Here is a 72,089-nt window from a genome sequence, read left to right on the forward strand (position 1 = left end):
CCTAACTGTGCTGCCTCCCCCCCCATGGCCGGGGTCACCACCTAGCGCACGACACCGTGCGAGTGCCGTTGCCCTGGACAGGTGGGTAGGCCGACTCTTGGGCGCGGGCACTGGCACAGGGTCCCTCATAGTGCAATCAAGTGTCTCTGATGGTGGTGGTGCACACCCGCCGTCAGACACACCGCCGTACTATGAGGGGCCCAGTGCCAGTACCGACGCCCACGAGTGGGCACCCTTGCTTGGGCAGGGCCCCAGCATTTGCAATCTTTACCTCTCCCTGCTTCTCCGCTGTGTAGTCTGGGCCGTCAAATCCATACTGGGCCTAACACCGTCTGAGCCTGCCTCCTGATGTATAGACATATATTTTGAATGTGTACGCTATCCATACATGTTATCTGGGGATACGGAACCCTTTCTCACCTTTGTGCAATGACGTGCAATCCATACTGGGCCTGACACCGTCTGAGCCTGCCTCCTGATGTATAGACATATATTTTGAATGTGTACGCTATCCATACATGTTATCTGGAGATACGGAATCCTTTCTCACCTTTGTGCAATCACGTGCAATCCATACTGGGCCTGACACCGTCTGAGCCTGCCTCCTGATGTATAGACATATATTTTGAATATGTACGCTATCCATACATGTTATCTGGGGATACGGAACCCTTTCTCACCTTTGTGCAATCACGTGCAATCCATACTGGGCCTGACACCATCTGAGCCTGCCTCCTGATGTATAGACATATATTTTGAATTTGTACGCTATCCATACATGTTATCTGGGGATACGGAACCCTTTCTCACCTTTGTGCAATCACGTGCAATCCATACTGGGCCTAACACCATCTGAGCCTGCCTCCTGATGTATAGACATATATTTTGAATGTGTACACTATGCTATCCATACATGTTATCCGGGGATACGGTACCCTTTCTCACCTTTGTGCAATCACGTGCAATCCATACTGGGCCTGACACCGTCTGAGCCTGCCTCCTGATGTATAGACATATATTTTGAATGTGTACGCTATCCATACATGTTATCTGGGGATACGGAACCCTTTCTCACCTTTGTGCAATCACGTGCAATCCATACTGGGCCTAACACCGTCTGATCCTGCCTCCTGATGTATAGACATATATTTTGAATGTGTACACTATGCTATCCATACATGTTATCCGGGGATACGGTACCCTTTCTCACCTTTGTGCAATCACGTGCAATCCATACTGGGCCTGACACCGTCTGAGCCTGCCTCCTGATGTATAGACATATATTTTGAATGTATACTCTATCCATACATGTTATCTGGGGATACGGAACCCTTTCTCACCTTTGTGCAATCACGTGCAATCCATACTGGGCCTGACATCGTCTGAGCCTGCCTCCTGATGTATAGACATATATTTTGAATGTGTACGCTATCCATACATGTTATCTGGGGATACGGAACCCTTTCTCACCTTTGTGCAATCACGTGCAATCCATACTGGGCCTAACACCGTCTGAGCCTGCCTCCTGATGTATAGACATATATTTTGAATGTGTACGCTATCCATACATGTTATCCGGGGATACGGAACCCTTTCTCACCTTTGTGCAATCACGTGCAATCCATACTGGGCCTAACACCGTCTGAGCCTGCCTCCTGATGTATAGACATATATTTTGAATGTGTACACTATGCTATCAATACATGTTATCAGGGGATACGGTACCCTTTCTCACCTTTGTGCAATCACGTGCAATCCATACTGGGCCTGACACCGTCTGAGCCTGCCTCCTGATGTATAGACATATATTTTGAATGTGTACGCTATCCATACATGTTATCTGGGGATACGGAACCCTTTCTCACCTTTGTGCAATCACGTGCAATCCATACTGGGCCTGACACCGTCTGAGCCTGCCTCCTGATGTATAGACATATATTTTGAATTTGTACGCTATCCATACATGTTATCTGGGGATACGGAACCCTTTCTCACCTTTGTGCAATCACGTGCAATCCATACTGGGCCTAACACCGTCTGAGCCTGCCTCCTGATGTATAGACATATATTTTGAATGTGTACACTATGCTATCCATACATGTTATCCGGGGATACAGTACCCTTTCTCACCTTTGTGCAATCACGTGCAATCCATACTGGGCCTGACACCGTCTGAGCCTGCCTCCTGATGTATAGACATATATTTTGAATGTGTACGCTATCCATACATGTTATCTGGGGATACGGAACCCTTTCTCACCTTTGTGCAATCACGTGCAATCCATACTGGGCCTAACACCGTCTGATCCTGCCTCCTGATGTATAGACATATATTTTGAATGTGTACACTATGCTATCCATACATGTTATCCGGGGATACGGTACCCTTTCTCACCTTTGTGCAATCACGTGCAATCCATACTGGGCCTGACACCGTCTGAGCCTGCCTCCTGATGTATAGACATATATTTTGAATGTATACTCTATCCATACATGTTATCTGGGGATACGGAACCCTTTCTCACCTTTGTGCAATCACGTGCAATCCATACTGGGCCTGACATCGTCTGAGCCTGCCTCCTGATGTATAGACATATATTTTGAATGTGTACGCTATCCATACATGTTATCTGGGGATACGGAACCCTTTCTCACCTTTGTGCAATCACGTGCAATCCATACTGGGCCTAACACCGTCTGAGCCTGCCTCCTGATGTATAGACATATATTTTGAATGTGTACGCTATCCATACATGTTATCCGGGGATACGGTACCCTTTCTCACCTTTGTGCAATCACGTGTAATCCATACTGGGCCTGAGAACGGCTGGCGAGCTGTTAAGCAAGCTACAGCACCTGTGGTTTGCACACGTAAGTTTTTCATTTTTTCAGGAAGGACGGTTAGGCCTAATTCCGGAACTGAGGTTGACCTGCACTTACTGGGAAATCATTGTTCGCGGGTAATAATTGTAATCACAGATCCCCATCACTAACGTTGTTCAGCGGGTTATCTGCACCTGTAAGCGACAAACGCTGGCCTTTTCAGTGTAGCGCACATGCAGCCACGGACATGTAAGGGCATGACACACCAGTTATTGGCCAATCTCATGTGCCAGAGCCTCACGTGTCCCTCTAGTAAGCCGGACTCGGACCGCGGGGCATGACGGAGTCTCGTTCGTTAACGGAATTAAGCATGCAATGTGTGCATCAGTTCTGTAGCTTGCATGGTTGAGGTTTCCCAGGTGGAGTCGAATTAAACCGTAGGCTCCACTCCTGGTGGTGCCCTTCTGGACATTCCTTTAAGGTTCAGCTTTGCAACCATACTGCCCACGTAAAACAAACACTTTGCCTTCATGAACGCTGTTTGGAGGGTCATGAGTCATGGGAATAACGCCGCCCAATCAGTTAACCTGCTAGAGAGATCCTTCGTTGCTCCCAAGCATGACATCACACTCCCTAGGAGAAAGGTAATGCCACTGTGGCGACCGTACTCCTGGGGGCGACACAAGTGCACTGATGCCCAGCCACTGCTCGATGAATCTGCTGGTACATTGACCCAGACCACTACATTCCCCTCGCACGCTACACGACCTGAATCTGACCCTGATGAAACTCAGGTTACCCTTCCCATATACAGTTCCATCTTACACGGTGACAAAGAGGAAGCTGCAGATGAAAGTGCAGGTTCGGCCCACCCGCCATCAGACACACCACCGTACTATCAGGGGCCCTGTGCCAGTGCCGTCGCCAACGAGTGGGCCCCCCCTGCTTGCTCAGGATCACAGCACTTGCAAGGTTGAAATACTGTGCAGTGAGATGGAAGATGGGAACGACGAGGAGTCCAGACTAGTACAGGGATTCCCTAGCGAGGAGACTTATTTCATTGTTTTCAATGTTGGGACAGCAATTTTTGGGGAGCACTATACTCTGGAGAATGATAGATGGGGCCCACCATACACTGGAACATTCCAAAGGTGAACATCAGACACTGGAGCAGCATTTACAGGGCCCATTATACACTAGAGCATTAGAAATGGGGCCCATTATGTTTGGAGCATTATTTGGGCCCATAAGACAGTGGAGCTTCATCCATGGGGACCAACATATACTGTAGCATTATGTGGAGCTCATCATATACTGTTTCAAACATTATATGGGACCAATGATTCTGTATGGAGAAATAGATGGGCCTTGTCATGAGCTGTAAAAAGTGAAGTATTTTTCATTGTACTATACCGCTATTTCTCTGCCGTATCGGAGCATGATGAGTTGTGGTATGTGTTAAAGGGGCGCTCTTTCACCCAGGGCACATGAAAACCTGGAGCCAGCCCTTCCCCCCCACAACTGTAGCCAAATAACCCCCATTTTTCAGTGCGTTACTTGTATTATGAAGTTAATTAAGGTTGACAAGCTTAAGTAAGAAGAATTGATGCTTTTGGCATTCAAATGGGCACTGTTGGTGTGTTTCCTGTCCTCCTCTCACTGCCGACTTTTATTCCCCATTGACTTACATTGGGTTTCATGTTTCGGGACGACCCCGACTTTTCCCTATAATCGGACAATCTTGCCCGACCCGACTTTTGGAAAAGTCGGGTTTCACGAAACGAAACGTGACCCTAAAAAAACAAAAGTCGCTCAACTCTAATTGATAGACATTCACCAGCTTGGATATAAAAAGACCTTTTTCCCCAATATGGTCCATCCCTGAGAAAGGGAACTGATGCTGTCCAAATCACTTAGGAAGAAGTTTGGTCCATTAAGCTTTTCATACCGGCATTCAGCGTGATGACACAAGCTCTCTGCTTTGCCTTCAGCATCTATCAGGTGTTTCCTGGAATGGTTCACATAGCGCACATGCCACCCACCTGGGAACTGCTCAACATTTCAAAGGCCATTAATTTAAAAATGCTGTCATTCAGGACATGGCTGTAGTGGCTAGGGGAATTTCTCTCCTGTCTCTCGAGGGAAAGTTGAACACTTCCATGGAATGGTGTGAACATGCTCAGCAACACTAGTGGTGGTGATGTTGTAACATCATCTCTTTGGAGTGAGTCAGGGTGGCCTTGTTGATTGTGAGGTGGAGGAAGAGGCCAAGACTGCAACAGAAGAGGGAGCAGAAGGAGGCTCAAATCTGTCATGCATTTTAAGGTGTGTACTTCACTACACCTTGTGCTTGGAATTCCGATGCATCTTCACACAGGTGGTGCTCAGGTTCAGGACATTTATGCCTCGTTTCAGGGTCTGATGGCACAGCGTGCATATCACTTGTTATTTGTCGGCAGCACATTCTCTGAGGAAATGCCACACCAGGGAGCTCTTTTGAGCTCTCTTTAGTGTGCTGTTATCAGTGTTGCAGTGGGCTGCGTACATCATTAGGATGGCCTCTGCTACATGTGGGGTCTAGGACCTCATCATCACCCTCGTCATCTTCCACCGACTCAACACTGCCCTCTTTGCCGGTCTGCACACTGCAGAAAGTTGCTGCAGTTGGCAACTGAGTTTCATCATTATCTGACATGTGCTGTGGTCCTCTATTGACCATGTGCACTAGCCCTCCCACATACTCATCCTCTAAAATAACAAGTGGATAGGCCAATACTTGTCATGGCTGTGATGGCTCCAGAAGTGCCCACAGTCTAAAAGCTTGTTGATTGGATGCACTGTAACCTGTGTAACAATGTCAAGTACTAAGTAAAGGTCTTATTTTTTCTCCAACTAATTCCTTTCATTTTTTTTATAGCCCTGAAAGATCTACAATTGTTTTCACGCAAACTCATATTAAGGAGATTGCACAATAAACATGCTACGGCAACTGACTCCTGGACTGAAACCGAGAGGGAGACTCTGGGGAATTTAGCAGAACTCCTGGGGGAGCAAACCACGGAGCACCATGGTAAGTTCCCAATGACAATTATGCCCAAATCAGCAAGGTTCCTTCCCTTGTCTTTGAGTCCCGCTGTTGATATATTTACCAAACTAGTAGTTGATGACTTTAGGAAATTGTCAACAAGACGAAGACATGACAACCTCACGCAACAACAGCGGGACGCAATCAGACTCAAGGTGTGAGTGCGGCCTTAGAAATGGCAGCGAGATGGCTGATGCCAATGATTTATTTCCCAGAGTACTATAAAACACATAAAAGTTTATAAAAATGATTTCTTTGGCCAACAAATAGCAGCAAGATGGCAGATGCAAATTATTTATTTCCCAGACTCCTATACAACACACGCCAGTTTAGGAAAAAAATTTCTTTGGCCTAGAAATGGCAACAAGATGGTTGATGCTAACACTTTTTTTCCAAGACTACAATAAAACACACCGGTTTAGAAAAAGTAGTTATCTGGCCTAGAAATGGCAACGAGATGTCTGATTCCAATTATTTATTTACCAGACTACTATACAACACACCAATTTAGAAAAAACATTTCTTTGGCCTAGAAATGGCAACAAGATGGCTGATGCTAATTATTTATTTCTGAGACTACTAGAAAAAACACAGCGACTTAAAGGCACAGTACTCCAATCGATGATGGGAGGCAGAGTACACACAGCAGCTTAAAGGCACAGTACTCTCACAAATGGAGGGCGCAGAGTACACACAGTGGCTTTTTGGCACAGTACTCCCACATGCAGGGGCCAGAGTGCACATAGCAGCTTAAAGGCACAGTACTCCAACAGGCGGGGTACAGAGTACACACAGAGGAATAAAAGCACAGTACTCCCACAGGCGGTGGGGGGAAGAGTACACACATCAACTTAAAGGGACAGTACTCCTTCAAGTGTAGGGTGCAGAGTACACACAGTGTTTTTTTGAAAAGAAGAAAGAAAAGCACCAGGTATGGAAGGAAGTCAATGGAAGAGACGAGCAAAATAGTGCAAAATTAAAATGAATGATAAAAAATTAAATTAAAAACAAATAAAATTTAAAATTAAAATGCCTTTATTAAAATGTAGTTTTCTTCTTTCCTAGTCTCGATGGTCTGCTATTCAGTCTTTTAGGGGATGTGGATCCACTATTTAATATATAATATTTAATATATCTTTTAACAGTTCATGATTTCTTTCATTATATTTACATATATATTTACTTGTTGAGCTACGCCCTTTTGTATTTAATTTACAGTGGCTTTTTGGCACAGTACTTCCACAGATATGGTTGCAGAGTGCACACAGTGGCTTAAAGGGAACCTGTCACCTCTTTTTGCCACTATAAGATGTGGTCACTGCCTTTCAGGGCTTATCTACAGCATTCTATAATTCTGTAGGTAAGCACCTGATCCAACCTGTAAGATAAGAAAGATAAGTTTTATTATACTCACCCGTGGGGGGAGGGGGCGGTCCGATGTGGTCCGGGTTTGGCGCCTCCCATCTTCATGCAATGTCGTCCTCCTTCTTGTTTCATGTCGCGCTCCTGCGCAGGCATACTTCTCTGCCCTGTTGGAGGTAGAGCAAAGTACTGCAGTGCGCAGGTACCGGGAAAGGTCAGAGAAGCCCAGCACCTGCACACTGCAGTACTTTGCTCTGCCCTCAACAGGGTGCTGATCTGTTACCTGCGCAAAAGCATGACACAAAGCAAGCAGGAGGATGACATCGCATGAAGATGGGAGGTGCTGGGCCCGGACCTGTGACACCCATCGGACCAGACCGCATTGGACCATCCCTCCCCCGGGTGAGTATAATAAAACATATTTTTCTTATCTTTCAGGTCGGACCGGGGGCCTAAGCCCTGAAAGGCAGTGGCCGCATCTTATAGCGGCAAAAAGAGGTGACAGGTTCCCTTTAAAGGGATACTATTGAAGAGAAATAGCGCAATAGTGCATTATCCAGTGTAGGTATATCAATTTAAAAATAATACACTCACCAGATGGAGCTTGTAATAAGCATGGAGGATTCGCTGCTGCAGAAACCACAGAGCCACGAGGGACCAACGTAGAAGATGCAGGATAGGAAAAAAAAGTGGTCAGACAATCTGTGCTGCGAATCACTATGAACAATTATTATTACAGTTGTCTTTATTCGACGCGTTTCGAAGTTTCACATAACTCCTTCCTCAGGGAAAAACCAGGTGTTTTTTTCCTGAGGAAGGAGTTCTGTGAAACTTCGAAACGCGTTGAATAAAGACCACTGTAATAATAATTGTTCATAGTGATTCGCAGCGCGGATTGTCTGACCACTTTTTTTCCTATCCTGCAGGTTCCCTTTAAAGGCATAGTACTCCCTCAGATATGGGTTGCAGAGTACACACAGAGGCTTTTGGCACACTACTCCCTCAGATATGGGTTGCAGAATACACAGAGCGTCTTTTTCTTTTTTGCAGAGTGCGCAGTCAGAATCTGTCCCTCACCCCAACTGTGTCCCATCCCTACAGGTATAAAAGCAGAATGGTGGCAGCACTCATGATTCAGACTTCATACAGGCTGAGTCACGTGGTTCGCCGGCCAATCACAGCCATGCCAATATTTGTCATGGCTGTGATGGCTCCGGAAGTGCCCACAGTCTAAAAGATTGTTGATTGGCTGCACTTAGCCTTTCAGCAAGCTTTATTAGATGGTAAACCAGAACAGGAAACTGTCCAGTACAGGCCCTGAACTTTACCGTTCGGGTTCACTCATCCCTATTAGCTGCATAATAACTCTGCACAAGAATATTTAGCTAATAGAATTGCACACAGATATTCTCCTAAGAAAGAAAAATCACCACTTTTACTTTTTTAAATATTATATTTTTGGGATTTATTAAACTTTTGGACTGACAAACAGCACTGCAGTTGTTCAATAATAAAATTAATCATCAAAAATACAAATTGCCTAATAATTGTTCGCACAACGTATGCACAGATTAGATTTAATTGCACTCTCAATTGTAGAAAATCTTGAAGTTACCAGGGAAAAATATTTTGCTTCCTTCCCTTGTATTTAAAGCACCACTCAGACTTTTTTTTATTTCACCGCTGGAGTGGTGCCTAAAATCCAAAATCCCTATGCCTTGTCTGATACTCATCTTCCAGAATTTTCATTTGTTTATGTCACCAACTGCAAGAGTCTGTCTCCAGTGCTCCAGTGTTTCATAGAGGGAGTTGGGGTTCACTAATCAATGTAAGTCTATGAGAGCCTCGTTCTGACTCTCATAGACTTGTTTTGAGAGCTTGTGACATACATAGCTTCTGAGCTCAGGCTAGTCAGAATGCTCTCACAAGATGGCGGGACAGTGCCGGCTTTAAAAAGCATTGAAGAAACAGGAGGTTGAGTATATGACAGGAGAATTAAGTTTAAAACACCACTCCAGCAGTGAAAAAAAATGTTGGAGTGTTGCTTTAAATACCCTGGCCCTGTAGATATCTAGCTACACACTATACGTTTGATAACCCTCTACCTTAAGAAAGGAGAGGTTAACCTGATGATGTGTGTCTCCTGTATGCAATCACAACAAAACAAAGGGAATGAGCCAAAGCATAAGTTCGTACACATGGATAGTGTGAGTGCACATTTGTAAGGGGCTGACATTGCTCTGGACAGCAGAGACACACTGCCCCTTTAAGAGACAGCACCCCCTTGGCTGATGCGATGGTACATTCTATTCTACCCTTCAATAGTCTGCTTTAGTTTGCTCTTCCAGCTATGGAGAGGGTAGGGGTTGTTTTCCCAGAGTGTGTTTTGGAGCTGGGAGTCTGCAAGAGCCTGACATGAGGAGAAAAACGTGCAGCTTGTAACTGACTGAACTTGTGGATTGTGTATACCCTTCTGGGGATAACGAAGGTGGTTTTCCTGTGATACTGCGAGGAGCCACGAAGATCTACAAGGAAGTAATTCAGAAGAGGAAATTCACTGTTTCTAGGAACAGGCTTGTAATCATCACACAAGGTCAGGACCACGTTGCACAGAGCTGCCAGGGAGGACATCACATCATCTTGTAGAGAACTGCACGGGGCCCCCAGTAAGGAACTGAGAAACCAACTTCACCGTGAGTGTTAACCCCAAGTGCGCACATGTTTAGGGCTAAGGATAGGCTGCAATAGATAGAGCACGGTAGCCGTGCGGCCGAAGTAGCAGAGGACAGTCAGGCTATAGATACTTTATTGTATTGTTTGCCTTTTGAAAGAATGCACTGATCTGTAATAGTTGGTGCACTGTGCCATTTGTATGGCCCAGCTAGAGAATATCATTTTTGTAAATTGTTTTATGTCATTGCATACCCCTGTTTACACTTTCCTAACACTGCATTCCTTGCCTGTAAATAAATTAACCCTTTATTGGTGGAACCTCATCTTGTGTACCATAGTCTCCCTGAATTGTGGTGGTCCCCTGGCCATCGCTTCACGTTCACATTATGTCCCTTTTACAGACAAATCGCAAGAATAAAGCAAAATGAGCATAGGATACTTAGTTATCACTTTTTTTTTATCTAAACAGCATAAAAGCCCTCCCACCACGACAAGATGTACCTAGCAAGGATGGTCCTGTTTCTAGTACTAAAATCTTAATTTGTGGCAACCAACCTCAATGTGAATAAGTCACATCGAATAAGTGAATAAGTCTCTGCTGCAGCTTCTTAAAGTATTGATTTTTTTAAGTGCACAGCAGAAATATGCCAGAAATATGAACGTTGTATATATTATTTAATGACACCACCATCTCTGAACTTACTATCCATCTATTTCTCATTCACAGTTATGCTGTTTCCTATATTGATGAATATTCCCCTCAACTATTGATCTCTATTCACACATGTCATCTTTATGTGGTATGCTTTTCCCCATATTGATGAATATTCCCCTCCGATCCTCGCAAGATCTCCTTCTCGACTCCCCTCTTATCTCTTCTTCCCACAATCGGATACAATATTTCTCCCACGCATCCCCCCAACTCTGGAACTCTCTATCACCACATATCAGACTCTTGCCTACCATGGAAACTTTCAAAAAAACCTGAAGACCTACCTCTTCTGACATGCCTACAACCTGTGTAGGTAGGAGGAAAAAGTTTAACCAACAGGGATGGGGGGGTGACCCGCTTCTTGCCGCAGACAAACACGAGAATGAGACAGAGTTTGTATTCAACAGGTCCGTTTTATTGGCCGCCCTTCTGACGACCACTGCAGCTCATCAAAGCAGTTTACACTTTTCTGTGTACAGGCCCGGGTACCTTCACTTCCTTTGTTATTATAATCGTGGCGTCCTCTGTGGCTCTTTTCACTGTGGCTGCCCTAGGCCCATCCACCACAGCGCTTCACCAATCTGAGTACACCGTCCATCCAATACCTACAGACCATCTTCGTCTGCGGCTACCGTCCTCTGAGTCACCCCCCGTGACCGCCTCAACTGTCAGTCCTCTCTGGAGCCTTTCTACTGTCTATCTCCGCAGCTGAACCTCCTCTCAAGTGTGCTCCCCTCACTGACTGGACTTTCCATAACCATCCCTCAGCCTTTTATACTCCCAGTCCTGGTAGCTCCGCCCACTATCACCTGACAGTTTCTCTGACCAATGGCAATTATTCAGTCCCATTCTTACACTCTCCACTGCCCTCTAATGGTCAAACTATAATGCAGCACCCTTTCTCTTTATCTCAGCGCTTTCACACCTACACTGCGCTACCCCTCTGCCTCTCACTACAGGCAGATCTGTCCGTCAGTCCAACTTCCCTACACCTGCAGTAACAACTGATCGACCAAACCGCTGCATTACCAGCTCTACTCACACCTACTGTATCCTCACTCATCCCTTGTAGATTGTGAGCCCTCACGGGAAGGGTCTCTCTCTCAGGTGCTCTCCAAATGCAACATGGCGTCTGATCTCAATTCCAGCCAATTCTGAGTTGAAAAAGTCAAATGGTGCTCCTTCCCTTTCAATCTCTGCCATGCGCCCAAACAGTGTTTTACCCCCACATGTAGGGTATCAGCCTACTCAGGACAAATTGCAAAACAACGTTTGGGGTCCAATTTGTCCTGTTACCCTTAGGAAAATAAAAAATTGGGGGCTAAAATATCATTTTTGTGGAAAAAAATGATTTTTTTATTTTCATGCCCGGGCATTATAAACTTCTGTGAAACCCTTGGGGGTTCAAAGTGCTCAACACACATCTAGATAAGTTCCTTGGGTGTCTAGTGTCCAAAATGGGGTCATTTGTGGGGAGTTTCAATAGTTTGGGTACATCAGGGGCTCTCCAAACGCACATGACACCCGCAGACCATTCCATCAAAGTCTGCATTCCAAAACGTCACTACTTCCCTTCCGAGCCCCGACGTGTGCCCATACAATAGTTTTCTCCCACATATAGGGTATCAGTGTACTCAGGACAAATTGGAAAACAACTTTTGGGGTCGAATTTCTCCTGTTACCCTTGGGAAAATAAAAAAATTGGGGACTAATTGATCATGTTTGTGGAAAAAATACGATTTTTTTTTATTTTCATGCCCGGGCATTATAAACTTCTGTGAAGCCCTTGGGGGTTCAAAATGCTCACCACACATCTAGATAAGTTCCTTAGGGGGTCTAGTTTCCAAAATAAGGTCATTTGTGGGGGGTTTCCACTGTTTAGGTACATTAGGGGCTCTCCAAAGGCAACATGACACCCGCAGACCATTCCATCAAAGTCTGCATTCCAAAATGTCACTACTTCCCTTCCGAGCCCCGACGTTTGCCCATACAGTAGTTTTCTCCCACATATGGGGTGTCAGCATACTCAGGACAAATTGGACAACAACTTTTGGGGTTCAAGTTCTCCTGTTACCCTTGGAAAAATAAAAAAATTGGGGACTAATTGATCATGTTTGTGGAAAAAATACGATTTTTTTATTTTCATGCCCGGGCATTATAAACTTCTGTGAAGCCCTTTGGGGTTCAAATTGCTCACCACACATCTAGATAAGTTCCTTAGGGGGTCTAGTTTCCAAAATGGGGTCATATGTGGGGGTTTCCACTGTTTAGGTACATTAGGGGCTCTCCAAAAGCAACATGACACCCGCAGACCATTCCATCAAAGTCTGCATTCCAAAACGTCACTACTTCCCTTCCGAGCCACGACGTGTGTCCATACAGTAGTTTTCTCCCACATATGGGGTGTCAGCGTACTCAGGACAAATTGGACAACAACTTCTGGGGTTCAATTTCTCCTGTTACCCTTGGGAAAATAAAAAAATTGGGGACTAATTGATCATGTTTGTGGAAAAAATAAGATTTTTTTATTTTCATGCCCAGGCATTATAAACTTCTGTGAAGCCCTTGGGGGTTCAAAATGCTCACCACACATCTAGATAAGTTCCGTGCGGGGTCTAGTTTCCAAAATAGGGTCATTTGTGGGGGGTTTCCACTGTTTAGATACATTAGAGGCTCTCCAAAGGCAACATGACACCCGCAGACCATTCCATCAAAGTCTGCATTCCAAAATTTCACTACTTCCCTTCCGAGCCCCGACGTGTGCCCATACAGTAGTTTCTTCCCACATATGGGGTGTCAGCATACTCAGGACAAATTGGACAACAACTTTTGGGGTTCAAGTTCTCCTGTTACCCTTGAAAAAATAAAAAAATTGGGGACTAATTGATCATGTTTGTGGAAAAAATACGAATTTTTTATTTTCACGCCCGTTATAAACTTCTGTGAAGCACTGGGGGGTTCAAATTGCTCACCACACATCTAGATAAGTTCATTGGGGGGTCTAGTTTACAAAATGGTGTCATTTGTGGGGGATTCCACTGTTTTGGTACATCAGGGGTTTTCCAATCACGACATGGTGTCCGATCTCAATTCCAGCCAAAAACGTCAAATGGCACTGCTTCCCTTCCGAGCTCTGCCATGCGCCCAAATAGTGGTTTACCCCTACATGTGGAGTATCAACATACTCAGGACAAATTGCACAATAACTTTTAGGGTCCTGTTACCCTTGGAAAAATAAGAATTGAGGGTGAAAAGATCATTTTTGTGGAAAAAATATGGTTTTTTAATTGTACGGCTGTATGTTATAAACTTCTGTGAAGCCCTTGGGGGTTCAAAGTTCTCACCACACATCTAGATAAGTTCCTTGGGGGGTCTAGTTTCCAAAATGGTGTCAATTGTGGGGGGTTTCCACTGTTTTTGTACATCAGGGGTTTTCCAATCGGGACATGGTGTCCGATCTCAATTCCAGCCAAAAACGTCACATTAAGGTTGAGCGATAAGATGTGGGTGCTTGTTGTGGCCCACTTTCAGCTTGCCCATGGCCTCGACCTCTGCATGCACCATCACCATCACGTCCACTTCCCCGTCCCTTGCCACGCACCTTCCCATTTTAAAATAAAGGTGAATGCAAGCCTCTAATCTAATGCCACAATTTGTAGAGCACAGATAGACCAGGCATCTGACGGAGATAACAGACTGTTCAAAATGTGGCCTGGACTTTTTTTTTAATTTTTTTACCCCAAAATACTGGATAGACCTAGGGTAACAGACATAAAAAGTGGAATTTAGGCCTGAAAAGCAACTATTTGTAAAGCACATATAGACCAGGTGTCTGACGGAGATAACAGACTGTTCAATATGTGGCCTATATTTTTTTATTTTTTACCCCAAAATAGTGTATAGACCTAAGGTAGTAGATAGTAAATACAGTGGAATGTAGGCCTGAAATGGCACAATTTGTAGGCCACAAATAGATCAGATGTCTCAGAGCGATACCAGACTGTTCAATATGTGAACTGTATATTTTTATTTTTTACCCCAAAATAGTGTTTAGACTTGACCATGTGCAAGACAGGGTGGTGGTGGTGGCAAAGTGACTGGAAGCATTATAAGTTATCCAACCAACAACCTTTTGACACTGCTCTGGGTTCAATAGTTGTGTCTTGCTGCAGTCCCCTAGTAATTGGGACAGGAAGGTCGGGCAAGAAGATGTGGTTGTTTGTTGTGGCCCAATTTCAGCTTGCCCACGGCCTCGGCCTCCGCATGCACCATCACCATCACCCTGTCCCTTGCCACGCGCCTTGCCCATTTTAAAAGAAATACAATGTTTTCCACTTTCAATACAAATGGCTGAATTTGGAGCAAACTAGTAGGTGGTCCGTGTGCGGGAAAACCCAGCGTAAAACATCTGCCCTGTAGGTAAATATTTTTTTTTCAGCACACTGGTGTCAAGAACTTGTATAAGACACTCCAACAAAACTGTAAGTACCACAAAAATTGCAGAATTTTTTGCGCACTCAGATGTGATCAGTGTGACAGCCAAAATTAGCTGGATTTTTGGATTTTTTGTACTATGGAAAGAATCTGGATGTATTCTCTGGATTGCTATTGAATAAAATAATCAGGATTAAGATGCAAAAAAATATTCCTGGCCACTGATACTTAGGGCTATATATATATGGTCAATATCTGTAATAGGCAGCAGCAGACAGTAATGGAATGGATCCTCTTGCTCTATGCAATGAAGTATGCCACATACAATGCCTTCCTGCCTAGCACTGATATCTATAGACCCACATACACTGCCTGCTGCCTAGCACCTATGTATATATATATAGCCACATATACTGTCTCTGTCTACCTAGGACTGATTTCTGTATACCCTGTAATTAGTCCTTAGAAGGCCTGCTGGATTTGTGTATTCAGTAATAGTATACCCATACTAACTTAAAAACCCCCTATTGTGTCTCTATGACTGCAGCAACTCTCCTTACACTAGTAATTCTGGACCTGACTGACGAGCAGGGCAGCGCCAGGTCTGATATAGACCTGATGAAGCTTTGCGGCCAGCCAATCACTGTAATGCCACAACCAACGTGGCTGCAGCATTACAGTGCATGGCAGACAATTCTTGCATGTTGATTGATGCTCTAAAGAGCGCCAAACATGCAGGGCAGGGACACGAGCTCCCGCCGACCATCCCCGGAAAAGCTCGGAGCTCGCCAAGCACCGCGAGCACTGCGATGCTTAGGCGAGCACAAAGCATTACCGAGCATGCTCGCTCATCACTAGTTATTACACAACACTTACAGTTGTGGCCAAAAGTATTGATACCCCTGCAATTCTGTCAGATAATACTCAGTTTCTTCCTGAAAATGATTGCAATCACAAATTCTTTGGTATTATTATCTTCATTTAATTTGTCTTAAATGAAAAAACACAAAAGAGAATGAAGCAAAAAAGCAAAACATTGATCATTTCACACAAAACTCCAAAAATGGGCCAGACAAAAGTATTGGCACCCTCAGCCTAATACTTGGTTGCACAACCTTTAGCCCAAATAACTGCGACCAACCGCTTCCGGTAACCATCAATGAGTTTCTTACAATGCTCTGCTGGAATTTTAGACCATTCTTCTTTGGCAAACTGCTCCAGGTCTCTGATATTTGAAGGGTGCCTTCTCCAAACTGCCATTTTTAGATCTCTCCACAGGTCTTCTATGGGATTCAGGTCTGAACTCATTGTTGGTCACCTTAGAAGTCTCCAGTGCTTTCTCTCAAACCATTTTCTAGAGCTTTTTGAAGTGTGTTTTGGGTCATTGTCCTGCTGGAAGACCCATGACTTCTGAGGGAGACCCAGCTTTCTCACACTGGGCCCTACATTATGCTGCAAAATTTGTTAATAGTCTTCAGACTTCATAATGCCATGCACACGGTCAAGCAGTCCAGTGCCAGAGGCAGCAAAGCAACCCCAAAACATCAGGGAACCTCCGCCATGTTTGACTGTAGGGACCGTGTTCTTTTCTTTGAATGCCTCTTTTTTTCTCCTGTAAACTCTATGTTGATGCCTTTGCCCAAAAAGCTCTACTTTTGTCTCATCTGACCAGAGAACATTCTTCCAAAACGTTTTAGGCTTTTTCAGGTAAGTTTTGGCAAACTCCAGCCTGGCTTTTTTTATGTCTCGGGGTAAGAAGTGGGGTCTTCCTGGGTCTCCTACCATACAGTCCCTTTTCATTCAGATGCCGACGGATAGTACGGGTTGACACACTGTTTTACCCTCGGACTGCAGGGCAGCTTGAACTTGTTTGGATGTTAGTCGAGGTTCTTTATCCAACATCCGCACAATCTTGCGTTGAAATCTCTTGTCAATTTTTCTTTTCCGTCCACATCTAGGGAGGTTAGCCACAGTGCCATGGGCTTTAAACTTCTTCATGACACTGCGCATGGTAGACACAGAAACATTCAGGTCTTTGGAGATGGACTTGTAGCCTTGAGATTGCTCATGCTTCCTCACAATTTGGTTTCTCAAGTCCTCAGACAGTTCTTTGGTCTTCTTTCTTTTCTCCATGCTCAATGTGGTACACACAAGGACACAGGACAGAGGTTGAGTCAACTTTAATCCATGTCAACTGGCTGCAAGTGTGATTTAGTTATTGCCAACACCTGTTAGGTGCCACAGGTAAGTTACAGGTGCTGTTAATTACACAAATTAGAGAAGCATCACATGATTTTTCGAACAGTGCCAATACTTTTGTCCACCCTCTTTTTTATGTTTGGTATGGAATTATATCCAATTTGGCTTTAGGACAATTATTTTTGTGTTTTTTCATTTAAGACAAATTAAATGAAGATAATAATACCAAAGAATTTGTGTTTGCAATCATTTTCAGGAAGAAACTGAGTATTATCTTACATAATTGCAGGAGTGTCAATACTTTTGCAGGGGTGTCAATACTTTTGGCCACAACTGTATTATGTTTATTTGCATTATTTGGCACTAATTATATGTTTCTCTTCTCCCCTAGCAACGTTGTGACAAAGACCCACAAGGGATTGAAACATTAAATATCACATCACTTATTTCCCTGCATCTGTTTATTCATATGTTTGCAATATGTACACTTAGAATAGATTCCTTGCATCTTTAGAGCAAGAGTGTGAGGTGAATTACTTTCTCAATATGAAAAAGAGCAGAGCAGGACAGGAGCCCGACTAGTCTGAACTAGTGCAGGCTTGTACTGGCCCACAGAACAGGAGAATTCTCTGATGGGTCCCTGTGCAGGAGCTTGTCACCAACCTCTTATATGAGCAGTACTTGGCACAATATACTTGAAGCACTATCTACAGTACAGACAAAGGCAGCATCTTATTAATTTAACAATTTACCCAAATTACTGCTGCAGAATTTTGTAAATGATGATAAAGTCATATTTGCATGTAGCTGAAAAGTGGGGAGCTGGAATTGATGTTACTGATGGGCCCTTGGCATTTCCGTCCGACACTGGGCTCCTCTCCTACTCTGCCCTCACGTACTACTACTATTTGGTTATTTTCTTACTATAGGTTGTATGCCCATTTTGTTTTCTTATTCGGTTTTGTATGCAGCCACAGCAGCACACAGCTATTCACTACAGCTGTGGAACTCCACCATGGCAGAATCACATGGTCAGCAAGGGTTAAGGCATGGAGGCACTGGTACAGAAGAAGTTGGCCAGCACTAGCATTTGGTGCAGGTCAGCGCACCGTCAAAAGGACGCATGCGCCGGCAAAAGCATACCTGCGCACGGCCTGCATACCCAATGCTAAAGATAGGGTATGCAGGTTGCATGCAGCGTCATATGCCCATAGGTGGAGCTGACCGGAGGAGGCGCAGCAGGGGGCAGAGCTTCACGCCGAGCATACAATGAGCCTCCTAACGCAAGTGTGAACGTAGCCTAACTGGTATTGTATTTTTTTTCACTTATTGTGTGATGATAATTTGTTGAGTATACCAGTGCTGGCTGGGACACTCACAGAAAGTGTCCTCAGAGGGTAGAGGCTATGGTCCCTGCTGCAGCCTCTGCCCCCTCCCTGGACAAAGTTTCATCAGTGACTGGGCTAATTCCTGCTGTGTCCCTGTGCAACGTGCAATGTGCAATAAGTGTAGGATCATGTGCCCACTGGGGTGGTGGTCCCTTCCGGTTACGAAAAGACTGGAGTCGGAAGGAGATGAATGTTCAGTCAGGTTCTCTTTATTCAGGTTGTCTTCTCCGACATCCACAGCAATACGACATCTCCTGCACACTGACCTGGGTACCTGTCACTTCCTCCTTCCCCTTCTGATGTGATGGCCCTCTAGGTTCCTTTACTGTGCCTGTCTAAGTCACCGGCCATAGCGCTTCCCCTGGTCAAGCCCGTCCGTCTGCTGCGACACTTACTACCTCTTTGGTGTCCAGCCATCTGGTACCCCAGGCATCCTCTGTCTGCAGCAGTCAGGGCCACCCCCCGACTGTCTGACTGTCTCTGGGACTCTCCATTCTTTTATTCCCTTTCTCTGGAATTCCCCTTCTCAGTCCCCGTAACTCCACCCACCATGACTTTGCGTTTCCTAGCTTCAGCTGCTGTTAAGACCTTTCCTTTTCCTGCACTGTGTCTCCCCCTAGTGGCCAATCACCAAACTCCACCTTTCCCTATCTGATACAAAATACCTCTAACATCTTCACTTTTACATGTAATGGTTACAGAACATAGCTCTCCGGCTGTGCCGAGGCGTCTAGGATCATCATAGGCACGCTGTTAAGACCTTTCCTTTTCCTGCACTGTGTCTTCCCCTAGTGGCCAATCACCAAACTCCACCTTTCCCTAGCTGATACAATTTACCTCCAACATCTTCACTTTTACATGTAATGGTTACAGAACATATACATTTGTCCTTTATATTCAGACAGGTCACGTATGAGTCCACCCTCCTACATACACCCTTCCTGTGACCATTGTCATCCCCAACAATCCTGTACCTTTCCCTTTTTGGTGTATCCCTTTTCAACCATTTTCCACTTGTCCATTTTGACAGGTTGCCGAGCAGAGCCTGGAACAATTCAGCTCTGTACAGGATGCTGGGCAGAGCCTGGAGCACTTAAGCTCTGGGTTGCTGAAGGCTGCTCACAGGCACTTGCGCCTATACGACAATTCCCACACCTTTTCTGGGGGGTAGGAAGTCCCGGACACACTTTGGGATCAACGGGAGGTCGCCCCCTCTTTTCTTTATACACAACGCCACTGGTTAACACAATCTGGACTCCTCAACGGAAAGTCTCCCCCCTCTTTATATTTTTTGTTTCCTTTACACAACCCTGCTGCTTGGGGTAGGACAACCCGGACTCCTCAATGGGAAGCCTCCCCTTCTGTACCTTATAGGGTATTACACCTTTACAATCTGTATCCTTCGATTTAAGGGTGGAACATCCGAGGCTGCAGTGGAGCCTTCCAGGCCTGTTTCCCCTTCTCCTACTTAGGATATTCCCCACCAAGGACCTCATCCGTGGACCGCTGTCCGCACCAAGTCATTAAGCATCATTCAAACTTTCGTATGCTTTCTTTTTACATTTTGTCATGGCAGGCATTTCACTTTTTCCTAGATATCTACATGTTAACATTTTCATCCATAACATTTTTAATATTTGCAACATTTTTAAATATGTATACTTTTCAACTTTGTCAAAACATTACCAAACATTTGGCAACTGTGCTCCCCCTTCCTGTGCGGGAAGCACTCCGTACATCCCTGCTGTGTCAGGAGACAGGATTTCTTACCCCCGAGGGGACGCGGAACAGTCCCCATGCTGTGCAACAGCGCGCAGCAGTCCCGGTAGTCCATTTGCTTCAGCGGTGCTCCGGGCTGTCTCCTGATGGCCGATTTTCCCTGCCGGCAGAAGGGAACTCCACAGCTGTGGAGCCCCCGGGATGTCTGGCAGTCCCTGTGTCACGAGTGTCCTTAGTGCCCGAGACCCAGGAGTCCACCTGCCCTTTACGGGTTTCCGTACTCTTCGGGTATACAATCATGGCCACAGCATAGTAGCCGCGGGGACAGTATTCTTTATAAAAGGATACCCAGTCCCCCATCTGCAGGGCCCTCCCATGCTTGATGGAGGCCGCATTGAGGTAGACTTTGTGACCAGTCTCTGTCTCTTTAATGAATCCGTAGCACCGCTCAACGTTGGTATAGACGAGCCGCCCATGGCTCCGGGGAACAGACATGGCTGTTTCCCCGTTCTCATGGAGGACTGCCCAGATCTCCCGCTCCTTGGACTTCTTCTGGGCAATGATGTCGGAGATCCAGACAGATGGCCCCGTATAGGCCGCAGACCCGCTTCATGCCGGTGATGCGGGACGAGGAGAAGCTGAGTGGAGAGGCTGGGGGTTGATGGCGGTGATGTCAGCCGGCCCAGCATAGGCCGCGGATCTGTCAGGAGCCGGTGATGCTGGGCGAGGGGAAGCCGGACAGGGAGGCTGAGGCTCAGGAGCGCGGACCTTAGGCCTGGCACCCCCTTTGGTTGGTGAAGTAGAACAGGACAGAGCTGGGCGGGGAGGCTTTGGATCGATATCGGGGACCTTGGGCCTAGAGCTTGTATGGGGCGGGGAGGTGGGCGTTATCTGTGGTGCCACCGGCCAGGGTGGGGAGATGCTCACTTTCCCCGCAGCTGTGGCTTCCTTCTGGCTGCTCCGCAGCTCCTCTGGGAATGGGGGCATTCGATTGACCGGAGTCTCCGAGATGTCACCGGCCTTCTCCTGCTGGGTGAGCTCGATGTCGCCAGTCTCCACCTGCGGGAAGGGCCCCGCCATTCCTCTGCTCTTTCCTGTCCCATCGCCTGGAGTCTGCTGCTGTTCTACATCCCACCATCTGGCAGGACCAGCCTCCGGGCCCAATGGTTCCGCAGGCAGCGTCAGCAATGGCTTTTCTGAATTCTCTTTCTGGCATCCCTCTGGTTATTACTGAAGGTAGTGGAGCTGGTCAGATTGATAGAGGGGTTGCGAGTTATCTTTCTGGGCTCCCTCTGGTGGCTACTCGAGGTAGTGGAGCTGATCTTGTTGACAGAGGCTGGCCACCTGATAATGAGGATGACGATTGGAGATCTGGGGTTTCAGATTGGGATTTAAGACAGCGGACTCCCTCTATCCCTGCTGGTGATTTACTTCCTATGCCTCCTGAGGTCTGATGTCCCTGCTCTGTCCCTGCATGGTTCAGCTAAGTGGTTTATTTGCTATTCTGTTTGCATTTGACCTGGTTTGGTTTATCTCTGCTTTATGTGGGTCAGCCAGCTCCGGCTGGGGCTGTGCTGAATCACCACCCATATGTTACTACTTGTGCCAGTTTGTTTTGTCCCCTGTTATATTGGTCTCTTTTTGCTTTGCTTTCAGAATATACCAGAGTGCTGATATAGTGGGGGCGAAGTCGTGCGACTTCAGTGTTTTTTGTGCATCAGACGTGTTGGACTTTTTGCAGGGTTTTTGTGTGATTGCAGACAATGTCTTTCCTTTCCTGTCCTGTCTAGTCAGTGTTGGCCCCATCATTTGATCAGTCTATTTTCCTGCCTGCGTTTGTGTTTTCATCTTGTCTCACCGACAATATATGTTTGGGGGCTATCTATTCCTTTGGGGTCTGCTCCGGGGCAGTTTAGATTTCCCCTTTCTTGCTTTAGGCTTAGTTAGCTCTCCGGCTGTGCCGAGGCATCTAGGATCATCATAGGCACGCTGTTAAGACCTTTCCTTTTCCTGCACTGTGTCTGCCCCTAGTGGCCAATCACCAAACTCCACCTTTCCCTAGCTGATACAATTTACCTCCAACTCCTTCACTTTTACATGTAATGGTTACAGAACATATACATTTGTCCTTTACATTCAGACAGATCCACATATGAGTCCATCCTCCTACATAAGCACAATCACAGCTTGTGCTCTGTGGTTGGCTCAGCTCTGTAGTATCCAGCCAACAACACAGCAATGTCACAATACTTGCCTTGCAGGAGACCAGTCACGTCACTTGCGAGGGCGGCGCTGGTCTCCTGCTGGTGGGTACTGTGACACTGCTCCATTACCGGCTGTTTACTACTGAGCTGAACCAAAATCAGAGAGAGCACGGTGTGATAGTGCTTATAGTACAGTGAACAGCGCAAAGGGACACAGCAGGGACTAGCCCTGTCACTGATGATGCTTTGTTTCAGTGAGGGAACAGAGGCTGTGGCAGTGACCACAGCCTCTGCCTCCTGATCACACTTTGTGAGTCTCACAGCATGCACTGGGATAATCAAATGAATTGTCATCGCACAGAAAGTGAAAAAAAAAATAGAATAGCAGTTAGACAGTGTAGTTAGGAAATGCAGAGGCGTATCTAGGCTTTCTGGCACCCGGGGCAAGAATTTGGTTCGGCGCCGCCCCCCCAGTACATATGCGACTTACACAGTTAGTCATGTACCCACGAGCTGCTCTTCCTAATGCTCTCAATGTTCAGTAAAAAACTGAAAGCAGGAAGAGAAGCTCGTTGTCACAGGACCATAACTATGAAAATCGCATATGAGTGAAATGTCCATGTGATGACACTGGAACCTGCATCGCTGAATCCTGACATTGCAGCTTCTGAATTCTCACAACGAATGCACTGCACACTTTTAGGATTCTCCCTTGCCGATATACAGTCATGTCAGCACAAGTATGTGATTTATATACTTCTGGCCACATTCAGACTAGACGTGCCTGGCCCCGCTCCGTTCATTTTCATTGAGTGAGGCCACACGTCTAGTCAGCATGTGACCGCATGTATGTAAATTACCGGCACGAGAGAATCCTAACAGCGTTCAGTGGGCACTGTGAGAATTCAGAAGTCTGCAGTCATATAGAATGACTGCAGACTCAGCACAAACCTGGACAACCCCTTTAATGTTCCTAACAAATAAAAACATGAGAATTAGTCAGTATCACAAATAATATTTACACCCAGGTACCTTATAGATGACGTCATCTCTGGAGTTGTTCTCCTTTTCTTCTTCTTGTCCGGAACCCATGATGAGTTTTCTCATCCACAGCCGTCTCTGCAGACTTCCATCTTCTCCGGTCTTCTGCAGCAAATCTCCACACGATCCCCTTAAAGATAGAAGTGTCATTATAATGCTACTAAATAAAAATATCTGCAATATACTGTGGCCTCACACTATTCCCCTCCTTCCTCATACTGTCTCCTCATATATTTACCCCCTCACTCTCTATACTGTCTGCTCACACATATCCCCAACTCCCCATACTGTGTCCACATACATTCACCCGTTCGCACCCCTTACTGTCTGCACCCATCCCCCATACTGTTTCCTCATACTCTTCATTTTGTGTCCTCAAATTTCCCCACACACATTAAATACCATCCCCACTCCAAATCCCCCACACACATTTAGTACCCCCCATCCCCACTCAATAACCCCTCATCCCTACTCCCAAATCCCCCCACACATTATGTACCCCCACTCCAAATCTCCCCACACATTATGTACCCCCACTCCAAATCCCCCACACATTAACCCCCATCCCCACTCATTAACCCCTCCACACATTAACCCCCATCTCCACTCATTAATCCCCCATCTCCTCATTAACCCCCCACTCATTAACCCCCATCTCCACTCATTAACCCCCACACTCATTAACCCCATCTCCACTCATTAACCCCCCAATCATTAACCCCCATCCCCAAATTAACCCCCACACATTAACGCCCATCTCCACTCATTAACCCCCATCCCCACATTAATCCCATCTCCACTCATTAACCCCCATCCCCATATTAATCCTATCTCCACTCATTAACCCCCATCCCCACATTAATCCCATCTCCACTCATTAACCCCCATACATTAACCCCCATCCCCATACATTAACCCCCATCTCCACCAATTAGCCCCCATCCGCACATTAACCCCCATCCCCACATTAACCCCCATCTCCCATCTTCGGTGGTTCTTCAGCTCCACAGAGGAGCACACTTACCACCAGCGTTCGCTCTGGGCGCCGGGGAGTGACGTCAGCAGCGTGATCACATGACCTGATCACTCTGCTGACGTCGCTCTGACCCGGCGGTCAGAGCTGTACTGGCGTCTGCAATTGCTGCCTGAGAGTTGGCGCGGCCTCCTTCTCTGCGTCGGCTGTCAGCTTGACAGCCGACACAGAGAACCGCCGACTCCCAGGACTGGGGGCGGCAGAACGCAGCCGCCGGGGGAGAGACACAGCAGACCTCTGCATTAGGCGGCCGGGCGGCCCGACTGCGCCCCCCTGCTGCCTGCGCCCGGGGCAACTGCCCCGGCTGCCCCCCCCGGATACGCCACTGAGGAAATGGTAGGGAATTTTGAATGCAAGTATATTAGAAAATAGCTTAGATTATGGCATTAAATAGATAAGGATTTAGCATGAAATTTACTTTGACTTTGGATCACCCATCTAAGCCATTTATGTAGTTTCCTCCCAGTCACGTTTAAGAAAAAAACGATCAATTGGTTAATAGGTGTCCTATGAAATCGCGTTAAGGCATCAAAAATAGAAAAATACATTGTGGGCCCCAATGGGGACAGGGATGTGAGTGATGACTATATGTAGATATATGAATATATATAAATATATATATATATACACAGTGTAAACATTATTTATCTGTATGTGGTTGTGGGCTGTGGGAACCAAACTAATAATAAAGCACAATGAGCAAATAAATAAGTAGTGCTCCTCTGTGGTGGCACATGTTACTCACATCATTTGTCCTCCCTGATATGCAGAATAGAATTATCTGCACAATGATGTACAGTAAGTAGTGATACCAGAAATGGACACTAATGAAACCTTCTCTTTCGTACGCCTATAGATCTATGTGAAGCACCTATACAGGATTATAAGCTAATGTTTTATAATGTACATCACCAAATAATCTGGAGGTGCAATTTATATAGTAAAATGATAATACATGGGATTAAACATGGCAACAAATAGGGAAACATTTTATAAATGAGATGTTAGGCGTTTTGTGTCTGCCAAATATTCATATTTAATTAAAATCCTTTCTGTGAATCAAATAGAATCAGTAAATCAATTTTCCCTTGGTAATAAATAAGCCCCTGTGCAGAATTAATGGCAGGGGGACACGAGTATAGCCCTGTGTAATGTATACCATGTCCACAGCAGCCAGGCTGCCATGTATCATCTGTTGTGTGACCACTTGCCTGGTCCAGTTACAAGGGGAGAGCTGCTAATGACATTGTCGATGTGCAATCAGTCATTATCTAAGTAAATTACCAGCCACATAGTTATGTATTGTGGAATCCATTGATCACTCAGGGACTTCAGCTGCAGTCCTAAGCAAGGAGGCGATGACGACTTTTTAGTGTAACCTCCTGGGACGTGCAGTGACGTCTTCACATAAGCCACTTGAGTTGGTGTTGTTGACCAGCCCTTCTCTCCCACTCGTTTTATAGGAGCATGTTTCTGTATTAAATGAGACGTTCTCAGGCTGGCTGACAAGTGCACACTGTGTGCAGCGCAGGAGGAGAGCAGCCAAGATCACAGGCAGCTTCCAGCAGCAGCCACACCAGCAGCAGCAGCGGCAGCCGCACATCTGTCTGTTCCCCACAGACCTGCCGAAGAGTTTCAGCACCAGGGATAGAGCCTCGCCGTTATAAAAAAGGGACCTTCAGAAAAGTCAGCACTGGTTTAAGGACATACAACTGGGGAGAGGGAAACTGCACTTTAAGTAAGTAAGAAAACCTTCATGTGTCCATGTTCTGTACTGCAGAGAACTCAGAGGAGCTGCTGAAATGTGCAGGAGAGCAGTTCAGGGAACTTCTGAATGAACTTCTGAGAAAATATGTCCACAGTAGATATTCTATCGTTCTATAGATGTGAAATATGATAGACTCAACTATGAGGTATAGACTAGAGGCTAAGTATGATACATTGGTTTCATATATGAGAAAAAATACATTGCAGAATATATGATTGTTAAATGTGATGATATATAGAGTTAGGCTAAAAACAATTACATTTCTTATATGTTCCATATACATAAATATGTTATGGATAATAGATACATAGATTCATAAATACATCAAGAGATATAGAATAGAACACAGTTATGTGTGAAACATGTATAATATTTTGTATACATATACTGTATAAGCTAAACGTTATGGATGATGAATGGACAGATATGACATACGTGATAGTGGACAAATAGTGTGTGCATAGGTATGTATACATATATTATTCACAGATTCAAAGTATTATATAGCTGTCTAGATATATTAGACGACAGGATGGATAGAGAGATAGATAGAGTGATAGATGATAGATAGAATAAATAGAAAGATTGTGAAAGATAGATAGATAGATAGATAGATAGTGATAGATAGATAGATAGAATAGATACATAGTGATAGATAGATATGGGATAGATAGATAGATAGATAGATAGATAGATAGAATAGATAAATGGATAGATAGATAGAGAGTGCTAAAATAGATAGACTAGATAGATAGAATAGATAGATCGAATAGATAGATTAGATAGATAGATCGATAGAAAGTGATAGCTAGAAAGATACGCAGACATAGATAGATAGATAGATAGATGATAGATAGAAAGATAGATAAAAATAGGAGGGGCAAATTACAAATATAACAGATAGAAAATTAGACTTAACATACAATAACAGGTGTTACATGTATTGCTTATGGTTATATATGTAATCTCTGGATAGATATTAGGAGATAGATAAAAAAAAATATTTAAACAGCACCAGTCCAAACAATTACTTGGGTACATGCCTTCAACACTGAGCCACTGGATGCTATATACAAACTCCAAGGCTTGAAAGAAGCTCACTGTGCATTGTACCAAACCATTGTCACAGTTTTGTCACCTAAGAAAGTCAGTTTTGTCACCTCTTTTTTTTCCTGGAAAGCTGCCTGATCTTTTAGGATAGATAGATAGATAGATAGATAGATAGATAGATAGATAGATAGATAGATAATTATAGCTATACATCTTATATAGAAGTATTTGAATATAGTCAATAGTTTAATAACTAACTTTACGCCTTTGATTACTAATACAAGAAGCAGGCACACTTCTGTGGAAGCAGTTATGAATATGATGCTGTCATTGAGATCATCGCAGTCATTTACAGTGATTATTGAACATTTACATAGAAGAAATACACATAGTTTGTTATGCATTTTTTCATATTTTTTTATTAATTTTGTTAATAAAATTTCAATTTCATTGGGAGCATTAAGCATTAAGAAATGATGAGAAATGTCTTGTGTTCTATCAGGGTTGAAGCAATGGAACATAGAAGCATTTTCCACCTTATGGTGTCTTTTACCCTGTTCAGCGTTTTCTACCTTCGAGCACAGGCGTTACCTCCTTTAGGGACGTATTCTAGTAGCAGGTAAGAAATATTTGCAGATTTTCTAATCCTACTCGTCAAAGAGAAAGCAATACATACCAAAAGCTGGATGTCTGCATCATGTATGCTTTGTAAATGCATTGCATTGGAAATCACTGTTGTTTGTTACGTACAGGATAAAGGGAAATTCTAGAGTTCAAACCTTTTGTTCTATGAATTTTGGCAATATGACATTATATACTCAGAGTTTTTACAGAGTGGTCCCGTTTTTCATTAAACACAAGTTTATTTGAATTTTTGGATTGAACATAAAGTCTACTACTTAGTCCCCAGTACTGTCAGTTGCACTTTTATGTTCAATACTTAGTCAGTGGGCAGAGTTCAAAGGCAAGGTCAGTTAATTTTTGGTACTAAATATCTAGTCATTCAAAAAATGGGGTCTCTATAAAAAGCAATCTTTAATTGTTGATATGATGCAAAACAATAATCAGTAAAAGTCTCATTGGCATTTCTCCATCGATCCTGAGAAAATTCAGTTTACGACATTAGAGCATTCTTCACGTGAAATGACAGTGAGACACGGGAACCGCTGAGAAAGGTTTACTTATTGAAATAATACCCGATGAAGGAGTCATCCCGACCTCGAAACGCGTTGTATGAATGAATCCAGAGAACATACACCCTTGTCTTCACTGGGAATGACGCTCTTTTTCCTGTGTGGGTAGAATACTTCTTGAAATTGTTTCCTATATGGATTGGAATTCACGAATTGGCAGACACATGGTATGCATTGTGCTGACAGCGGGCAGCAGTGGGGAAATACCCCAAAAACTTCAAGTCTGTGCTCTGATCACTCCCAGTTACTACATTACTGCTTATGAAATAGTTGGAAACAAAGCTCTTTAATTTTAAAAACAGCACTTTATACAAAGTCATATTTATGCATAGTGATACTTGTAATTTCTCTACCGACATAACTACTAACACACACACACACATATATATATATATATATATATACACATATATGTAAACACCATTTATTACACCCGATATGTTAACAAACTCCATTTATTAAACCTTATATTCTGGTCCATGTCATACAGTACGCTTCCATAGATTGCTAGAATTCTTCAGTCATGTCTAATTCTGTATACATGTTTAGAAAATGAAATGAAAGTCAATAGTATTTAGAGCAGATGGATAGTCAATTGTAACCTTGATCCATGACTTCACCAGACCTTGCTATAGCATGTTAATTGCAGTAATTCACATGATTACTTTGAGTATAGAATTTAGCTGCCAATATCAAATTAACACCAGTTTTACAGATTGCAACGGGCAATTTTTTTTCACAATATTTTAATTAAATTCTGAAAGGATAGCTAGCCCTACACTTAGCTAGCATTCAACAAATAGCACAAATGAAGACGTCTGGCATCTATTAGCATGTCCATTGTAGATTAGGTGCTAACCCATGACTGGTGGACACAAACTGAGCATTCAACAATCTGCACAGTGACTTAAATCACTTAATCGATATTAAGACCCCAAGCAATGCCAATGGAGATTCCCATCTTTTCCAATCTTTCCATTGCAATTGTGACTCAGTTGATTAGGAGTGGTGTTTTGAAAAGCATTATTTGGACTTTGGGTACATTCTCTTCTTTTAATACAATATTATATGGATTGTTGTCATTTTTAGGCAACCTATTAGGGCATTTTGAATTACCGTCATCCATAGTACTTTTCAATTAGCTAGAGACAAAACGGATTACAAAGAGTGTTTCACCTTCTTCAGGGGTTCCAGCATATCCGTGCATTGTACAAGTAGTAGACTGAATTATTGGTCAGCATGGCATTTTTTGTATCATCCGTGGAGGGACAGAAGGGAAATGACACTCTTGTTTCCAGATTTCGCAGCACAATCTAGCTAGCAATCTACAAAAGTTATGAAACTCATGAAAACAAACTACAAAACTGTATTTTTTCCCCATAGTAACCACTCACAGCACAGTTTTTATTTTATATATTCTACTGTTGAAAAATGTAGCAGAGCTGTGATTGGTTCCTCTGATTAACAAAGATTATGTCTTTTAGACTATTTTCATAAATCTCAAGCCTAGTGATCAGCTTTTTTTAAAATGATCCACCTAGACACGTACCAAGAATTTCTGACCAGAATTTGGGACTTTTATGTTCCACCCCATTGACGTGGTCATGGGACTATTCCTACAAAATTCAAGCAAGTATAGCAACGAAAAGGGATTGTATAAGTGTGCAACGCCTTTAATATATTTTCATTAAATAAGTTATGATATCAATTTGTCCATGTATTTTCCCATTGGTCTGAATGGAATATGGCATCATTAGAAATACTGAGATGTTTGAACAGGCAAAACAAGAGGCTGGGATTTTATGTGTCACAGACAAGATGCATTTCCACAACTATAACAAGTGAAATAAAAATGTTTAATGACAGAGAATGTGAGATGTTTTTATGACTTTATTAAAAGGGATTTTTCCCTTTCAACCTTTTTTTAAGGGGTAAGTTGGCATACCAGTATGAGGAGACTTAAACGCCTTGCGTGCTCCTCTGGGAAATTAAATATACAAATTGTCTCTTCAGAGAGGATGAGGACTTGAACTCTAGTGTCCCCTATTGGAAGTAGCGACCCTACAAGTCAATATCAACCCTTTAACGAGCTTTGCAATATGACTTAGGATAAAAGCCAAGTGAGAATCTCAATTTGCAAACACAGAGTTTCTGGGTATTGCCCCTCATCAGTGCAAAGTATGAGACCTAGCCAAATCAGATCTCATACTTTGCACTGATTAGGGGCAAAACCCCGAAACACCGTATCTGCAAATTGAGATTCTGATTCGGCTTTTATCCTTAGTCGTATTGCAAGGCTCGTTAAAGGGTTGATATTGATTTGTAGGATTACTACTTCCAGTAGGTGGCACTATAGATTTCAAGTCCTTTTCCTCTTTGAAGAGACAATTTGCATATTTAAACTTTTTTTGTTCACATTTTTCTGTGCCACCATAAAAAGTTGGTACTCACCCTCATTGAGTCCAGCACTTCCTCTCTGTTTCTGCTCTAGCGAATATGTACAGGCTTTTGGGGTGAGATCACATCAACAGCGCTGCAGCCAATCACTGAGATCAGCTGGCTACATGTGCAGATACTCTGAACTGAGTGATAGGCTGCAGCGCTGTAGATGTGACAAAATTGCTGTTGCTTTTATGTAATTGGTAGAGTAGTGGCGGAGACTGGACCTGGGGAGAGTAAAAGTTACAGCGGATTTTATTATTTTTAACACTGCCAGTAAAAAAATTTGATATAGGAAAACCCCTTTAAAGAGCTCACCGCACAACTATTGCTTTAAGGGTACAGTGATGTAAATAGAAACAATTAATTTAGCTTTATAGGCAAAATTCGGGATAATTTGTAATACATTCTCTATTGTGCTTCATATAAATAACATATCACTACTTTTAGGCTTGGAAACAGATTATCCTTTGAGGGAACAAATGAAGCTGATCAGACACAAGGGACTTTAAAACAAGAGACAGACATTTTGCAGAACACTTTACCAGAGAATGACAAGTTTTTTCTGGACATGGCACAAGGAGTCGGCAGGTATACCAAATATATGAGCTATATGTAATATCCAGATTCCTTACTTTGGTATCCTATGGATGATTTGCTCTGCGTATTCCATATGCATTCATTATCAAATGCATCAATGCTTTTTATTTTACAGATTAAGGTTGATTGTTAAAGTATATTATTAAAATTCTGATCTGTATAATGAACCTTCTTCTATAGGTTTGTGGAGTCAGTAACATAGTGTATAGTGATTGAAGAGCAAATTATCAGTAATACACAGCAATCAATCAGTACTGACATTTGTCATAAAACTTCTCTGTTAAAGGGTTTTGTCCCATTAACAACATTTTGCACCTATTCACTGGATAGATGATAAATGTATGAGTGCTAGAAATCCTTCTGCTGGGAGTGGAGGCCCAACATCTTCTATGTAGTGAGCATGTGCAATATCACTATCACCATGCACATGCTCACAACTGTTCCAATCACATGTGACTTTGGACCCACACTCTCATGATCTGAGCGGATGCCAGTGCTCGGACTCCCGGTGATCATACATTTGTCACCTATACTGTGGGTAGGTAATGTATGATGTATAAGGAACAACCACTTTAAATGCAAGGATTAATCATTTCATTCCTTTGTCATCGGAAATACAAACTTTCAACAAGTATAAGCCATTTAATTCATTCTCTACATTCACATCTATGCTGAATAAAAACTCAGACAACTGCAATGAACATGATGTAAATATTGGCCACTGTTTTGTCTCAGGATGAAGTATGTATTGTCCATCCAGTAGGGTGTCACAATGTTATTAACCTGCAGATTAACCCCAGATTTGCAGGTTAATATTGTTATTTTACATGACAGGTTCCCTTTAACTCTGCACTACATCAGTGTAAGTGATTCATGGGTAAGCCTAATGCAGAAGGTCTTGTTCCAGTCGTTTGCAAAATCCCAACTAAGAATTAGAGGCAATAACTGGACCCTGTCCAGTGGCCACGTCAATTATTTGTGGCTGTCAGGTGGGAGTACTCCTATGCGTTAGCACCCCACTCCTCTTTTGATTAGCTGACTTAGCTTGACGACATTTTTGTAGTGAGGCGTGACTTCATGACAGGCTGGCTAATCAAAACAATAACCATGGATATCATCAGCTAAAAAGAGGTTCTCAGGGTTTCCCACCGGATTACAGATTATGTTTAATTATTGACGTTATTAAATATCAAAATCTCGAGAATCGTGTTGAATTATTGCTTATTCAAAGGATGTCATACAGACCATCATATAGCTACAACCAACCTGTACTAAGCATAGCAATAAGTGGAAGTGAAGACTGAAATGTTAAGAGATTATTTTTTTTGTTAATATGTCTTGGATGGAAAAATACTGAAAAAACATTGCCTATAGACATCTTCATCCCAGATATTTACCATGGCTCAGTGTTGATATCCTTTTTTAATACCTTGTAGAATTATTTACAATGTTATGCTGCTTGGCCTAATTGTGACATGCTTCAACTTTTTTAATTTTGCCAGAACATCACGACATGCCGATGGACTTTTCACTAGTGGATATAGCAAGCTCTTGGGTCAACTGTCTGCAAGAAGATATTTAGAATCTCTAATTGGCAAGAGAGTCAGGTGAGATTTAGTAATACATCTATTATGGATCTATAAATGAAAATGTACAAACTGATTTAAAGCCCACAAGTATAATCCTAGACTGGAAGCTAGTGAAATTCTAAGAATGAATCCTTGAATTTTCAGTTACATCACACGTACTCAATTGACAAAGAGAAATTTCCACTGTTATACTAACAACTAATGTGATTTCTGGACCAAATTGTTATCCATTAAACACAAAATACTCTTTAAAGGGAACCTATTGCCATGAAAATGAAGTCTAATCCATGGGCACCATGTTATAGAGCAGGGAGAGCTGAGCAGAATGATATATAGTTTGGAGAAAAAAGATTCACTATAGCCCATGTTTTAATCATCTACACCTTTACTCTGGGACTTTTGATCAAGTGGGCGGTCCTATCAATGATTGACAGCTCTTTGTATGCACAATTTTACAAAGAAAGCTGTCAGTCACTGGTAGGACCCCCCACTGTACTGAATATATAAGAAAGAGCAGAGGTCTAAAGATTAATACACAGGTTATACTGAGCCTTTTCTCAGAAATATATATATCAATCTGCTCTACTCCGCTTGCTCTATAACATGGTGCCAGCAGATTGAAATTTAAAACTATTCTAATATACAAAAGTCACATAGCAAAGTTTAGAGACAATGACCACCAATTCATCATTGCTGTTTCTCCAATTTTTTAGGAGTAATGTGCTCCTTATTAGTGGCTTTTTCCATTTGTGCCTTATTCTTTATGCTTTTTGTGCCATTGTTTGAGCTGTTTCTTCTTTTTAAGTTCTTCTTTATTTTTCCTTGACAACTTTGCTAATCCGGATAATTAATAAAATATAACTTTTACAAAATGTCACATTATTTGACACCTCTTCTGGTGGAGTGACGTTTCTGGAGTTTTCAATCTGGCACATTTCTTACGAATTTTTAAAGTTTTGCAGGTTTTTTTTGGTGCTAAAAAGTCACAAAAGCAGATTAAAAACAATAAAGAGAATTTGTTATTTTGTGCCAGGTTCATGAACTTTGTGCACCATGTTTGATGAATTCGTCACAACTAATGTTACTGATGACTCAGGCTTAATGTACCAAGGTGTCTTAAGCACTATAATAGGATAGCGCTTTGTTCACATTAGCATCATGGCTTCCATTTCCATTATTTTGGGAAGCAATGAAAATCTTCATACATTTCTAGGAGAGCTCAAGAAATTTTTATGAGGTCCATTAACATTGAATGAGTCCTTCAGGTAGCTGGTGGTTTCAAGTCTTTTAAAGGCAAGAACAGGCTATAAATTGAATGATTAGATATTCCTTTCACCAACTTGCTAAAGAAACCCAATTGAACCGAACTTAGTATCTGTGTAAAAAATGCCTTCATATCTCAGGAATTTTATTATTTTTTAAAAGGTCCTATTTAGTAATTGGAACTCCACGCAGGCTCTTTTAAGGGGGGAAGTGTGTCACGGTGGTGATGGTGACCCGGTCCATGGCCCTGGGTGTCCAGTGGTGATGATAGAAGTTCAGATGAGGGGGAAGATGGTGGGATAAATAATGCAGGGCCGGGGGAACTGGGTATCAGGCCTTTCAGGCTCTTTTATGGGGGGAAAGTGTCACGGTGGTGATGGTGACCTGGTCCGTGGCCCCGGGTGTCCATTAAAGAAGATGGAAGTGCAAATGAGGGGGAAGATGGTAGGATAATTGTAGGGGGAAAAGGGGAAATCATGACCCCACCCTTGGTATTCGGCTAGGGTAGCCGACGCTGCACTGCAGATCCTCTGGGATGGTGGTATGGCTGCAGCAGTGATGGTGAAGCTCTCCACGGGCAGAGATGTGTCCCAGAGCAGTTGAGCCGGGTCACCATCACCACCGTGACATTTTCCCCCCTTAAAAGAGCCTGAAAAGCCCGGTACCGAGTTCCCCCGGCCCTGCGGGGCGTTCCATAATATCTTTAAATATACGTGTTATGTTAGACATTCATGATCATGAGTAAGGGTTTTCCAGGAAAATAACTTCTCCTATGGAACTTACTGCACTTCATTTCATATTTAAAATGTTTATAAATACCTAAAAGCTTAAAGAGGTTGTCCAGTGCTTTTTAATATAATCTGATTGTGTGGGGGGTGCAACATTTAACATCCATGTCGATCAGCTGTTATCGGTGACCCCTGGAAGTTCTTGGATGCTGCTAGAACACAGCAGCTCCTAAAACAGGATATCCGGGAATTAAAAAACAAAAAATGTGCCCAATCACTAACATTCATGTAGTTGCTAACAAAGGCAACTACCTGCCTATTGTGACAGCGCCAGTCATTGACCGCTCCTACTGGAGATTCAGCTGCCCCCTGTCAACAGAGAAGCTGTTTCTCTTCCTGTTGACAGGGCATGACTGCAGGAGTCATGCTGATTAGCAGCCGGTTTCCCTCAATTAGGCGGCAGGGAGCCAACAGTCAATCAGCATGACATCAGCAGTCCCGCCCTGTCAGCAAGAAAAGACACTGCAGGGAAGTTTGTGACCGCTCGATGTTGGCATAGAATAGCCCCAGTCAACAACAGGCAAGTAGGTAACAACTACCTGCCTGCTAGTGCTTACGCACATTTTTTTTAAAGTCCTGGATATCCCCTTCAAAAGGTATAGTGGCCATGGCTGGGTGCTGTCCAGATCAAACCCTTATTCATTTGAATAGTGGGTAGTTCTGCAGCACCCAGCCGTGTCCACAGTAAAACTGATGTAGGTGCTGTGTTCCCACAGCATCCAAAACTTCTGACCAGCATCTGTAACAGCTGATCAGAGGGGGGTACTGGGTGTCCCACCTTCCAATGATTAGACCATCAATAAACAAAAATTGTACAGCCCCTTTAAGAGCAAATGATGTTATATAAAGGACATGACTCCTAAAAAGTTTGAAAGTACTTATTATATAACCAGGTGTGCAACTATTAAATTATTTGAGCACAGTCTCTGATTTGGGAAACCATAGAATAATGTAGAATTTAGAAGGGTATATAGAAGCTTCAGTTTAGAAATGTATAGAGTGAGTAAAGATTTCAATTTCAAGACTCAGTAGTAAAATAACTAAGCAAGAAAGTATGTACATATAATTAGTTTTTTTTAAATGAGAAAGTTAACTATTAGTAAAATACTTTAATATATGACAATTTAAAATGGAAGGTCTATCATTTAGAATTATCCAGTATTTAATTCACATAAACAAATGTATTACATTCTCATTGAAAGATAAGAAAATATTTGTAAAAATATGTGTAAAAATGAATTAACATGTATTTTTGTAAGTTTTCTTTAGTAATCTAGCTATGATCTTCATGTCGAATCAGCAATATAAAAAGTATTACTCAAATTATGAATAATGAGAAAATTCATTTCAGCCTCATTTTTACTGTGAATTTTGCATTGTTCCGTTATATATTTTGTGCTTTTTTTTCCTCTTTATCAGCAACAGTGTTGTGGAAGATCCAGCCCCTATGAAACGTCACTCTGACGCTGTCTTCACCGATAACTACAGTCGATTCAGAAAGCAGATGGCAGTAAAGAAGTACTTAAACTCAGTTCTCACTGGAAAAAGAAGGTATTGATGGAGCAGCAGAAGGACTTTAATTAAAATGCCACTAACTCTTAGAATTGCAGTGGGACAAATACATCTACTTAGTCATGATTGTCATTATCTAGAGGGATTAATTTGGATACTTTACAGACAAGTGAAATGATTGCTATGTGCCGCATCTAATGGGAGAATCCATACAAAGAACACTTATTTTTTGTAGCGTAATAGTGGCTTTCAGTAGTACCTGGAATCAGAAACTCACATCTTATGAGATTTTTATATCCACCTACTTTGCATGCTCTTTTGCTTTTTACCATTTCTTTGTATTTTCTTTCTATTTTTTTACATGGCTTGCTATGGTTAACTGAATATGACACTGATAATAGATTTTTCTTTTAATAATACTGTAAAATGCATACAAATATATTGCACAGATAATGAAGTCCACAAACTATGAGCAATATACTAACTATGAGTATATAGATTTGAAGTAATTAGCTTATAGCACACAATTTATTGGCTGTTCACAGCGTACAAAATGCATGGTATACAGCATGTACATATCTTTGGGTCCAGGTTCTTTTTCCTAGGTGTTATCAAATAAGATGAAATGTCTCTTAACAAAAAGTGGGTGGACATTTGGATATTTTGTCATCACCTATTTAAGAAAATTTAGTTCTTGTGTTCCTTTTGCACAAAGAGGTAGCGGAAGCCATATAAAGCAATCTACTTCTTATTTTTCATAGTCAAGAGGATATCAACCCTTCAAGCCTTCGAGAAGAGGCCGATCTAAGTCAAGCCCCATATTCAGAAAACTATGATGATGCCACCATTGATGAGTTGCTGAACCACCTACCATTGGTATGTCATTTATTACTGATCATATTTCCCCACTGAGACTTAGCAAAATTTATTTTATTGTAGACTTCTTAAACCATCTGCCTCAAACACTAGTGAATGTGCTTTTACCATAAGCAGTCCTTTGTCTAAAGGATGAAACATTACAGAAACAATTAGGTTTACGAAGATTGCTTCCTAAAGCAGTATAACAACACACAGTAAAAAAAATATTTTATTTTAAAATTATATATAAACTAGCTGAAGAGCCCGGCGCTGCCCGGGCATAGTAACTAACTGTGGTTAGTCATAACAAATTATAATGATTATATTGCACATACTACTTCTTCTGCAGCACCACACTTTTCTCCTTTAGACCTCGTTCACACGTTATTTGGTCAGCATTTTTCCCTCAGTATTTGTAAGCTAAAACCTGGAGTAAAACAATTAGAGGAAAAGTATAATAGAAACACGTCACCACTTCTGTACTTTTCTCCCGCTCGTGGTATTGGCTTATAAATACTGAGGTAAAATACTGACCAAATACTGAACAAGTGAATGCGGCCTTATACACAGCCTCCACCTGCAGCGCCTCACTCTTCTCTATACACAGACTCATACTGCAGCAACACCTCACTTCTCTCATTTTCCCATCACGCCTATCATTTTACCCCCACATATCTGATTTTGCCCTCAATCCTGGCAGCTAAAGGACCTGTGATGATGTCACGACCATGTGACCAGTCATGTGCTTGGGAAGAGGAGTCAGATGCAGGGCTGTGCTGGTCCTGGAGTAAAAGTGTCAGCTGGTGTCACAGAGCAGGGTCTTATATCACATCTCTGGGTGAAGTATAGTAACATGTATATAGTAACATATAGTAACATATACATGGGATCAGAGGGTCCCTGCAGTAGAGCTGTGTGTGCAATGTATATGAGGCCAAGCTGTGTGTCACAACTGTTGTCGGGTGTCCCTGGTCCAGGGTCTCTTTCCCTGTGGCTGTGCGGAGTGGTCAGGGCTCTGTGAAGTGGGCGTTGCTCGATACATACACACACACATACATACACTCAACTTTATATAAATAGATGTATTTTTCATCTCAAGTCCACTTGTATGGTCACAAATGGGCATGATCAACTGTGTTATAACAATATATATTTTTTTAAAAGTATCAGTATATGTCAAGATTTAGCTTTTTTTCTCACCCATATAATCAGTTACTTCACTAGGTTATAGTACAGTTCAAGTAAACTTAGCAACAATATTAGGACTGGCAAAATGGCACAGCATTGGTTTTATGAAAAATGTATTTTGGTTGACGATCTGTGATTATTTATAAGCTACCATGTTAGATGCAAATGCTGCACTGAATACTAATCCTATAGTATTATATTTATTGTTATTATGATATTGGTTATAATTGCTTTAACATAACATTAAAACGACAACACCAATGCAATAAAAATAAAAAGTCAAATTTATAGTCATTTGTTGCTTGTTTTAAAGTCTTTACCCAATTCCTATATGTTATCTTACCATATAACATAATTTGTTATGACAAAGTTAAGCAAATAATGTTTTTACAAGTTGTCACCAATTATAACATTTTTTTGGGGGGGCTTAACATATATGCAGCCTACATGGATGCACAGGAGTCCAAAAGGCAAGACACATAGGGGAGGGGCTGTCACCATTGTATAAATGCTTCAAAATGTTCTATATATGCACACTGATTATCTATTTGCTAAAAGGCCAATTCCACTTTTGTTATAGAGGTGGTCTAAAATGTAAATTAATATTCATCCTAAATGCCTATCTATTTAATGCCATAATCTAAACTTTCTTCTAATTTATTGTAGATAAAATTTTCCTATCCTTCCTTAACTACACTATCTAACTGCTTTTCTTGTTTTCCCCTACTTCCTTTTTGATGGCACATCGTTTCAGAACCTCAGTACTGATATACTCAAATGAAACATCATCAGGGGGCCGCGGCATCGGTCACTGATGCAGCCTCTGATCCCTCCCTGAAATGAAGCGTCATCGGTGACCTTGATTTCAGGGGCTGAGCTAACCCCTGCTCTTTCACTATGTGATTTGCACAATGAGAGCATGCTCTCTCACTGACTCAAATCAGTAGTAGCGAGCTGGTAACAGAGTGCACTGTGAGTGCACAATGGGAGAATACCCGGGACTTGTGGAGAGCGGCGTTCTTCTCTGCATGCTGGGTATTGTGAGAACATGCACTGCAGTGCGCTCTGTTACTGCTTCATTATTGCTCATCTGAGTTGGCAAGGGAGCGCACTGTCATTCTGCACATTACACAGTGACAGAGAAGGGGCTAGGCCAGCCCCTGGCATGAAGGTTGCTAATGATGTTTTGCATCAGCCTCTGCTCCCTGATGACACGTCATTTGAGTATCCCAGCATGTACTGGGAATTCTCAAACAAATGGTCATCAGATAAGAAATGGGGGGGGAATCAGTTAGATTGTGTAGTTAGGTAAGGATAATGTTTTTTAATGAAAGTATAATAAAAAATAGTTTAGATTATAGCATTAAATAGATAGGGATTTTGAATGAAAATTAATTTATGTTGCAGACCATCTCTTCAACAATTTAGTTTTACAGTTTTTCTTGTGAGAGGAGTCCTACATAGGTGATAGAATGAGACACTCTAAGGAAGGGCTTTCTCTCTCAATGCGTCAGAGCAGCTACATGATCTGCTTATATTATGTATTTCATGCAGCATTTCTTAACAGACTAAAGGAGGCTTAATAGCTGTCTACAAATATCTAAAGGGCTGTCACATTGTAGAAGGATCATCTTTATTCTCATTTGCACAAGGAAAGACTAGAAGCAATGGGATAAACTGAATGGGAGGAGACACAGATTAGATATTAGAAAAAAACTTTTTGACAGGGTGATCAATGAATGGAACAGGCTGCCACGAGAGGTGGTGAGTTCTCCTTCCAAGGAAGTCGTCAAACAGAGGCTGGACAGACATCTGTCTGGGATGATTTAGTGAATCCTGCTTTGAGCAGGGGGTTGGACCAGATGACCCAACTCTACCATTCTATGATTCTATGAACATCTTTGTATGATCGCAGTTCGGCTATGCAAATGGCATAGAAGGCCACCAGGCAATGTTCAGAGTATCGTCCACCTCTAGACCCTTAGTTAATGTTGATGTAGCAGCTCCATCAGTCCTTCTCAGCTCCAAAATTAGATAGTCCAGTCACTAAACTGATGATCAAGAACTATTTCTATTTGACTTTTGTAGAAAGGAATTCTAGTTATGTATTTGGAAAACTGTTTTCTAATATAGAGTATGTATTTCTAAAATTCTTCTCTTTTTGTTTTCTTTTAGAACCTTTGAAGAGCGCCTTTCGTTTAATCAAAAGAACAAGTTTACTATATTTTTGAGTTTGACATAGTATTTCAGAGAGATTACTTCTGTATTCAAACCAAAACCAATGTCGTAAGGTGAAAATTGTGGCAAATATGTTTCTTATATTTACAAGTTGATGTTTACACTGTAAATATTACTTTAGAGATCTCTACCTAAAGCTGTACATAGGTATGCAAATTCATGGAAAGCCTGTGATTTCATATGCTTCAAAATCTTTGTTTCAATAAACGCATTTGAAAGATGAGCACAGAAAAAAAGGACAGTCTCACGCTTTTTAGGATCACCTTAACTACAAACATTGTATTGAACTCATAAAAAAGGCTGAAGGCTGAGTTAGGCCAAGTGTAGCCTTTTGAAGACATTTCAACTTACTCCTGGCTAAATTCGAGATACATAATGGTCTTCGTAGCAGAATGAAAGGAGACCTCTTTGTCCATATCAGCCAATCAGAGTTTAGCTGTACTAAACTGCACTGTAAAATGATAGGTTCTGGTTGACTGCTTGGGTGTACAAAATCATTTTAAGCCTATGTTTTGAGACATAAGGCGAGGCCCACCCTGTCTTGTCTAAGCTTCATATTCACCCTTTAAAACCAGATTGGGTTTTGATTACAGAATAAACTCCAAAGATAGTGAAATATATGTCTATTTTCCAAAATATATACACGGTACCTGGCCCGTATAAATAATGCACCTTTTCATGATTTGTATTTAACCTTTATTTTATTTTTTTTTTAAAAAAAGATTTTGATAATTTCGATAAAATTTAAAGGCTGAATGTATCTGTCATTTTAATGTTATAATGTTAAATGCTTAGGAGCTTAAAAGGTTAAGACATGCCTAGAGGAAGATAGACGGAAGAGATTTGTTTAATGTAAAAATTTATCTACAGCATACATATTCAGAAATTAAACTGTGTATATCTTTGCTGATGACAGCATTACTTATATATAAAGTGGATAATGGGAAATTATAGTATTTTTTCAAAATGAATGTAACTTATGAAATATGCAGATAATAAAGAGATTTTATCATCACTGCAAATTTGAATGATTTTGCATTTGGCTTGCGTCATTCTGTCTTCTTACAAGATGAGACCATGCTTATAGCTGTCACTGTTTTACTCCCGATACCTGCACTTTATATATAACACAATATACGTACAATCTAAAAACAAAAGTTAGGCATATTGTAATATGAAATAATTTGGCAAAACTGTCTAAAAGGAAACGTATTTTTGTTGCCAGTTTCATATCAATCACAAACTGAACTCTGACTGGTTAATTTAAGCAACAGATGAACTTTTTCGTTTAGAAATTTTAGATAATTTTAGATAAATTTTAGATAAATGAGGCCTACTATCTTTAATGACAAATGTGGTTATACTATAGACTGTGTCTCAAAGAATCAAAAATTAAATTTTGTACAGCAGAAAAAAAGCAAACTTTGGAATGAACTTAAAGGAATACCTGAGAACAGTCCCGGATTTAACGGGACAGTCCTGAATTTGGGGCGGTGTCCCACTGTTCTGATTTCAACTATATCTATCTTTTTAAGAGACACATACAGTTTAATATAACAGTGGAATAAGTAACCATCAGATCCACTATTCAGTCTAGGAAGAAACTGAAGGATGTTCAAGATCATATGACTGGAAGCAGAGACAAGCTCAGCAGAGAAGCACAGGGAAAAGAAATGCTTTTGTGGGAGCATCATACTGTGTTATGGTCTGTGGGAGAAAGTACTGTGGGGACATCATGCTGTGTAGGGGTATCTCCTGTAGGTGCACTGATATGGTAATAAATAGAGATGAGCGAATATCTCAATGTTCGGTTCCACTCATGATCGCCGATTTTGCATTATTCGCCGATTTAATCGTTAATTTTAATCATCAAATACAGCCGAACATATACAGTACTAAAGCCGGTGTTTGCCATGCTGTGAGACGGGGGGGGGAACACTAGCATAACGCTTCTGATCGGCAGTGAAATCAGATGACAGCGTGAACCCGTTGCTGTGATCAGAGGTACTAAGTTTACCTCTGGTCACTGGCGTCAACTGATGGGACTACAGCTTCCATCAGCTGACACTTGCTGCCGCTAATAAGAAGAAGCACTAAAGGAAGCGCTGTTCCCTGGCGGCAGGTGCTGAAGATGGCTCTCATCATTCTCCTTATTAGTGATCGGCGTGAGCAGAGGAGAATGATAAGAGTTATATTAAAGTCAGGATGATGACAGCAGATGGGGGCTTTTGGGACTCTTACTTACATCATCCGACTCCTGCTGCCACTAATAACAGTGACAGCAGGAGCAGATGATTGGGGTATTCCTCAGACGCCACCTGCGATATTACTAAGTAAATGAATGAAAAACCCGATGTGGCTTCCCTCTATTTTCTTGAACTAAACAGACAAAACTCACAGCTGGGGGCTGCAACCCTCAGCTGTCAGCTTCAGCAAGGCTAGTTTTCAAGAATAGAGGGGTCCCCAAGCCGTATTTTTTAATTATTTAAATAAATAATTTAAAAAAATGGCATGGGGTCCACCCATTTTTGACAACCAGCCTTGCTAAATCAGGCAGCTGGGGTCTGGTATTCTCAGGCTGGTAAGGGCCATGGATATATGCCCCCAGCCTAAAAACAGCAGCCCACAGCTGCCCAGAATTCTGGAACTTTGCCCGGCTCTTTACACTTGCCCTGTAGCATAGGCAAGTGGGGTTGATGTCACCTTTGTATTGTCAGGTGACTTCAAGCCTACGGCTTAGTAATGGAGAGGTGTCTGTAAGACACAGCTCCATTACTAATCCTATAGTTATATGGTAAATAAAGACATAGCCAGGATAAAATCCTTTAATTGAAAAAATGACAGACTCCTTTAATATTCTCAATTAAACCATACTGCATTGCCTAATTCCACTGAAGCTCTCGATCTCCTGTAATAAAAATAAAATAAAAAAACAACAATATGCCATATCTATCTGTCGTTCTGTCCCACGCCGTAATCCATGTCTGGGGGATAATTAGTTTTCAACCTGGATGGTGCCAAGATGCGACCGCCCAGGCTGAAAACCACTGGTGAGTGAACTGCTGCGAGTGCAGCCTCAGTGACTAGCAGTGACATCACTGAGGCTCCGTTTCCAGCCGGGATGAACTGCGATGACCTTGGTGAGATCCCTGATAGCACTGTGAGAAAGTCGAACAATGCAGAGGCGAGTTCACTGGGAGAATCTCACCGGCAGAATTTCACTGTGGTGAATTTGCCTCTGCACCATGCGACTTTCTCACTGTGCTAGTGGGGATCTCACCGAGGTCACCGTAGTTCATCCCGGCTGGGAACAGAGCCTCAGTGACGGCACCACTAGTCACTGAGGCTGTGCTCACAGCAGTTCAATCACCAGTGGTTTACAGCCTGAACGGTCGCATCATCGCACCGTCCAGGTTGAAAACTAATTATCCCCCAGACATGGATTACGGCATGGGACAGAACGATGGACAGGTATGGTATATTGGTTTTTATTTTTGGCTTATTACAGGAGAACGATGGCTTCTGTGGAATTAGACAAGGTCATAAGTATGGTTTAATTCAGATTATTAAAGAAGTCTGTCATTCTTTCAATTAAAGACTTTATTCTGGGTGTCTGTGTTTTTATACAATGTGACTATGGGGTTAATAATGGGGGAGTCTTATTGACGCCTCTCCATTGCTAACCTCGGGGCTTGATGTCACCTGATGGTGACATCAAAACCGCACCAACTATTACCCCACTTGCCATCGCTACAGGGCAAGAGGGAAGAGCGATGCTAAGTGACAGAATTGGCACATCTTAGAAATGCGCCTTTTCTGGGAAAGCTGAGAGGTGATGTTTTGTGCCCTGGGGGGGAAAGTACCCATGGTACCTTCATAGGCTATTAATTTCAGCCTCCAGCTGTCTGCGTAGCCTTTGCTGGTTATTAATTATAGGAGGACCCTACGTCTTTTTTTAGGGTACCCCATTTTAATAGCCAGTATAGGCTAAGTATACAGCTGTGAGCTGATATTAATAGCCTGGGATGCTCCAGGGGTATTACTCCCTTCCCAGGCTATAAACATCTGCCCCCAGCGGTCAGCTTTCCCTCTCTGCTAGTTGCGAAAATTACACGGGAACTCACGCCATTTTTTCAGAAAATCAATCTTTTATTAATTAAATACATGTACAGTAATTTGCACACACTGTACTAATTGTATTTGTCATAGGCATCTGTATTTATTGCGTGTAATCCATCTCTTCTATCCTGTCGGCTCCTGCTTTGATTTTACACTACCGCAGCTGCTGAATTACTGAATTTTCTTCTATCTATGTAATACATATATATATATATATATGTGTGTGTGTGTGTGTCACTGACATCCACATATATATGTATTCTAACCTGTCACGCTGTGATTTCATTGATCGCGGCACTTGAATTATTGGCTTTTATTCTATCCTTTACTGAATTTTACCAACTTTTTCCGATTTTGAGACAAATGCTCGTCTTACCGATCACGAATCCAAATGTACCATATTCATGCAAAATTTTTGTTTGGCGATTGTTTTCAGAACATATTTATAAATGTGTACAATACAATGTGGAAACGCTTATGAGCTTCACTACGAGCAATATTTTTGTGCGGACACATTTAACCCCTTAGTGACAGCCAATTATAAATTAATGACAAAGCTAAATTTTACAATTGTACTTCATTAAAGTTGTAAAATTTCTTTGATATGACTTGTATTTATTTATGAAAAAAAAACAGAAATTTCTCAAACAATTTGAAAACTTGGCAATTTTCAAACTTTTAATTTATATGCCCTTAAATCAGAGAGTTATGTCACACAAAATAGTTAATAAATAACATTTCCCACATGTCTACTTTATATCAGCATAATTTTGGAAGCATAATTGTTTTTGTTAGAAAGATAAAATGTTTATATTTGACCAGCGATTTCTCATTTTTCCAACAAAATTTACAAAGCCATTTTTTTAGGGACCACATCACATTTGAAGTGACTTTGAGGGGTCTATATAACAGAAAATAACCAAAAGTGGCAAAATTCTAAAAACTGCACCCCTCAAGGTGTTCAAAACCACATTCAAGAAGTTTATTAACCCTTCACAATAACATAAGTAATGTGGAAGGAAAAAAATGAATATTTAACTTTTTTCACAAAAAATTTACTTTAGATCGAAACTTTTTTATTTTTACAAGGGTTCCAAGATAAAATGGACAACAAAATTTGTTGTGCATTTTTTCCTGAGTATGTCTATGCCCCGCATATGGAGGAAATCCATTATATGGACGCACGGCAGGGCTCGGAAGGGAAGGAGCACCATTTGACTTTTTCAACGCAAAATTGGCTGGAATCAAGATCTGACACCATGTCGTGTTTGAAGAGCTCCTGATCAGTGGAAATCCCCCATAAGTGACCCCATTTGGGAATTCACACCCCTCAAGGATTTTATTCAGGATTATAGTGAGCATTTAGAAAACACAGGTATGACAGAGAATTTGATAACATTAGGTCATCATATTGAACATGTCGCAATTAGCACTGAGCGCCAGTGGTCGCTACTCCAGCTTGCATTGGGTGCTTGAGTATGCTCCAAATGCTGAAGGTGCTTGAGTGACATGCTTGAGTCCCCACTACGTATGTTTTGCAGCTGTTAGACAAACAACAAAAAAAATGCGGGGATCCGTGATACTCTGTGCATACTTGAGCACGCAATGCAAACTCGAATAGCAAGCACTTGTGCTCAACATTAGCCGTCATACGTCATCATTTTTTTAACTGTTGAAAAACCCCTTCTTCTAATTTCAACCCTGACACAACCCTAACACCAACCCTAACCCTAACACAACCCTAACCCCAATGTATATGTGTATGAGTTTTCCTTTTTTATTGAAGAACTGAAATAAATTAACTTGTTGATGATATTCTAATTTTATGAGAAGCACCTGTATATCTAGCAACAAAATTTGTAGAAATATGTCAATATTGAATCAAAATGAGAAAATATCATACACAGTGCCTTGCGAAAGTATTTGGCACCCTGGAACTTTTCAACCTTTTCCCACATATCATGCTTCAAACATAAAGACACCAAACATAAATTGTTGGTGAAGAATCAACAACAAGTGGGACACAATTGTGAAGTTGAACGAAATTTATTGGTTATTTTAAATTTTTGTGGAAATTCAAAAACTGAAAAGTGGGGCGTGCAATATTATTCGGCCCCTTTAACGTAATACTTTGTTGCGCCACCTTTTGCTGCGATTACAGCTGCAAGTCGCTTGGGATATGTCTCTACCAGTTTTGTACATCGAGAGTCTGAAGTTCTTGCCCATTCTTCCTTGGCAAACAGCTCGAGCTCAGTGAGGTTTGATGAAGATCGTTTGTGAACAGCAGTTTTCAGCTCTTTTCACAGATTCTCGATTGGATTCAGGTCTGAACTTTGACTTGGCCATTCTAACACCTTGATACGTTTATTTGTGAACCATTCCATCGTAGATTTTGCTTTATGTTTGGGATCATTGTCTTGTGGGAAGTCAAATCTCCGTCCCAGTCTCAGGTCTTTTGCAGACTCCAACAGGTTTTCTTCAAGAATGGTCCTGTATTTGGCTCCATCCATCTTCCCATCAATTTTAACCATCTTCCCTGTCCCTGCTGAAGAAAAGCAGGCCCAAACCATGATGCTGCTACCACCATGTTTGACAGTGGGGATGGTGTGTTCAGGGTGATGAGCTCTGTTGCCCTTACACCAAACATATAGTTTGGCATTGTTGCCAAAAAGTTCGATTTTGGTTTCTTGTGATGAGAGTACCTTCTTCCACATGTTTGGTGTGTCTCCCAGGTGGCTTGTTGCAAACTTTAAACACTTTTTATGCATATCTTTGAGAAATGACTTTCTTCTTGCCACTCTTCCATAAAGCCAGATTTGTTCAGTGTACGACTGATTGTTGTCCTATGGACAGACTGTCCCACCCAGGTACAGACTGGGGCTAAAATTCAGCCCTGGCATTTGAAAACACACAGCCCCATGCTGTCCCCATCCTCAAGCACCAGATGGGATATATTACTAATATTAGCCTGAATGGAGGAATTAAAAATTTACTGCAAGACCAATATTTATATTGAGAACACCGATTCTGTTAACAACATAGCAGACAAGGTGGCCCACCACCAGACAGGCCCTTCTGGCATTTGCCAGAAGTGCCAGATGGCCAGTCTGGCCCTGGTCCCACCTCAGCTGTAGATGTCTGCAGTTCATCCAGAGCGATCATGGGCCTCCTGGCTGCATCTCTGATCAGTCTTCTCCTTGTTTCAGATGAAAGTTTAGAGGGACGTCTGAGTCTTGGTAGATATGCAGTGGTATGATACTCCTTCCATTTCAATATGTTCGCTTGTACAGTGCTCCTTGGGATGTTTAAAGTTTTGGAAATCATTTTTTATCCAAATTCTGCTTTAAACTTCTCCACAACAGTATCACGGACCTGCCTGTTGTATTCCTTGGTCTTCATGATGCTCTCTGTGCTTCAAACAGAACCCTGAGACTATCACAGAGCAGGTGCATTTATACGGAGACTTGATTACACACAGGTGGATTATATTTATCATCATTAGTCATTTAGGACAACAATGGATCATTCAGAGATCCACAATGAACTTCTTGAGAGAGTTTGCTGCACTAAAAGTAAAGGGGCCGAATAATATTGCACGCCCCACTTTTCAGATTTTGAATTTCCACAAAAATTTAAAATAACCAATAAATTTTGTTCAACTTTACAATTGTGTCCCACTTGTTGTTGATTCTTCACCAAAAATTTACATTTGGTATCTTTATGTTTGAAGCATGATATGTGGGAAAAGGTTGAAAAGTTCCAGGGGGCCAAATACTTTCGCAAGGCACTGCATCAACTTACATAATTTATAGTTGAATGCATACATATAAAGTTATTATCTAAGATGACAAACTGAATAGTAAATTATAAGTGTAAATAGGAGAATATACCCAGTATGCAGACAGCAGTAAATAGCATAGATATGATCAGCTCAACCACAAAGAAACCTTGAACCTTCAAGGCTAAAAATTGGTGTACTTTGCTTCCCGGTACATTTTTTCTTTTCCTTTGGTTTATACAATGTGAACTTTGGTAAAATTTGAGGAAATATAAATTCTATTCGGATACTATTGCTTATCTCCATTGATGACTTCTGGAAAGTCTTCTTTACAGACTTATGGAGCACATGCATGCTACAGCGTGACGGATACCAGTTCTTTCCACATATGGAACGCACTGAGGATGTATTCTTGTTGTAGGGTAACCACACAACCATGAACATGTGACCAGCGGCGTTGAATTGAGATGATAGGGGGAAATGTGTTGAAACGAGATGGGACTTATCCTATAACCTCAATTTACAAAAAGGATCTCTTCATCAAGCTAAATGTAAGCCATTTTTGATTTTGGACAAGGTCAGTTGACGGTGAGTGGGGACACCACATTGCATTTTTAGGATGCCAGCCCCTGTGTACAAGCAATGGGAAAATATAAGTGCCCTGATAGCATCCATATTGAAATCCTGTTTTGGCACCACATACACTTTCCCATCAAAAGACAAATGTAATAAAGAGGCTACAAAAGGCAAACAGTATGAAATTTGAAATGGAACCCAATTGCAAAAATGATTTTTAAACATAAATGCATTAGTAAGAAAAAAGTTGTCCACAAATGTGGATAACCCTTTTAATCTTAAAATTTCTGTATGTACAAATTGAAACAAGAGGGGATTATAGGGAGAAAAATGGGAAGCGTAAGCTTCTAAGTGTAGTAGTTAATTATCAAAGGTATATACTCAGTGTGAATACACTCACCTATTTGGTGTCTTGAGATACTGCATGTAGATCCAATCCCTGGATCACTCCATTCCTCTTTCCATTCAGTTTGCTGCAAAGATCGGGAACTAGTGAGAGCACTGGACAATGCTTTCATAGGTTATAACACTTGGTGAATGTTTTTCCCAGCAATATGCGCTCCTGAAGGATGATGATGGAACTTGATATTTAGATTCAAGGATGATTTTTATTTTTCATTCAAAATAGAATACAACCAGTTTCGACTGCTAAGAGTCTTCCTCAGGTATAATGTCAAGAATCAAATATGTACAAATTGTAATGTATTTTATGTAGAAAGTAGGCAAAGTTTTTGGACAACCCTCGTAAGCATAGCATTTTTGTCATACCCCTGGTGGAGTACATGTTAGATATGATGGTGTAAGGCAGTTGTTGGCTAATATCTATAATCCCTGGAGATCTACTGTAGTGTGGTTTAATGGTCAATATAATTGATTTTAGGCTGTCTAAATTAACTCCAATATGCTAGAGAAGTGAATCCTCAAATGCATTTAATCCAAAGGATAGGTGATGTATGATCTTTGGGTTCAACTGCTAGAATCCACACTATTCATTAAAACTGTCCACTGTGTTATTGGAGTGGTCGTGCACATGCGTAACCACGGCTTCATTCCATTCTATGGGCTTAACGGAGATAGCCGATCTATCAATTGAAGTGATCAGAGGATTCATATGCATGCTATCTCTCCAGTCACTCAGGGAACTTGAGGTACGTAGCAAATATATAAAAAAATCATAGCTTAAATTGAAAAGTGGACATACCATTTACTTTGAAAAAAAACATAGTTACATAAGTTGAAAACAGACATAGGTCCATCAAAATTGACCATCCTCAATCCATTATACATTATTTTTCACCAGATTATTTATAGCCCACAATATTATTTGTTATGAGAAAAGCAATCAGACTTTTTTAAATATGCTAGGATATCCAACGGTCTAACTTCTCTAACTGTAAAGAATCCTTTCCTATTCATATTTCGGAATTATCCTTCTTCCACAGGTCCACAGGAAATTAATGCCCCCTGGTGTTCTACAAAGTCTGTGGAGGGAATAAATCATATGTCAGTTCTTTATATTACCCATATATGTATTTATATATGCAAATGAGATAATCTCTGAGGCACCTTTTTCTAAGCTAACCAAACCCAACGTTTCCAGTATCTCACTATAGGACAAATCTTCTATTCCATGTAACAATGTAGTTGTCTGCCTTTGAACTAATTCTATCTTTCTATGTTTCCAATTATCTTTTTGTGGAGCCAAAAACTGGATACCATATTGAAGATGTGGCTTTATTAGGGATTTGTGTATAGGTAATAATATTACATTTGGCTCACAGGTTTTTCTTTTTTTGTATACACCCAAGTGCTTCTCCTGTTGTGCAGTCCCTAGTAAATTTTAATGTCTGTTACCTGCCATGTTTTTTTACCCATGTAGACATTCAAAAAGACACTCCTCAACATTGAAATTAAAATATCAAGAAAGAAAAGTCATGTAATTCTGCAAATTACAGGATTGATAGACATGTTAATGATATGCAAGTTCTGAAAAAAGTAGAAACACAATTTTCAAAACTTCTTAATTTATTCAGTATCAAGTATAACCGCTGTATACTGAAATACACACACACGCCTTGTCATGCTACCAATAAGGTTTTTAATGATTATCAGATTAATGTTTTGTCATGCTCAATGCACTTGATCACACAAATCATCAAGACTCACTGCCAGCAGCTCCTTTGCAATTGCTGACAAATGATGGCTGAATGAGTGACAAGTCTGGAGGCTATGGTAGCAGGTGTAGGTCATGCAGGTAGCTCACCGTAGCATAACAAATGTGTGGCCTTGCATTGTCGTATTGAAAAACAGCTCACTGGACAGTTTCATGCTCCTTTGCTAAAGTCATTCATGGCATTGCCTCTGTAGCCTCCAGACCAATCTCCAGCTATTATTGCATCTAAGACAATTGTGGGATTGAACTCAAACTCAATGCACCATTCATCTCTAATAGCTATATGGGTGTTAACCATGTGTTATGCTTTTTTTAAATTAAAAGCATTTGGAAAATGATTTTTTTTCGTGGAAGATGTCCACTGTTACAATGTTTATACACAGGACTTCCACTAGGAATTTTCGGGCCCCATACTGGCAAAATTTTGGGGACCCCCTTGAAAGTCCATCCAGGCTCCACCCACCCCAGCCCCACCTCTACCCCTTGAACCGTCCCACCGCCCTTTCTTGGAAAAACTCCACTGCGGCACCCCGTCCTCCCCAATCACACATTTACCGTTCCCATCACCACATACATAGCCAGCAGCTTTTGTTTTGGCCAAAATATTTTTTAATCCGCCACCATGACAAGGTAGACTCTTTTGGCCGAGCTCTACTCTGCTGTAACTTACTAATCATTTCTTAAAATATCCAATACAATTTTTGTATATTTTTATTTATTTTTCAATTTTTTAAATGACCAATAATATCACAAACAAGGAATAAATACCGCCGCACCATGACCAGACTGCGTATTACATAGTGACCGAATAATACTACATAAAAGGAACAAATACCACCATATAATGATCAAATAATAGCACATACAAGGAACAAAAACTGCCACACCATGGCCAGACTATGTATTACCACCACATAGTGACCAAATAATACTACATACAAGGAACAAATATTGTTGTACCATGACCGGACCACATATTACCACCACAGTGACCAAATAATAGCACATACAAGGAACAAATACCACCACAAAATGACCACAGCACATAGTGACAGAATACTACAATACTGATCATTAATAAAAAACACAATACTAATAAAACCATAAATGCCATTATACACAGGAGGTCTGTACTTCATATACAGTGTCAGTGTACAGGCAATATACAGTGATCACCGGTGATATTATACACAGGAGCTCTGTATATACTATACAGTGGATAGTGTCAATGTACAGTTAACACACTGACTCACTTTTGATGTCTCTAGTTGAAGTCCTTCATCTTTGCTTTTCATCTTCATCCAGTGCACACCGCAATCACTTCTTCCAGCCAGGACTCGTCTCCGCAGAAAATAACAGTTATCTAGAGCAGGGTTCCCCAACTCCAGTCCTCAAGGCCCACCAATAGATCTTGTTTTCAGGATTTCCTTTGTATTACACAGTTGATGCAATTATCACCTGAGCAATACTAAAGAAATCCTGAAAACATGATCTGTTGGTGGGCCTTGAGGACTGGAGTTGGGGAACCCTGCTCTAGAGCACATTCCCTAACTTTTCCCCAACCTCTATACTAAGCCAGATGAAGAAAAAAGTTACCGTGTCACCCTGCACAGTAACAGGACCTCCCCCCATACTGAAACCAGTATCTTCAAAAATAATATCCTTTAATTAGTCCCTACAGTAATAATATCCCACATCTTGGACCCCACATGTCCTCCCATTCTGCCTCATGTCTCCATACTTCCCCCATATCTCTCCATATTGCCTCTATAGTCATCCATAATATAATGCACCCCATAATCATATATAACAGTATAATGCAGCCACATAGTAGTATAATGTACCCTATAGACATATATAGTATAATGCACCCACATAGTAATATAATGCACTCAAATAGCAGTATAATGCACACCATAGTGGAATAATGCACCCCCATAGTGATATAATGCAGCACCATAGTAGTATAATGCAACCCCATAGCAGAACCGATCGTGGGCATTGCTGCGGGGTGTCAGCTGTCACATACAGCTGACACCCACAGCAGATTGCCGCAGCACTCAGCGTGAGGCCTCGGTGATTGCGGCACTGTACTAGTACTGCTCTGTTCAAAAATGCAGTTCCCACAGAGCAGTATTAGTACGGCGAAGGTCATGAAGGTGTTAAATTCTGATATTTTGCTGCTTAGAGGGGTTGTCCGGTCTTAAAGTACAAAACTGTAGCCATGTGACTGCAGACTTATGAATCCTCACATTCCGAACACTGCACGCTGTGAAGATTCTATGAGGTTGGTGCCAGGGATGGCGGTCAAGTGGCCACAAGTATGTGATATGCATACTCCCGGACACATTGCAACTAGACTGTTTAAAGCTGCATTGAGCAAGGCCGCGCATATCTAGTTGGAATGTGGCCGGAAGGATGCATATTGCATGCTTGTGGTCACATGACTGCCATTCCCGGTACCAGAGAATCCTAACAAGGCACAGAGGTGTGATAAGAGGATTCACAAGTCTGCAGTCTGATAGAGTGACTGCAGATTTGTAACTTAAGACTGAGCAACAGCCTATTTGCACTTTATTATTGTTTCTCCTTAATTTTTTTTTCTAAACATAGAGACTATACGTCTTTCACATTTATTTGATCTTAAGACAGAGCTTAGATGCAAGCAAACACCTCTCCCTTTCCGTACAATCCTTTGTAAGATAACTGATATCTGATATAAAAAAGCCATATCTCATCTAGATGTTAACTCTTATACTTTATAACTATTTAATCACTCTCTCTGTTCCATCCTCAGTTTCTCTACTGAGACTTATAATGTTAAATGTAGTTATTCATATTGTCTCTGCAACTACAAGAGTTTTCCTATACTTTCCACCATTGTATGGAGGCAGAAAACAGATGGCAGTTATATGAATGAAAGACTTGCTCCCATCAGTGGGGATCTGATTTCCTTTCTGCTGTCCTGCGCAAGAAGACAATCACTCAAGGTCACAGAGGAAGAAATATTGGTAATTTTTGAAAATGCAATTCTGTAATATACATGTGTATGTTTAAGAGATCTTGTCATTTTAATACTGCCAAAACTAAAGTTCATAATGCTATATATTCCCATGAATGCTATGTTAATACATAAAGCTTGTTGAGTTATAATTAAGTTATGGTGAGTGTTGAGCGATACCTTCCGATATCGGGAAATATCGGATCGGATTGGATCGGACCAATACCCCAAAAATATCAGGTATCGCCGATTCCGATACCGGAAACCCATGCAAGTCAATGGGGCACAAATATCGGAATGAAAATAAACCCTTTCTTTCCTTGCACATCCAGTTCGGGAGGGGGGGAAGAGTGTGGGCGGTGCGTGGGCAGAGACTGTGCGTATGTGTGTGGGCGGGGTCTGTACGGGCATCTCGGGGGTCTGTGCAGGCCTGCCGGGGGTCTGTGCGGGCCTGCCGGGGGTCTGTGCGGGTTGCTGGGGGTCTGTGCGGGCCTGCCGGGGGTCTGTGTGGGCTGCCGGGGGTCTGTGCGGCGTGCCGGGGGTCTGTGTGAGCCTGCCAGGGTTCTGCATGGGCCTGCCGGGGGTCTGTGCGGGCCTGCCGGGGGTCTATGCGGGCTGTCGGGGGTCTGTGCGGGCCTGCCGGGGGTCTGTGCGGGCGGCCGGGTAATGTGTTGAATGTAAAAACAAAACAAAAAAAACCATACATACTACATACTACATACATACTTCATATATACTACATTCATACAACATACATACATACATACTACATACATACTACATATAAACTACATTCATATAACATACGTACATACATACATACTACATACATACTACATATATACTACATTCATACATACTACATAATACATACATACTACATATATACTACATTCATACAACATACATACATACAACATACATGCTACATATATACTACATTCATACAACATACATACACACTACATACTACATACATACTTCTTATATACTACATTCATACAACATACATACATACTACATATATACTACATTTATACAACATACATACATACATACTACATATATACTACATTCCTGCAACATACATACATACTACATACATACTACATACATACTGCATTCATACAACATACATACACACTACATACTACATACATACTTCATATATACTACATTCATACAACATACATGCATACTGCATACATACTACATATATACTACATTCTTACAACATACATACATACATACTACATACTACATATATACTACATTCATGCAACATACATACATACATACTACATACATACTACATATATACTACATTCATACAACATACATACATACTACATACATACTACATATATACTACATTCATACAACATACATACATACATACATACTACATACTACATACATACTACATATATACTATATTCATACAACATACATACATACATACATACTACATATATACTACATTCATACAACATACATACATACTACATACATACTACATACATACATCATACATAAAACATGCTACAGACATACAACATACATACTACATACATACTACATACAATACATTCATACATTCATACAATGCATACATATAGACATACAGTACATATAACATAGAGTACATACTCACCATCATTTGTCACTTTGATCCCCGAAGCCAGTGTCATCTGTAAAAAATATTAAAATAACAAACAACCAATATACTCCCTGATCCGCAGAAATCCACGAGTGTCCCACGACGATCTCCCGTGGAGAACAGCAGCATCAGCTGATGCGACCACTCTCTAGAGGCTCCAGGAATACAATGACGGGAGGTAGGTATCCTTCCGCACTGTATTCCTCCGCCACTGTAAATAAATAGTCCCCAGTCTCACTTTTGGCATTGCTGTGTGAGAAAGTTCCCACACAGCTTTTGCCATAAAGTGAGACCAGTGAACTATAATAACCTCTCAGTGATGCACTTCAGGAGATCGTCGTGGGACACTCGTGGATTTCTGCGGATCAGGGAGTATATTGGTTGTTTTTTATTTTAATATTTTTTACAGTGAGATGACACTGGCTTTGGGGATCAAAGTGACAAGTGATGGTGAGTATGTACTCTATGTTATATGTACTGTATGTCATTATGTACTGTATGTATTGTATGAATGTATGAATGTATTGTATGTAGTATATATGTAGTATGTATGTTGTATGTATGTAGCATGTTGTATGTATATTGTATGTATGTAGTAAGTATGTAGTATGTATGTATGTATGTTGTATGAATGTAGTATATATGTAGTACGTATGTAGTATGTAGTATGCATGTATGTTGTATGAATGTAGTATATATGTAGTATGTATGTATGTATGTTGTATGAATGTAGTATATATGTAGTATGTATGTATTATGTAGTATGTATGTATGTTGTATGAATGTAATATATATGTAGTATGTATGTAGTATGTATGTATGTATGTTGTATGAATGTAGTATATATGTAGTATGTATGTAGTATGTAGTATGCATGTATGTTGTATGAATGTAGTATATATGTAGTATGAATGTATGTATTATGTAGTATGTATGTATGCTGTATGAATGTAGTATATATGTAATATGTATGTATGTTGTATGAATGTAGTATATAAGAAGTATGTATGTAGTATGTAGTATATATGTATGTTGTATGAATGTTGTATATATGTAGTATGTATGCAGTATGTATGTGTTTGTTTTTTTTTACATTCAACACATTAGCCGGATGATGGGACTACTACTGTCCCATCATTGGCTAATGTGTCAATCACTGTCATTGTAGCAGGCATAGCCCGATTGGACTTGTAGTCCCATCGGACGATGCCTGCACACACACACAACCCCTGGCAGGCCCGCACAGGCCCCCGGCAGACGGCACAGACCCCCGGCAGGTCCATACACACCCCCGGCAGGCCCGCACAGACCCCCGGCAGGCCCGCACAGACCCCAGGCAGCCCGCACAGACCCCCGGCAGGCCCGTACAGACCCCCAGCAGGCCCACACAGACCCCCGGCAGGCCCGCACAGACCGCACATCATGATGACATCATTTCAGCAGCCAATTACAGCCATGCCATTAGGTAACATGGCTAACACAACTGGCTCATTGCATTATGGGAACTTCCGATTCCGGTATTCGATATTGTAAAAATATCGGAACTCGGTATCGGAACTCCGATACAGCGAATATCGGCCGATACCAGATATTTGCAGTATCGGAATGCTCAACACTAGTTATGGTTTTATAAAATAAATTAGAAAAAAATTTTAAATCAGTTCCTAGTGTGCTGTAATCTATGTTTCCTCACATTCTGCTATATGATTTCTTGGAAATTTCCTATATTCACTAGTCAGGGTAAATATCAAGCAGAGACTCACATATGTAACCAGCGTAAGAAAGTAGAATTCCCATATGGAGCCATTTGTCACACAGTGCGATTCAACACAACTTGCCTCATAGTGTGAGTACTAGTTACTGCACAAAATGCTATTGAAAGATGTGGTGTATAATGTTTGTAAATATATGTGCATTATTTATCTGTATGCATCATAAAACCCTTTCAGTATGTTCCAATATAGCGCTGTGAAAAGGCATTGGCCCCTCACCCAATTTCTGCCTTTGTTGCTAGCTTGTCATATGTGTATGCTACCGACCATCCAACTAATTTTTTAGATAATGATATGAGTGAAAACACAAAATGTGCCTTTAAATGATCATCCCAAATATTTCAAATAAATATCAATTCAGAGTATCACCCATGTGAAAAAGTAATTCCCCCGCCCTAAACCTAATAGGATGGGCAATAACTAGTGTTGAGCGATACCGTCCGATACTTAAAAGTATCGGATCGGATGGTATCGGCCGATCTAAAAAAAATATCGGTTATCGCCGATTCCGATACCGGAAGTCCCATTCAAGTCTATGGGACTTCCGGTATCGGAATAAGAAAAACCCTATTTTTGACTTGTACAGCCTCTCTGGGGTCTGTACGGGCCTGCCGGGGGGCTGTGCCGGCCTGCCAGGGGGTCTGTGCAGGCTCCGGTGGTCTGTGCCGGCCTGCCGGGGGGGCTGTGCCGGCCTGCCGGTGGTCTGTGCAGGCTCCGGTGGTCTGTGCCGGCCTGCCGGGGGGCTGTGCTGGCCTGCCGGGGGGTCTGTGCAGGCTCTGGTGGTCTGTGCCGGCCTGCCGGTGGTCTGTGCAGGCTCCAGGGGTCTGTGCCGGCCTGCCGGTGGTCTTTGCAGGCTCCGGTGGTCTGTGCCGGCCTGCCGGGGGGCTGTGCCGGCCTGCCGGTGGTCTGTGCAAGCTCCGGTGGTCTGTGCCGGCCTGCCGGGGGGCTGTGCCGGCCTGCCGGTGGTCTGTGCAGGCTCTGGGGGGCTGTGCCAGCCTGCCAGGGGGCTGTGCCGGCCTGCCGGTGGTCTGTGCAGGCTCCGGTAGTCTGTGCAGGCATCGTCCGATGGGACTACAAGTCCCATCGGGCGATGCCTGCTACCATGACAGTGATTGACACATTAGCCAATGATGGGACAGTAGTAGTCCCATCATCCGGCTAATGTGTTGAATGTAAAAAAAAAAAAAAAAAAATTTTACATGCTACATACATACAACATGCATACTACATATATACTACATGTAACATACATACTACATACATGCTACATACTACATGCATACTACATACTACATACATGCTACATACATACTACATACATAATACATATATACTACATGCATGCAACATACATACAACATATATACTACATGCATGCAACATGCATACTATATATATACTATATATACTACATGTAACATACATACTACATATATACTACATGCAACATGCATACTACATATATGCTACATACATGCTACATACATACTAAATACATAATACATATATACTACATGCATGCAACATACATGCAACATATATACTACATGCATGCAACATGCATACTACATATATACTACATGTAACATACATACTACATATATACTACATGCTACATGCATGCAACATACACACTACATGCTACATACATGCAACATACTACATGCATACTACATACATACTACATACATGCTACATACATGCTACATACATACAACATGCATACTACATATATACTACATGTAACATACATACTACATACATGCTACATACTACATGCATGCTACATACATGCTACATACATACTACATACATAATACATATATACTACATGCATGCAACATACATACAACATATATACTACATGCATGCAACATGCATACTATATATATACTATATATACTACATGTAACATACATACTACATATATACTACATGCAACATGCATACTACATACATGCTACATACATACTACATACATAATACATATATACTACATGCATGCAACATACATACAACATATATACTACATATATGCAACATGCATACTACATATATACTATATATACTACATGTAACATACATACTACATATATACTACATGCATACTACATACATACTACATACATGCTACATACATACTACATACATACACTACATGCATGCAACATACATACTACATATATACCACATGCATGCAACATGCATACTACATATATACTGCATATATACTACATGCATGCAACATACATATATACTACATACAATACATACATATAGACATACAGTACATATAACATATAGTACATACTCACCGTCACTTGTCACTTTGATCCCCGAAGCCATTGTCGCCTGAGGAATAAATATCAAAATAAAAAAACACCAATATACTTACCCCGATCCGCAGAAGTCCACAAGGGTCCCACGTCCATCTTGCGTGGAGAACAGCAGCATCAGCTGATGCTACCGTTCTCTACCAGCTCCAGGAATACAATGACGGAGGGTAGGTATCCTTCCGCACTGTACTCCTCCACCACTGTAAAAAAAAAGTCCCTAGTCTCACTTTATGCCATTGCTGCGTGGGAATTAGGAGGAATACAGTGCGGAAGGATACCTACCTTCCGCCATTGTATTCATGGAGCTGGTAGAGAACGGTAGCATCAGCTGATGCTGCTGTTCTCCACGCAAGATGGACGTGGGACCCTCATGGACTTCTGCGGATCGGGGTAAGTATGTTGGTGTTTTTTTATTTTGATATTTATTCCTCAGGCGACAATAGCTTCGGGGATCAAAGTGACAAGTGACGGTGAGTATGTACTCTATGTTATATGTACTGTATGTCTATATGTATGTATTGTATGTAGTATATATGTATGTTGCATGCATGTAGTATATATGCAGTATATTTGTAGTATGCATGTTGCATGCATGTGGTATATATGTAGTATGTATGTTGCATGCATGTAGTGTATGTATGTAGCATGTATGTAGTATGTATGTAGTATGCATGTAGTATATATGTAGTATGTATGTTACATGTAGTATATATAGTATATATGTAGTATGCATGTTGCATGCATGTAGTATATATGTTGTATGTATGTTGCATGCATGTAGTATATGTGTTATGTATGTAGTATGTATGTAGCATGTATGTAGCATGTATGTAGTATGCATGTTGCATGTAGTATATATGTAGTATGTTACATGTAGTATATATAGTATATATATATAGTATGCATGTTGCATGCATGTAGTATATATGTTGTATGTATGTTGCATGCATGTAGTATATATGTATTATGTATGTAGTATGTATGTAGCATGTATGTAGTATGTAGCATGCATGTAGTATGTAGCATGTATGTAGTATGTATGTTACATGTAGTATATATGTAGTATGCATGTTGTATGTATGTAGCATGTATGTAGCATGTAAATTTTTTTTTTTTTACATTCAACACATTAGCCGGATGATGGGACTACTACTGTCCCATCATTGGCTAATGTGTCAATCACTGTCATGGTAGCAGGCATCGCCCGATGGGACTTGTAGTCCCATCGGACGATGCCTGCACAGACCCCCGGAGCCTGCACAGACCACCGGCAGGCCGGCACAGCCCTCCGGCAGGCCGGCACAGACCACCGGAGCCTGCACAGACCACCGGCAGGCCGGCACAGCCCCCCGGCAGGCCGGCACAGACCACCGGAGCCTGCACAGACCACCGGCAGGCCGGTACAGACCCCCGGACAGTCGGCACAGCCCCCCCGAAGGCCCGAACTGACGGCGCATCATGATGCGCACAGATAGCGCATCATGATGACGTCATTTCGGCAGCCAATCAGAGCCACAAAAGTGGCTCATTGCATTTTGGACTTCCGATTCCGGTATCCGATACAAAAAAAGTATCAGTACTCGGTATCGGAATTCCGATACGGCAAATATCGGCCGATACCCGATACTTGCGGTATCGGAAAGCTCAACACTAGCAATAACAACTGAAATTAAACACTTCCAATAATCTTTCATTCACATTGCTCTGGAGGAATTTTGAACCCCTCTTCTTGTATTCATTTAGCTACTTTGGTGGGTTTTTTAGTATGAACTGCTCACTTAAGCTCTTGTCACAGCATTTACATATGATTTATGTGTTGGAATATAGTGCCACAACTCCATTCCTGTCTATGAGTGTTTATTTACTAGATTTGTATGCTGACACCAAATTTATATCCCAACAACTGCGGCTCACAAAGCCAATGTTCCGCATATAACACCAAAAAAAGAAGACTGAGATACTGCCATAATATTAAAAAGTTTATTTTAAATTTTTATTAACAACTCATTAAAATATTACTTAAAAAATGGAAGAATACTACAGGTACAGCATCAATGGGTGGGTAACCCAGGTAATACCATAAATAGATCCATATTATTATAACACAGGTCATTTTGAAGGGCTCTGGCAGTGCTCCTCCTATTCCTCCTTGCACAATTCCTGAGGTAGCGGTCCTGCTGCTGGGTTGTTGCCCTTCTACGGCCCCCTCCACGTCTCCTGGTGTACTGGCCTGTCTCCTGGTAGCGCCTCCAGCCTCTGGACACTACGCTGACAGACACAGCAAACCTTCTTGCCACAGCTCACATTGATGTGCCATCCTGGATGAGCTCCACTACCTGAGCCACTTGTGTGGGCTGTAGAGTCCGTCTCATGCTACCACGAGTGTGAAAGCACAACCAACATTCAAAAGTGACCAAAACATCAGCCAGAAAGCATTGGTATTGAGATGTAGTCTGTGGTCCCCACCTGCAGAACCACTCCTTTATTGAGGGTGTCATGATAATTGCCAATAAATTCCATCTGTTGTCTATTCCATTTGCACAACAGCATGTGAAATTGATTGTCAATCAGTGTTGCTTCCTAAGTGGACAGTTTGATTTCACAGAAGTCTGATTTACTTGGAGTTATATTCTGTTGTTTAAGTGTTCCCTTTTTTGAGCAGTGTATAAATAAATTAATGTATCCAGTGATACCAGCATAGTATGAGCAAACAGCCTACAATATCTACTGCCAATATGGTTATGCTATCAACATTACCCCTTTACAACATGATAGTTAATATGCATAATGTCAAACACAGTATATAAAGTTTTTAGCCCAGATATTATTCCGATATAATTACCTGAGATACCCGGGAGCCCACTACACCTGACGCGTGTTTCGCACAGAAATGCTTCATCCAGGTGAGCTGTTCATAAAGTTAGACCAAAAAAAAAACTCCCAGAGGCTCACACAGGGAGAGCATGTGACTGTATTTCCTGTTTTTCCTGTGTCTATTTATGAGAGAAGCAGCCTGCTGTTGATGCTGCACAGATAGAGACACACAAATGATTTATTCCTGATCTATTAAGCGTACCATATATTGTTCCTGATTGTCCTGAATAAAGAAGCTCTGTTGTCACATGCTTGGAGAGTATTCTGAGTAATCCGCTGCCAACATTATGTCATGACTTTGACTCAAATGTTCCAAAACATTAAGTTTTTTTAAAGTAAAACCATTAAGATGTGGAGTTTCTTATGTGCTTTGGATCATAGTACTGATGATCAGCAAAACGTACTTGATCTGTAGATCACAAAACATTAGGAAGGCTCTCTCATTGAAGGGACTCTGTGAGCACAGTATAACTGTTCAAAAAGTCAGTGATTCACGGCAGGGCCAATTATTTAAATACTCCTCACCACCTGCTTGGTTTCCATCTATCTCCACCCTCCTCTGGCTCTATGAAGCCAAAGCTGTCAAAGAAGAGGAGGTTGAGAATGGAGGAAAACAAACAACTGTATTTAAATGATTGGCCCCTCTGTGAAGCACCAAGCAGAGGGACTTAGTTTGAACAGTCATTCTGTGCTGACTGAGACCCCTTAAAGATTTTCTGAGTGCATAACTCGTGATTCTTTGAATGATCACAAATCCTCCAGGTAACAGTAGAAGAAAATCAGCCTCACACCATCACAATACCAACACCATGTTTGGCTAGCAATGTAATGTTGTCATGCTGGAATTAGAGGTGGTTGAATCTGGCAAGTTTAAAATTTGCATATCACACAAATTTTACAGGGAAATTCAATTTGCATCTAAGCTATCTGATGAAAATGTAATATTCTTCATTATGCTGTAGGGTCACTTTAACCCCCCAAGTACAATAATAGAAGAATCTAAAAAAAATTAATACCTGCCTCTACGCTCACCTGATCCACCACCTGCACACCATGCCACCTGGTCCTTTGTGGCTCTTCTCTTCATATTTCTCCATAGCACATCCTCTTCAACCTACCTTAGTCTTTGTCAGGCCTTTTGGCTATGACTAGGCTTCTGATGTCACTGCACAGCATACCGTTGCTGCGTATGTTTGAATATGTCTTGAAAACTGAAATAGAACCCTCAGGAGTGGCATTTAGGTATTTCTTGTCGTGCGTCCCTTAGAGGTGCTGACTTGGCTTCAGGCAATGCACATTGCAATTTTGTGCACCTCGGGAGCATTGTGCGCAGTGGTGTCAGACGTATAGTCAGCGTGGGTAAATCAGGCTGAAGAGTTTGTGCGCGACAAAAAGAAAGATGAATATTATTATTAAATTATTCCTATTTTTAACCTTTCCCAGCCTTCTATGGTTCTATAAAATGGCAGCGGCAGCTGTCTGCCGCTTTACTGAAATCTCACTGAGCAAATTGCAAAAAAAAATCATATTTTGGGGAATATAAATTTCTGTGATATTCAAGGAGAATTGAATTCCACTTGAATACATTTTCTCATGTCTGGGCGGAATGGTATTAGTTTTATACCAGATGTAACTCATCCATTGTAGTTTATTTCTGTCTGTCTTTTTGTGCATATTTTTATCAATGCATTTTTAGTATCAATAAATGTGATTTCATGCTTTTGAATATATCCCTCACTTATTTACCGTACTTTTTGTTGTTTAATATTAAAGGTAGTGATCTGAAACATTCAACTGTTTCAAATATGAAACTTAATGGTGAGCAATTATATGTGTTTAAATATATTTGTATTTTGAATTTTGAGAAAATTGCTAAATATACTAAAAATCCCTGGTGATGTGCACTGATTTCATACCAGTTTCCCAACTCTCAAAGAGCGGAGGTCATCACAGGTCAGGTATATTGTCTACACAGAAGCTCAACCACCAAGGAAGGGGGTTATTAACATCAAGCTAAGTGGTAACAGGGAGACAATTAACCCCTTCCCGAAGTGGGACAATTTTCGCTTTTTGCTGTGTTGTTTTTTCTTCCCCTTTTTCCCAGATCCATAACTTTTTTACTTTTCTGTCCACATAGCTTTATGAAAAGCTTGTTTTGTGGACGATGTGTTGTATTTTTTTAAATGACATCATTCATTTTTCATGTAGCGTACTGGAAAATAGGAAAAAAATTCCAAGTGCAGTGAAATTGTGAAAAAAACGCAATTCTGACATTGTTCTTTGGGAACTGTCTTTACGGCCTATTTTGTGTGGTAAAATGACATCGCAATGTGATTCTGCTTGCCAGTACGATTATGGCCACACCAAACACGTCCAGTTTTTTTTATTATTTTTGTGGTTAAAAACATAACAAGTTTAAAAAAAAATTTGATGGGGTTATATCGCCTTTTTCTGAGACCCGTAATTTCATTTTTCGGTCTACAAACAGTATCATTATGCTAGCAGCATATATCCTGTTTACATGGTGTGCTGCTGATCATGATGATTTTTGTTCTATCATACATGATTCAATCACCTGATGAATACAGTTAGGTCCATATATATTTCAAAACCAAAACATTTTTCTAATTTTGGTTCTAGACATTACCACAATGAATTTTAAACAAAACAATTCAGATGCAGATGAAGTTCAGACTTTCAGCTTTCATTTGAGGGTATCTACATTAAAATTGGATGAAGGGTTTAGGAGTTTCAGTTCCTTAACATGTGCCACCCTGTTTTTAAAGGGACCAAAAGTAATTGGACAATTGACTCCAAGGCTATTTCATGGACAGGTGTGGGCAATCCCTTCGTTATGTCATTTTCAATTAAGCAGATAAAAGGCCTGGAGTTGATTTGAGGTGTGGTGCTTGCATTTGGAAGGTTTTGCTGTGAAGGAAACATTCGGTCAAAGGAGCTCTCCATGCAGGTGAAACAAGCCATCCTTAAGCTGCAAAAACTGAAAAAACACATCCGAGAAATTCCTACAACATTAGGAGTGGCAAAATCTACAGTTTGGTACATCCTGAGAAAGAAAGAAAGCACTGGTGAACTTATCAATGCAAAAAGACCTGGGCGCCCACGGAAGACAACAGTGGTGGATGATCGCAGAATAGTCTCCATGGTGAAGAGAAACCCCTTCACAACAGCCAACCAAGTGAACAAAACTCTCCAGGAGGTAGGCGTATCAATATCCAAATCTACCATAAAGAGAAGACTGCATGAAAGTAAATACAGAGGGTTCACTGCACGGTGCAAGCCACTCATAAGCATCAAGAATCAAAAGACTAGACTGGACTTTGCTAAAAAACATCTAAAAAAGCCAGCACAGTTCTGGAAGAACATTCTTTGGACAGATGAAACCAAGATCTACCTCTACCAGAATGATGGAAAGAGAAAAGTATGGCGAAGGCGTGGTACAGCTCATGATCCAAAGCATACCACATCATCTGTAAAACACGGCGGAGGCAGTGTGATGGCTTGGGCATGCATGGCTGCCAGTGGCACTGGGTCACTAGTGTTTATTGATGATGTGACACAGGACAGAAGCAGCCGAATGAATTCTGAGGTATTCAGAGCCTTACTGTGTGCTCAGATCCAGCCAAATGGAGCCAAACTGATTGGTCGTCGTTTCATACTACAGATGGACAATGATCCAAAACATACAGCCAAAGCAACCCAGGAGTTTATTAAAGCAAAGAAGTGGAATATTCTTGAATGGCTAAGTCAGTCACCTGATCTCAACCCAATTGAGCATGCATTTCACTTGTTAAAGACTAAACTTCAGACAAAAAGGCCCACAAACAAACAGCAACTGAAAACCACCACAGTGAAGGCCTGGCAGAGCATCAAAAAGGAGGAAACACAGCGCCTGGTGATGTCCATGAGTTCAAGACTTCAGGCAGTCATTGCCAACAAAGGGTTTTCAAACAAGGTTGACGAATGAACATTTTATTTACAATTATTTAATCTGTTGAATTACTTTTGGCCCTTTAAAAACAGTGTGGCACATGTTAAGGAGCTGAAACTCCTAAACCCTTCATCCAATTTTAATGTGGATACCCTCAAATGAAAGCTGAAAGTCTGAACTTCAACTGCATCTGAATTGTTTTGTTTAAAATTCATTGTGGTAATGTCTAGAACCAAAATTAGAAAAATGTTGTCTCTGTCCAAATATATATGGACCTAACTGTAAATGTTGTGTTCTTTAGTTACACAATGCTGTAGATAAGCCCCTGATGGCGGTGGCCACATCTTATAAGCCAAAAATGGGGTGACAGACTCCCTTTAAGAAGAAGCCATAATTATAAAAAAAAAAAAAAAAAATAAATAAATTTCCACAACAGCACCTCAACAGATGAAATACGGTATGTACAATGGATCCCCAGATCATTCTTATTGAGCTGTGAAAGAAATTCTAACAGTTGTTTGTTGCCACCCTTCCACAATAAAACAAGACATCTCTATATTCAGTATACAATAGCAAACAACCTCCCTAGTAAGTACTGAATGGTTAAGAATGTGAGTGGGGGGACATTTTACATTTCCCAAGAATATATTTGCAAAACTTGGTGCAAAATAAACCCCTATCACAGTCTCACGTATCATCTACTATATAATCATCTAATTCTGTCTGTCTGTAAAGGAAATCCCGCATCGCTGATTGGTCGTGCCCGGCCGGCCACGAACAATCAGCGACAGGCGCAGTCCGGCCGCGAATTGGTGCGGAATTCAAACTACGCACGTCACCACTACCATCAGGAGATCTGCGGCGCTGATGAAACCTGAAAGATAAGACAAAAGAGTTAGATTATACTCACCCCGGCGTTCGGTCTGGTCCAATGGGTGTCGCCGTCCCGTCTGGTGCCTCCCATCTTGGTATGATGAGGTCCCCCTCCCTCGGCTCCTGCGCACGTGTACTTTATTGGCCCTGTTGAGGGCAGAGCAGAGTACTGCAGTGCGCAGGTGCCGGACCTCTCTGACCTTTCCCTGCGACTGCGCACTGCAGTATTTTACTCTGTCCTCAACAGGGCAGATAATGTACGCATGTGGGTTGCCCTCCAAGGGCTGTGGGGTACTCGGTACCGGGCCGGTGTCAGGGGGAATGTGTCACAGCAGCGGTGACCTGGTCCGTGGCCCTGGGCACCCAAGTAATGGGGGAATGTGGTTAATGTGGAATAGAATAGTTTGTGATGCCACCTGTGGTGTTCGGCAAGTGAGATGTTAGGCCGACGCTGCATGCGGATCCTCTGGGGCTGGTGGTGTGTTGCAGCATAGATGGTGTAGCTCCCCACAGGTGAAGCTGTAGCCCCAGGGCCGTGTAGTTGTAATGCTTGAGGAGAGGCGCAGGCAGTGTAAAGAATGGTACCCAGATGTAGCGGTGCTGAGCGGGTTGGCGCAAGAATGAATGGAGAACATCGGGGCTTGTAGTTCCAAAGTTTTACTCACAGTCTGCGGTACACAATGGTGCCTGCCTCTGGGCTGTGTCCTCCGGGTCAGGGACTCAGCCAACTTCCAGGCAAGATGGAAATCTCCTCTCCAAAACTCCGCCAACATGTACCTTTCCTGAACGACTCCTCTGTAGCGCCTTTAAGTGTGAAGATCTCCAGTATTGTGGTACTCTGGAGTTCCTCCTGACAGATGTTCCCAAGAACTTTACTTGTATGGCAGACAGCTGTAGCCTGCTTCGGGGACTCCCTTCTCCTGAGTCCCGGCTCTCTATCAAATTGCTTTTGTGCCCCAAGTCTTAGATGAGAGTAGTGCATTTACAGCCAACTACTCCACCGGTGTCTGCTGCAGAACCATAAGTGTCCATACAACCTTGGGGACCGGGCCCCGGCCTTGCGCTGAGAACCTATAGGCAAGGTTCCTCTTCTAACCCACGTCCTCTCTGTTCTCCTTACTCCTTCGTTCCGAACTTGTCTTTCTCTCTCTTATGGAAGCTTAGGTTTCAGTTCTACGTCTTTCTCCTTCTTTTCCTTTCCCGTGCCAGCTGGCTCAGGTCATTGAGGCAGCTGCAGCACTCCTTCCTCCATCCCTTCTTCCAGGGATCCCCACTCCTCCCGAGTGGCTTGCTTCCTCACTGACCTCCTGTCAGACTGACCTCTAGCCAACTACTGAAATTCTAAACCTTCCCGCTCTTTTATGTAACCTAACTCCACCCACCTCCCAGCACATCCAGTGTTCCAAGCAGGGAACCACCAAAGGTGCTCTGCTACTCTCTAAGCACTGAGCCGCAATGTGGTTGTGCAGAACTACCCTGTTGTGTGGGGTGCAAGTGTTGGAGCGTGGAAAGGAGTTCCCACCTTACCTGGATGGTGGGGCACTACACCTTAGAAGAAGGTGCAGTACCTCTGTGGCGACCGAGCCTCAGGGGCGCCACATACCCCCCCGTTAAACACAGCACATCCGCGGGCTGCAAGACAAACAACGTTGACAGTACAGGAACATACAAAATTTTGTAATGCTGCATAAACATTTCTTATACTAAACTTCCTAATATAGGAGGCATTGTTTCTTGAACGTTGCAAACAATTCTTAATTAGCTATCTAAATTTCAAGTCAAAAGTGCAATTCTTCATACTTTATGTAATTCTAAGTGCTATCATCTGTGACTCACTATCACTTCAGTATTCTTCATCTTTCCTTCTCTAGTGCACATTTCTTCTACTCTTTCTAGTGCACATTTTCTACTTTCTTTCAAGTGACAACTGTGATCTGGTTCACTATTTACATTTTCAACTTTTTATTCAAATCTCTCAGCTCAAAAACATTCCTAATTCTATATTAAAGCCATTTCCAAGTTACTAATACTCTCATAAGATACATCATTATCAAAATACTTTGCATTAAAACTTTCAACAGTTATTCTTGTAAGTGCTGGACACCGCTCCCAGCCGGGATCTCTTGCAGTGTCCTTTGAGGTAGACATCATCTTCGCAAAGTGTCCTTATGTAAAACCAAGAGAGGGCACCTAAAGAGGTGCAACTATTTACAACAACAGTTTTGGATCATACAGCGTTCATGATCTCCTCAGTTCCAAATGTAGAAACGCTGCCAATCAAAACATGGCAACTCTGGAAAACCAAAAACTAAACCATGATATGCAAACAAAAAGGCACAATGGTGCTAAATACCCTCCTGGTAACAACAGTTACTGTAAATCTTTAATGTTGGTCCCCTCCTGGGGTTCTGGAAGCTGATTGGGGACTGCTACCAGATGTGGTATCTTCATCTTGATTCTGGTTTCTGGCTATAGGGCACTGAAGCTGTGGTAAAGGGAACCCATGATGCATCTCAATGCCCATCAACTGCTCCTCCTCAATAGGTGATTCCGCTGCTCTGGTACATGGCCTAGCACCGAGGGCTTCTGCAGCTTGTCGGCGCTGATAAGCAACTATACGAGGGTTCGGCCGCCAAGGGATCCCGAGGTCACTATCCAAAAGCGACTGAGACTCATCTATTCCCTCGAAGATGTCGAATCGTGCGTGCCTGTTCCAGCCATACCCTTCTCAGTAGGGACCTCTTCTACCGCCCCATCTCTGACTGACTAGCGCTCCCAGCGGACTCTTCCAACTGCCCCATTTCGAGATGTTGCAAACCCGCCTCAGACAACGTGAATTCGGAGGTCAACCCATTAGGAGGGCTGGGGTATATGCCTGGTGCCTCCTGGCGGTGTGGCCTCCGCTCCGGTACAGGCATGGTGGCAACGGGCGCTGCCCGGTGAGACACCGGGGACGGCGGTGGAGCCAATGGCAGCCCCGGCTCCGCGGTGGTCGCTGGCGGGACCTGTGCAGTCATGTCAGGTCCAGGCAGGGGCTTCTCTTCCTCCGCTTCAGCTCCCTGGGCTGTGTATAACTCCTCTGATAGTAGCGGCAGAGAGGGAACAGGGCACGCTGCCAGTGACATGGAAGCGGTCGCAGGCTCCACTGAGTCTGCCGGGTGGAGGTCCGGTGCAGCAGTGGCTGGTACCAGTGTCGCGGGTACCGCAGGTGTAGGCCCCTCCTAGGCGCGCTGCAGATTCAATGTCTATAGTGCTTCCTGCCTCAGTTGCAGGCGGCGCGTCATCTGGGCAATTTCGTCCTCCAGCTGCTGACGGTTCATCTCTGCTACAGGGTGGGAGCCTTCAGCCATGGCGCCGGGGAGATCCACTTCCCCGCGCTCCGCAGGCCTCCTTCCTGCTCTCTCCAAAATGGCATTCTGGCGTTCTTCCTGCCTCGGCCCCTTTCCCACCACTGGCTTCTTCTGCCCCTCCTTCTGGGGGCGGCGTCTTCTTCCAGTTCCTCCATACCAAGCCAGTATATGAACCCCTCGGGGGGTGGGCCATGTTGCTGTCACATAGTAATTCAGGCAGGGAAGGCCCAAGACTCTTCGCGGACCTCCTATCTCTTCACGCCCTTCTTCTCCGCGCCAGCGGCCATCTTTAATATTCATGTCACAGTCTATTAAATTGGGTCTTCTGCACATTTTAAAAAGTTCAAAGTCCAACATATCTCAGGCACACAGAACCCGATGGCATCGGGTCTCATCATCCTGTTCGTGACGCCAAGTTGGGTCGCCCTCCCAGGGCTATGGGGTACTCAATACCGGGCCGGTGTCAGGG

General features: G+C 42.0%; 1 protein-coding gene across 1 annotated transcript; it reads left to right on the forward strand.

Annotated features, from left to right (window-relative positions):
* The first annotated feature begins 26,133 nt into the window (after nucleotides 1-26,133).
* VIP (vasoactive intestinal peptide) lies at nucleotides 26,134-42,174 on the forward strand. The gene is made up of 7 exons (XM_073557692.1): nucleotides 26,134-26,411; nucleotides 27,994-28,110; nucleotides 31,574-31,714; nucleotides 33,226-33,330; nucleotides 36,783-36,914; nucleotides 37,637-37,751; nucleotides 41,097-42,174. Exons 2-7 carry the CDS (start codon nucleotides 28,004-28,006, stop codon nucleotides 41,103-41,105), a joined length of 609 nt encoding a protein of 202 aa, XP_073413793.1. The 5' UTR covers nucleotides 26,134-26,411; nucleotides 27,994-28,003; the 3' UTR covers nucleotides 41,106-42,174.
* Nucleotides 42,175-72,089: the final 29,915 nt, after the last annotated feature.

The sequence above is a fragment of the Dendrobates tinctorius genome, unplaced genomic scaffold, assembly GCF_039654945.1.
Source record: "Dendrobates tinctorius isolate UK_male_01 unplaced genomic scaffold, ASM3965494v1 ptg000250l, whole genome shotgun sequence".
Lineage (NCBI taxonomy): Eukaryota > Metazoa > Chordata > Amphibia > Anura > Dendrobatidae > Dendrobates > Dendrobates tinctorius.

Excerpts from the sequence above, each read along its gene's own strand:
- VIP (XM_073557692.1), top strand. The coding sequence starts at position 28,004 with ATGGAACATAGAAGCATTTTCCACCTTATGGTGTCTTTTACCCTGTTC. Across the intron at positions 31,715-33,225 it reads ATGGCACAAGGAGTCGGCAG|AACATCACGACATGCCGATG; the intron begins GTATACCAAATA and ends TAATTTTGCCAG. Across the intron at positions 36,915-37,636 it reads GTTCTCACTGGAAAAAGAAG|TCAAGAGGATATCAACCCTT; the intron begins GTATTGATGGAG and ends TATTTTTCATAG.